Source organism: Trachurus trachurus, assembly GCF_905171665.1.
Source record: "Trachurus trachurus genome assembly, chromosome: 16".
Lineage (NCBI taxonomy): Eukaryota > Metazoa > Chordata > Actinopteri > Carangiformes > Carangidae > Trachurus > Trachurus trachurus.
This window is the reverse complement of record NC_139902.1, coordinates 18,485,668-18,540,841: the sequence shown is the minus strand read 5'-3', so window position 1 is coordinate 18,540,841 and position 55,174 is coordinate 18,485,668. Positions and strand designations below refer to the sequence as shown.

General features: G+C 40.3%; 3 protein-coding genes across 3 annotated transcripts; 2 read left to right on the top strand and 1 right to left on the bottom strand.

Moving 5' to 3' along the window:
- Positions 1-577: 577 nt before the first annotated feature.
- Positions 578-35,029, bottom strand: deptor (DEP domain containing MTOR-interacting protein). Its single transcript, XM_083990577.1, has 10 exons — positions 34,686-35,029; positions 34,323-34,415; positions 30,618-30,796; positions 29,054-29,177; positions 21,566-21,744; positions 15,936-16,118; positions 14,158-14,295; positions 12,097-12,167; positions 10,851-10,955; positions 578-5,331 (listed from the first exon to the last, which is right to left on the bottom strand). Exons 1-10 carry the CDS (start codon positions 34,697-34,699, stop codon positions 5,209-5,211), a joined length of 1,209 nt encoding a protein of 402 aa, XP_083846703.1. The 5' UTR covers positions 34,700-35,029; the 3' UTR covers positions 578-5,208.
- Positions 35,030-41,344: 6,315 nt separating this feature from the next.
- Positions 41,345-42,352, top strand: LOC310998930 (SPRY domain-containing SOCS box protein 2; the record flags this gene model as incomplete). The annotated part of the gene is made up of 2 exons (XM_083989190.1): positions 41,345-42,086; positions 42,222-42,352. 2 exons carry the CDS (start codon positions 41,345-41,347, stop codon positions 42,350-42,352), a joined length of 873 nt encoding a protein of 290 aa, XP_083845316.1.
- A 1,201-nt stretch (positions 42,353-43,553) lies between these two features.
- On the top strand, positions 43,554-52,564 carry msh5 (mutS homolog 5; the record flags this gene model as incomplete). The annotated part of the gene is given in 25 exon segments (XM_083988824.1): positions 43,554-43,652; positions 43,744-43,867; positions 44,036-44,116; positions 44,374-44,427; positions 44,538-44,659; positions 44,806-44,915; positions 45,716-45,815; positions 45,909-45,954; positions 46,122-46,312; positions 46,454-46,516; positions 46,602-46,730; positions 46,811-46,883; positions 46,964-47,107; positions 47,206-47,260; positions 47,262-47,355; positions 47,462-47,549; positions 47,650-47,717; positions 48,265-48,383; positions 49,431-49,557; positions 49,806-49,955; positions 50,278-50,352; positions 51,690-51,836; positions 52,024-52,161; positions 52,270-52,343; positions 52,444-52,564. Coding segments are annotated over 25 exon segments (2,592 nt in total).
- Between the last annotated feature and the right edge of the window lie 2,610 nt (positions 52,565-55,174).

Genomic DNA, 55,174 nt, shown 5'->3' with positions numbered 1-55,174 from the left:
AAGAATTATTATTATATTATTATTATAACCTTTATTTATTCTCGGATACCATTGAGGAAAGTCCTTTACAATGGTGTCGAGAGAACAACAATACAGACAGAAATTACAGCAAGAAGAACAAAGGTTTACATAAGAAAATATTGGGAAACAAGTAAGAAAAGTTAACACAGTCAAACAATCTTGATCAGGTACAAGTAAAACAATTACAATCCAGGTTTGAGCCGAGGAATTTGAACTGCTGTACCGATGGGAGAGATTCTAACTTTAAGATTTTCTGTAGACCCTGTAGAATAACGGAGATATGGAACAAAATCAGGATGAAACATTATACAGACTCTCTGGAGTAGCACAGGACTACCACCTGCTGGCAACTGTGTAGTAATGCAACTATGAAAATCAAAAGCGGTGTCACACATGTACCTGAATGAGGTTATGCCTTAACCTTGTGTAAATGACGAGGCCTGTGGCTTGAAACGGCTGAAAGCAAATGAATGGACATTACTTTGTACATATGGTTTTATTTGACTTACTTTTAAATGCTATTTAAAAATGCGAGGATGAAAACACAAACACAGAATGAGATCAGTTTGTTTATTAAACACTTGATTAACTGTTTAACACATTAGAACATCTGAATCAGCTTCATTTGCTTCGTCAAAAACAGACTGCGGTACAGTGAGCTTATTGTCCTCAAACCCAACATTCAGTCTCTGATAGCGGAGAAGTAAAGAAGAAAACACATCTGTACCTGCTAAAAAAAAAACATCTGCACTCTCACTCTGGCCTCATGAGGTGAACATAACGCAAAGAATCCCTTTAATTAGAGTATGAACCTGACAACAGCACAATGTAGACGAAGGTGGTGGTGAAATACATTCTGTCAGACGTTTCCTTTTGAAACCAAAGTTGTGCTATTTAAAAAGCTTGCTTCTGTAAAACACTGATTGTCAATAGAACAGAACAAGAGGTGAGATGACCAGCAGCAGCAAAATCAAGTCTTAAGGCGAATGCTTTCAGGCTTATTGTTGAGCAGTCAGTGAGCTGGTTTCAGCCAACTATGACCACACAGAACTCTGTACAAAAATACACGTGACGCATCTCTGCAGTGGAGCTTTTGTCACCTCTGCCTCACTTCTGCATATTTCTGTTTCCCCAAACCCTTCAGAGACCATAATCGCCCTTTGTCCCCTTTACAAACTGCCTTCAGACAAACATGCAACATTTTCCATCTCTTTTTATCAGAAAAACAACCCTTTATCCACAGACACAGTAAAAAGGAGAATACAGAGTTGAAAAAATTCAGGTAGGCAGGTTTTTCATTAAGGAAAAAAAGAAAAAGTGAACCCATGCTCAGAGTGGATATGAACCGTTGAAGTCTAATGGCATCTCTACGGGAAAGTAATGAAAATCTTTGATTCAAGAATGACTAATGGCTGCAGTAATTTCTGCCATGTTACCTGCTGAAACAATATTGAAAGCTATGGGACACCCCAGTAGCATTACCTGGTTTAAATCCAGCCTACTCCCCCACCCCGTCTCCACTGACATTCCCGTCTCTCGCTCACTGTTGCTGTCATGACAAAGGCAGAAATAGCCTTTAAAAGAATATTGAAATCTTTGTATCTGGTTATTGTACATAAATTATATGTTATATATAAGCCCAACGAAAATAATGCTGATCAACTTTGCACAAACAATGCATTAAAAACTGTGTATTATGTGGCAGCATCCAACAACATGAATGTTTTGTATTCAGTAAGTAAGATAAAATGTCATGAATGTCAACCAGAGAATATCACCGGTGTCTGAAAAGCTAAAAAAAAAATTCTGTAACAGTTTATTTCCAATGTTGGTGCAGGAAGCATGTGGAAACAAAGACTGGCGAAGGCCCAGAGCAACTTCACTTATCAGATAACACATTCCTACAAGTCAATTGACTGAAGAAGTGCTTTGGATTAAGAACTAATGCTACATAAGCACAGATTTACAGGAATCATGCATTTCACTGCTTACAACACGCAAGCACACTGAGAAACACCAATGACATGTCCGCTGAATAACACACCTAGGACACTTTTGGAGGCAGTTTGATGACATTAAATTCAACCGCTTGGCAATAAAAACTTCCTGAATTTATGTTTCCCCGAAATGAATTGAAAAAAGTTTAGTTGCAGCACTTGTGCTTAATTTTTTTTTCTAGTAAGGAATACTTTCACTACAGGACTAAATTAAGTACAGTAAGTGTCCAGTGAACCAGGCAGTGATGTTTTGTCTAAAACAGACAGACACATACTATATGAGCACTATGAGCATCATTTATCCACACTCTTTTTTATATATAAAATAATTGTGTACTTTCAATTATGGTCGTTTCATGCTATTATGGCTAAGCACATGATGGCACAGTCCATAAACATACAGTTAGTTCAGATGTTATTTTGGAGGGTTACGATGTAGAGATCCATGTATCTAAACCACAAACCTGCTATAATTCAGTTAACTTTCACTTTACCTCTGGATCCAGACCATTTCATTTCAATCAAATTCCAAAAAATAAAAAAAGTTTCACATTTACTCATGGTTGCATCGAGCCAATCAGTTTCAGATTAATTTGTGCAGGTTTTCTGCCGCTTCGGTGAATTGGAGGTGGATTTCATTTTGATTGTGGTCTACACAGAATTGAAAACAACAAGGTCTTTTCAGAATCTGATGGCCATAGATTTTGCTGTCACTGGGTTTCTGAGGAGGTATTGATATTTCTTCAGTAGAAAAAGTAGCTCCATTGAAAATGATTGACAGAGTGCTGACGACACTTCCATATTTGATATGGCAGCGTTGAGCTCGTATAATCAGACACATAGACCTCATATTTCAAATACACTTCCCATGTATGCTGAAATTTCCAATTACCTCATCAACCTTATCATCTTTCATGATTTTTGGATTTAACGGAACGATTTTCTGCTTTTAGTGATCATATCATATCATTAGTTTCAAAATAAAGGTGTCAGATTGTATTTTCACAAGGAATATGTACATTTAAATGTTCAAAATGTAAATGTTATTCCAAAAACGAAAGCTTCAGTCGCCTAAGTGCTTTTGTCGATAAAACAATTGTTTATAATTCAAGTGCTCATATGTACAGTCATTCTACTCCTTATATTTTTCAAATATCAAATAAAAACATAAATTGCAGATGCAATATTTTAAGGGCAATATAATCTACTACTGTTCACTACTGTCTGCTACTTAATAGAGCTGTACATAGCCCCTATTATAGTTAAGAACTTATTTTGGCATTGTCACTGGTATAGAACATACCTACTGTTTTAACTGTAGTCAATAAATGTTACACTTCTTAGAAATATTTCCTAAAGGTATTTCAGAACTCTTAATAGTAAATATACATACAATATTTACTTTCTTTCAAGCTCATACAATGAACGTCTTCTTGTATGATTATGGTTAGGTTAGGGTCTACATGCCAGGCATCATCTTAAAAAACAAGTAAAATATGCCACAGGGAGTTTTACATGGTCACCAAATTGTTTCACTGCTGTAGCAGTTTAAATTTGCAGATTAAAGGTGGAGTAAACAATTCTCAACCAACACAATTTTTGTCAAACCCAGATCATCTCCTATGTGTCCACTCTGTGTGTGCTAAACAAACATCTGGTGTTCCTACACAGCCCTGGATCTGTAAATGAGGAATATTGGGGAATAAGAGAAAGAGAAGAGAGAGAAGAAGAGAAAAGAGGAATTGATGACGAATGAGACGTGATAAATTTGGCAATTATGGTATGGTAGTGATAGTGTGTCAATTTATGTTATCTATGTTAGGTTTGCAGGAACAGTCTTCTGGCACATTTACTCTGTGTCATCCTAGTATTGGTTCAAACAAGGTGCAAAAGGTTTTACAGCCATAATTTTCACCAGCAGATTGGATTGATTTGGACTGATGGATCATTTTAAAAGTTACATCACATAATATTACCATCCTTGTTAGTGTAGCTAAAAAAAAAACCTATGGTCCACTCCTCTCTAAATCAAACAAATAAACCTACCCTCAATAGTTTATTTTCCTTTTCTTTTGTAGGTATGTAATTAGTCTGATGATGTTCTGTACTGCAAATTTGTTTTCCTTCACCAATCATAAAGAAACTCAACTTCAATGCTACATACTGAAAACACTCCAGTACACAATTTTGTCATTACTTTGCTTTGGAAATGTGCGACCATGAAGTTGGAAGTCAGATCATTTAAAGGAAGACTTAAAGGGACAGTGTCCATTTGTTTTGCTGTCAAATTCAAATATGAACAGTCTTTCTCCTGTCTTGCTTACTCCACCTTTAATGAGGCTTGATCCTGTAAACACAATGTTTAGAAGCAGGGCTTCTTTCTTGGTTTGTGCGTAAAGGTCTGATAACTTTCCATCTATATGTTGTGCCTGTTAATGTCATTTACACTCCACCACTGCACTTTTATTATGTACATTTACAAATTTCTAGCAGCTGTGTATAAATCAATTTACTACCCACTGCCACTGGGTTCTCACTTGACAAGTGTAGAAATGTATCTTTTCACTACTACAGATATAGTATAAATGTGCTGCCTGTTCTTCCCAGCAGAGGGCAGGGTTGAGCGGTCAGAAGCTCAGGCCCATGGTTGGAAACAAACTGGGGGAGAGTTCAGTGAATGTGTGGACATTAATATTCATCCTTACTGTTACGCTTTCAGCTCGTATTTGCTCATCTCCAGGTTCCAATCATGTTTCACATCCTTTGAAATGTCCAGCAACAGATTCATGAAGCAGTTCAGGTTGAAAACTGAAACCAAAACAGGGAACTTGGGTTTTCCTACTCCACACATAAAGTCTTAAGACTGAGAGTCACGATGAGGCGGATGCATCCCCATCTGTAGGAGTGGTGGTTCTTGCACTTTCCCTTGCTAGTGAAATTCAAAGAAAAACTACCTGTGTGTTTTACCAACAGGTTGAATCATTTACTTGACTCGAACACCCACATTCTTGAGCACACACAGTTTCTCAGTCATCCTTGTTCAAACACCGTTGGAACAGTGAGTTGCAGTATCAAGTTGTCTACGCTTCTCCGTCGGTGTGGTTTTGAGGTCAAGTATTAAACCTTCTAGTCCCCACATAATTATTGAACCAGTCTTCTACGAGGCCTTCTCTCGTAGCCGGTCTCACACCTATACCTCCTCCATCACCTCCATGACGATTGTCCGGGGTCCAGTTAGGATCAGGTTGCTGACGGTCCGGTAGTCGTGGGAGAGGACGTTGAGTCCGTTCACCGACACCACGAAGTGACACACCTGGAGAAGAAGGGACAGAGGGGAAAGAGTTGGTTGATGATTTGGCAGTAACACTGTCAAATCACTGATCTTCCCTTTTCTCCAGGCTTGAAGGTACTGCAGCTCTGAAAGTCAATCAATGCCTTGTTTCAGAGATATGCAAATGCATCGCCACTCGCTAGGATGTATTTGTCAGTGTTGTGCTGGAATGTAATGAACATAGGACTCATTGTGCAAGAGGATATGTTTCTATTGATTAAGTTGTGGCTTGGGTTGCTACTGGAACCCACTGTGAATCTAATTGCTCGTTCATAGTCCCTCTCTAGATCAAAAGGTTAATGTTTCATCCTCTAATGGTAAATATTTCAGGAAGAAATCTGGATTTTTGTTGAGTTACTTCTTTTGGGTTTTTCGTGACTTGATTCTTGCTATAGTTGGAGAGAGACAGGAAAGTTTGGAAGACATATTATATTATATTATATTATATTATATACAGTATATTATATTATATATATATATATAGCATATAAAAATGTATAGTTGAGTCATGCCTGCACTTAATGCTTTCCCACGCTTTACCATTATTACTTCAGCAGTCAAACCCATATTGCTGTGTGAGTTATTCTATGTTCTTTATGCCGGTTGTATTAATGCTTGTTGTCTCTCTCATGATAAAACTTTGTGATTCAATTAACAGTTTATTTAACAGTGTTTACTTGGTGCAGCTTTCCTTTTAAAATAATGGATCTGCAATTGCAGTGCAGGTAATAAACCCCACTAAATTGAACCTATAGCAGAGGAGGCGGCAGTGAGACACAGAGAGAAGTTGCAAAACAGTCACAGCTCCAACAGTCAACACTGATAGTGCTAACCGACATGAAGTTGTAAGTGGAGCTAAATTACACCAGGTACAACATGACAGCCACGCTCCAATCACTCCCCCGTCGTGCCTGATTCCTCCCTCCCTTATCGCTCTTTAACCACCACTCCAACTCGGTGGCACTGATAAAAACAACAGCGGCTTCTCTTGTAATACCATGCTGTAGTTCTTACTGCTGCGGTTTGGTTGTTGTTGTTTTTTGCAAGCTATTACAAAAGCATGCTCACACATATAAGCACTCTCACTTCATTGGCCCCCTTAAAGTCGTCTAAAAGCTCTGCGAGATGCAAAAAAAGCACGATGGATGTCAGAAAGACTAACACACACCTTACACAACACATAATTATTCTGTTTCCTATATAGGCTATGAATCAATTGCACATGTGGATTGCTGAGTGATGATGGGAGAAAAACTTTTACAGATGTGTTACATGTTCCTCAGATGCAGAAAACATCACACTCACAGGGAGCGACTATTCAAACCTTCCCTCCTCCTTACATTAACTGGTGATACACCAAACAGAGCGTGGTGAAAACGCGCAAATAGAGGTTGCTATTTTTGGTTATTTTCGCAACAATTGCTTCTAAATGCATTTTTCCGGTGCTCCTAAATGTTTCAGGAAAGGAGAGATCAAAATAGGCTGAGGGAAAGAGTGGAAGGAGAGATTAAGAGTGATAGAGAGAAGGAAGAAAAAATCCTGGCTGTTAATCCTGTGCTGCAGAGGAATTTCAGCCTCTCACTGTAATCACATCTAAACCTCTGCAGCCGATATCACACTGCTTCACATAAGTCAATTTATGTCCGACATGCATTTCTGGACACGCTCTCTTCTTCCTTTACTTCTAATCATTTCTCTCTCCCTGTTCTACCTTTTCTGTCAACCCCTTTAACTCCCTCCCGACACCTCCCCCCCTCTTTCTCTCTCACTGACGCTTCTCTCCTTTCAGTCTGTGGGGTTGTTAGTCTTGGCTGGGGCCCAGCTGGACTCAATGGCTCCTTGCACTCCGAGGGTTAAAAATCGCTCTCACACAGAGAAAGAAAAGAGACAGAATCCGCCGTAAAGAGAAGACGTATGGAGAGTATAAACATCACGTGAGGAGGCCACACTGAGATATTTAACTTACATGCAGTGATATCAGCTGTGTTGAACGTGGGGGTCGTTCTTTACAGAAATATAAACTGGTGATGGACGACCCAAGGCCATGTTTGAACTCATGTCACTTGAGGAATCAGAAAGCCAGAGAGAGTCAGAATAACTGGGTGAATTGGAAACACACACTGGGAGGCTCCATGGATGGTTTGGTGTTTAAATGACATCAGTGTGAAGTTACAGCCAGGGGCCGGTTAGCTTAGCTTAGTTTAGCATAAAGACTGGAGGCAGGGGGAAACACTTATCCTGCCTCTATCCAAAGGTAAAGGGGCAACATTTCCCAGGCGCAGTGGAGGCAAAGGCATGTGTGTTTTCAGTATGTGTCTTTGAAACCAATTCATAGATCTAGTTTCCTTAGAGTTATATTCAAGGGAAGATGTTTTTACCATTAGAGCTGCAGTTGCACATGTTAATACTTTGTTTGGCAAAGAAATGACTCACTCATCTCTGTATTTTCTATGTTGCTTTGTGAGACTTGGCAGAATAGCCAGTATCAAAGGTCATATTTACAAGGTTGTAATTTACTGAGCCGTGTATTTACATTTCTACCTACATTAAATATGTGAAAAAGCACATAAAGTTTATATATATATACATATATATATATATACAGTATATATATATATATATATATATAAACAACTGACAGCAGGCGTGTGAGAAATCAAACTGCGATGATCTCCTGGGCAATGAATGAGGCGTCATGATCCCCTAAAACTGAACAACCAATTAGTCAGGGGGTAAAAATCTGACTTAATCCACACAGCGTCTGCCTGGTTTACAGCTCACTAATTAACACACCAAATTTTGTTTGTTTGATCCAAACAATGTGAAAAAAAAGACAAGTTGTGGTTTCACAGAGAGTTACTGTAGGTGTGGGACTATTTCTTGGCCTGGAGTCTGCTGGTTGCCTGGCAACTTCTCAGCAAAGACAAGACTGCAGGAGAATCTCAGGAAAAAAAGCAAATAAACCAATATGACCATCTCCCGATATGTGATAGTATTTCTTTAAGAGACTCAATCAGACTGTTAGATAACTACTGTATATGTAGCCGTATGTCCACCGTCAAGTGGACATAATTATGTGAAATCAATCAGTAATGGTGTAGAATCAATCTAAAAAACGAAGAATTAAATCTCGTGCATATAAATAATCCTACTCCAGTTCAAATTCTGATTCATCGGACCTTAAAATCATCTCATCTTTAAATGTTGAAATGAAGGTCAAGAGACTTAACATTTATCTATGTGGTCCAAATACTGGAACAGGACACATAGTTCACTTCACACACATAAGGGTGTGCAAACATGCAGCATAGTGCCGAATGCACAAATGGACACAAAGCGAGACAAACGCATGCCCTGCTCTACCTACAGCCTTATAAAAGTGCATTAGAAGTGGCCCTAAGAGTGATGTAATTGCACAGTTACATAAGTGCTTGAATCCATTACATACAGAGAGCTGATGTGTACGTCGGAGTGCGGTGGAGAAAAATAGAAAAAAAGGAAAGTGGCACAGACAGATGGAGAAGCAGCGTTTGAAAGCAACAAGAAGAGCTTGGTGATGAGTTCAATGGGTGTAAGTTTCTCTTCTGGCCTTTTGCCTGGACCCCAGTGCCAGCACCGCACAACACAGCATTCCCTCCACTAGATTGTGTTACTGCCTAATTACACATCAATAAAACTACTCAGGTGAGATGGAACAAGACTAATGCTGCAGGAACTGCAGTGTGTGTTTGTGTTGTGAACGCACAAGTACTCTAGTCCGGTGATGCTAGGAATTTAATCTACAATGACGTCACTTTGAGGATTGGATATCGCTGACATAAGAATTTGGTTTACAGTAGCTTTGTTTTTTAAACAGCCTCATGGTCATAAACGTAAGTCAACACATAAAAAGTTATGTTACATCTTCATCTGGAAACACAACACACGATTAAGTTAAAATGACAACATCAAGCAAGTAGGTCACACAATCAGTTCAAGATAGCTGCGCACACAAAGACATAAAGGCAACACACTTTACAAGTGTACTGACACTTTTAGGACCGATTGTGAACCATGAAACATGTTTCCATGGTAAAACAAACAGACAAAAAAAACAACAACATGACAGTTAACAGTGACCAGAGCAGAAGTGATATTATTTTCTGACCATTTCCTCTTTCAGTACTAACACTTAAGCTCCTCTCCATCTGCCTCCTTCCTCATCCTCCACATTCTTCACTGCTCAGCCACCTCATGCATCTTCTTTCTGACCTCACACCCAGATAACATCCTCTTCAGGTCTGCAAAGTTGGATTTCACTGCCATTATGCTGAGCTGAATTTTCTGGTTTCTCTGTATATAAAAAAGTCTGGCATTTTAAACACCAGATAAAAATGTCCATTGGACACTACTGATTATTTTTAATTTAACAGTTACACTAAAACACAATCCTCATGCTTCCTCTTCCGAATTTCTCCTCCAAGTCATATGCCTCTCTGCTCCTCCCTTTGACTCATGCTCCTCGCTCTCTCCTCCCTCTCCATGTTGTGATTAATGTCGCTACGGTCTGCATTCCCAGGATTCCTTGCTGTAGCCCTCCTTAAATACCTTCGTGCCCGCTGTGGCAGCAAAACCCATCAGTGCCCCATTCTCCTCCTTCCTGACTTTCTTCCTCTCACAACACTTTTCCTGCTGCTGTACAGTAGGCTGAAGTTAGACAAAGCATCCTTCCTCACAGCTGTCCAACTCATCTCATAGGCTACACTTAGATATAACATTACATATTATCAATCAATCAATCAATTTGTTTATTTCGGGCATGTCAAAATCATCATCATCACACTTCATCTTAATTCGAGTAATACATTACACATGGCCGAAAGGGAAAGCGGGAGAAGCAAAAGCTTATCTAGTCCCGCCCCCATTACCCACAGAATAAAATCTTTTTCATAATCAGATCATATAATAATCTTTTTCTTTTGTTTTTGCTTTTTACATTTTGATATAACATTCTTTTACTTATGACATTTGACATAACATGTTACAGCATATGTCACTTCGCAGCATAGCCACAAACCAAGGCAAACATTAAGTTTTGATTTTGATCTCTCTGAATTCAATAACAACCGCTCCCTTCTGCACTCATTATATTGTATTGTAAGTCAACAGCCGTGGACACAACAATAAAATCAGAAAAGACAAAGACACTCCCTTCACTAGAAGCAGTGATGTTTCAACAGGTGGAAACATTTTGGTGTATTTTCTAAATGTCGATAACCACTAGCAAAGAGAGAGGGAAGGTTGAAAGTACTGCATGTATCAGACAGGCTAATTACAACACAGGAATTCTCCTTTGCGCTGCTTCGCCTCCCTTCATCTAACCTTAAAGCTTTGGTCTATTTATACTACAGGCGATGGCATCTACCTCTCTTTCTTTGGTTCATCCTTTTATCCCACAGGTGAACTGAGGGAGGAAACCCACTGAGGTTCACACTCACTGGTATGCACAACATATAGCTCACCTTCATGCCTGCAGCAGCTGCAGGTCCACCGGGGTCCACGGCCTGGATGTGTGTGGGTTTGCTGCCTCGCACCACAAAACCCCAGCCCACAGCGTCGCCTACGATCTGAGGGACACAAAGAACATCTGAAATGTTGATATAAGGTGAGATAGGGGAGACCGGGGATGGTTGTAACAAAGGGATGGTTGTGACAGCATCACTTTTATCAACAAGGGATAACATTAGAGTGATGTGATCAATATCATGTGTTATCACTCCCTCACTGATATTGCATATGAATTTGAATGGCTCTATGAAGAAGTGTGTAGGTTTTACATCCCAAAAACATTTTTTTTGGTCAGAAACTAATCTTTTAGTCCAAATCCAAGTTCTGACTAATATCGATACCGTTGGCGTTTGAATTAGGTAACTTGTATAAGATGAAAGAGCAGGTTCTTAGGTAAAATGTGAGTCATTTCATCAATGTTTATATCAAACCACCATGCTGGTACAGCTGGTCAAACAATGACTGACAGGGGTGGGGATGGTTGTTACACCTTTTATCGTTGTTGTTTTATTAAGTGTCATTAAGTGTCACCATCTTTCCTGGAATTTTACCCGGATTATGAGCTGCTTCTGACTTCCTGCTGAAGGTTTCCATTCATACACACCGTTCATTGGTATTATCAGAATATGTTCTTTAATACAGTTTTCTAATGTTAGGATCCACACCACTGTCACTGCTTATTTAGCCGTCAGTGATGGGTTTTTTTGTTCATACTGAACCACAGGAAGATGCTTTAGTGTTGGAACATGCACAATAAACTTACATAGATCCATATTTTTTGGTTTCCTCTCAGTTTTTAGTTTTTAATCTCACTGTTACAATTTACCCCAGGTTGTGTTACCCCGGGTAGGTTGTAACAGTGGCACTGGCACTCCTTGCATTTGACATCAAATAGTGAATTCTGTGATATAGTTTAAGAAGTTCAAGGCACTGCTACTTGTAGTGGACAAATGAGGGTATTCTGTGTCAAAATTTGAGAGCCCTACCATGAACACTATGCAAGTTATATGAGCTGAGACAAAAAATGTTATAACCATCCCCGGTCTCCCCTATTACTGTTTTTAATGCACATGCTTAGTGTTGCAACACACACATGACAGAAAAAGAGCAGAGTGTAAAAGGCGTGTGTATGTGTGTGTGTGTGTGTGTGTGTGTGTGTGTGTGTGTGTGTGTGTGTGTGTGTGTGTGTGTGTGTCCTACTGTGAATGTCTTCTTTATATAACGTCCTCCTGGTGTCTGCAGCTCCTCAGGACTCACTTGTCTCTTCAGAACTGTTGGGCAAAATATAAAAAAAAGAACACACAAACACAAAATGTTATTTTCCAATCACGACAATCAGACATGACCACAAGTGTAGGAAAACACATGGTTACAGCAGCACACTCATCTGCAAACAGGCATGAACGTGCACAGTGTGTGTTTGTGTAGAAGTTGCACATGCTCACAGGCCTGGAGGCTCTGCTGCTTCCTGAAACAGTAGAGCTCCTCTTCCCCTCCTCCAACTTCCCCTAACCATTACACACTTCAACATGACCCTACACACGAGAAGAATGTAATCTGATTAGATAAGTCTGGCATTTAATGTTTTTAGGCAATTTAACTGCATGTGCACGGCGCTACACAACATGCCAGTTATAAATGTTGAAACCGCAACTCAATTCCTTTATTCATTCATACAATAAATGTTGTAAAGTGACAGAATCTGTCAACAACAATCAGTGGTGATTAACTTTCTGAGGTTTGGTGATTGAGATGTCGCTGCTGATTATTATCTATTTGTTTATAGATAACAGTGTAATGGATTAAGAGATGTCATTAAACTGTCTGTTTTTTGTTTTTTTAAGTATATTTTTGGACGTTTTAATTGATAGTGTAGTGGAGAGCGACAGGAAATGGGGAGGCAGAGAGAGGCGGAATGACATGCAGCAAGAGCCGCCCAAGTCGGGATTCGATACGGGGCCGGCTGCAGCGGGACGTCTGCTCTACCCACTGAGCTAAACGACACCCCTAAACTGCCTGTTTTTAGGGAGCATAAAGGCCTATGTATAGTTAAATGTCGGAGGGGAGTTGGTTAGTGATTGAGCAATAATTGAGATTATGCAATAGAGGTATAGTATCTATGTTCACATCAACTTTTCTATGCTACAGCTTTTTATTAAGTAAATAGTGCTAAATAATTACTCTGTAATTAAAATGATGTGCAATTTAGACAGAAGGCCTGTGGAGTGTGTGTGTGTGTGTGTGTGTGTGTGTGTGTGTGTGTGTGTGTGTGTGTGTGTGTGTGTGTGTGTGTGTGTGTGTGTGTGTGTGTGTGTGTGTGTGTGTGTGTGTGTGTGTACGCTTGACAAATCTCTTCATCACTAATTCTCATCTGATAAGAAAGAGACCTTCTTGACCTGGACATTTTCATAATCCCTTATGTGCAAATCCTGATCTAATGAGAGATACAACGGCTTTGGACTTTTTTTTTTTTTTTTTACCTACTTTTGAAGGCCAAAATCTTTTTTTTTAATCTATTTGGTTTTATTGATTCATACAACACACAAAGCTTCTCATTCACTGCAAATCTGTTGCACCATGTACTGTGAATGTTTGATATTTTTGGTGTTCTCATCTTCCTATCATGTGATGCACACAATTACTAAGGTTAATGTGAGGCAGAGGGGAAATACCCCAAGTGTGTGTGTGTATGTGTGGGGTATGTGTGTGTCTTCCCTTTCCTGTTCATTGTGTGTGGTGTGTATGAGTGCCCATTGGGTGGGGTGGGGGGCTCTGCTGTACAAAGAGACTCCTGTCAAGGACTCTGCTTGGATTAGACACATCAAAGGAAATCTTTCACAGTAGTAACAACACAACAGCACACACACACACACACACACACGCACGCACGCACGCACGCACGCACGCACGCACACACACGCACACACACACACACACACGCACACATACACACACACAGCTCAACGGTGTCACTTCTTCATTCAGATCTCCATTCATAAGTTGAAGCAGTAGATCTCCTCATTATATGAATGACTGATTATCACATCCTGCATGCAGCACACATCTGTTTTCCCCTGTGTGTTGGCATGAGGTCTTTCAGCTTCTCCCTTCAACATTTCTTTAGAAGTAGAAGCCAAGTTACACTTTGTGATGAAGTGAAAGGGAGGAAGCGGCTTAAGTCAAGTAACTTTTCACACTCCTCTTCCTTTTTGGTTTGTCTATTACTCTATGTGCAGTATGTTTGTGTCCTTGTCATCGTACCAGATTTGGGGTTGCAGAGGACAGGCGGGCTGCTGCTGAGCGTTGGACTGCTGCTGTAATAACCGCTGCTGCCACAGCTGCTGCTCATGCTGCTGCGACGAACTCCGACCATCACCTTTATCTCTTTTGTGGGACTCACTGAGGCAGAGACAGACAGAGAGACAGAAAGACTGAGATGTTACGCCAGAGCATAAACAGCAGAGAGGAGGCACAACTTCACTCACAACAAAGTAGCTCATTTGTAAAAAAGTAATTAAGTATTTCACAAGTGTTAAACAATTAAACATTTGTTATGTTAACCTTCTTTTCCAGTCTTTACTACTTATCCACTTCATTAGGCTGGAGAAGATCCCCTGAGAGACCTCCCTCCCTCTAAACCATTGTTTGCCAATTACAGGCACTTTATGACACTTTTGCAAATGGTGCATTTCCTATGGGAATTTAATTACTATGTAAAAATGTCCTCACATTAAAGTACAAAGTGAGTCATTTTAAATGTCTTTGAGTAAATGTGTTACTATGTTATACACACAGTATATATATATATATATAGCTTTAGTAGAGAGAGACAGGGAATGGGGAGGTAGAGAGAGGGGGACTAACATGCACTAAGATACGTAGATAGCTAGATAGATGCAACTTTATTGCCTCTGCACATGGGGCACCTGCTCTACCAACCGAGCTAAACGACACCCCACTATGTTACGTTTCTAACGGGGAAATCTTTTATGGTCGTAATAATAATAATAATATGTAATCAAATTGTTTAACCAGCAGCCAGATGCAGCATGACTCTATAGACAGCAGCTAATAGATTCCACAGCCTTAATTACTAATTAACTGTTAACTCAGGTGTTAAAAATACATCCTTCATTAGATTATAAAAGGCAGTTTGTAAAACAGTTTTAGGATGTGATATTTACAGGTTTTAATGTATAATACATAAACAAAGGTCTCCAGGAGTGTATATTGAGATGAAACAATTTTTTAAAGATCCAAGCCAGGTTCATTTATACCAAAGTTTGCAGAAGATGGAGAACTGGATTCTACATTGTGCACAGTTGAGGATCTAGACCGCAGTTGCTGTCCAACCGTTTTACAATTCTGTAAATACTTTGGTGGAATTCATTACACTGAAAAGAGAAAAATAGGAAAATATGCACTGGAGCAGAGCACCACAGAAATGTTTATGTGGTTTAGACGTATGATCACAGCTGAATAAACCTAAATAAAAAAACCTTGCAGTTGAGCTGAAGTTGCTAAAGTCAAAAACTCCACGAGGCCATGTCAATCGGATGATTGACCAACAAAACCTTTTTCAACACGTTCTCCTGCCTAGCAACACAAATAGTACATACCACCAAGGACACCACCAGTTATGATGAGAGTGCACATGTGAGTCCAAAAACGATAAGCAAGGAGGAATATGTCACTGTGGTTTTGATTTGAAGACAGAATCGAATAACCAAAGTAAATATTTTTCTTATATACTAATGAGAACAAAGAAAAGGAAACTGCCTGAATGAGCGAAAAGCATTTCCAGATGAGAAGTTTTCTGGGGAGTACCAAGAAGAAGTGAAAAAATATCAATCACTACTTCCTAGGAGAACCTCAAGTGACATTGTTCACCTGACCAACAGTGTAAAACTAAAGGATGTTTCATCTACAATAATACAGTATATTATAATGATATACATATATATATTTCTGACACCTGTTTGCTAAAACACAGTCTGATGTGGTGTGTTTGCTTTGTGTGTGTGTGTTGCGACATCTACCTGAGAGGAAGCTGGTGTTGCCTCCGTCTGAGTTCTGCTTGCGGAGACAGAAGGGGCTGTCGTGACTCTCGGGGATGCAGCGGCCGCGCTCGTGAAGAAGTTCGATGAGACGCCTCCGTCGCCGGAAGTTCATCCTGAACTGGTAGAGGAGGGGCCCGTCCACGAAGTGATGTTTGTTGGCAACTAGCAATGAAACAAATGAACACAGAGAGAATTATTTTGATTTTGAGTTTAAGGATTTTGAACCTTCACAGTATGTATTCATGGATATTCAATTCATTGATGCCAGATCTAAAAACACAATCGTGGCTGTGATCCTGAACAACATCCCAATAATCCCTTCTGGATCCAACCTCATTCAAGTAAGTACGAAAAAGCTAGTGGGATAAAAAGCATGAGAAAAAGCATTAGCATCTCCACGACTAAACCATAAACGGGGAACATTTTACTGTTGTGAGTCAGTCGCTTTTTATTGTTTTATAATAAAAAGTGAACAATGAATGTGTAATTCCTTTCCTTTCCCCTCACAGGCCACAGCTGAACTCAGACGAGCAGCACTAAACAAACTTTCCACTGAGCTGAGATCACCTGTGCTCAGCAAACACAAACTGACCACGTAGGAGCACTGACCTCAGCCAGTACAGTGGACAGATAAGACTGGCTGAACTCAAGAGTGACCCAACCATGATTTTATTTGATTAATAAGTTTGCCACGGTCAGACTCAAGATTTTTGCAAACGTGACATATTCTGATTCAGATTTTAGCGACAGGAAAATAAACTACAGACCCCCACACACAGGATGAGATATACAACCTCAATCTGATAAATCTGCCAACTATTAAACTATTTAGGCTTGTTTTTATCTGCCATACATTTTTTTCCTGCTTCATGCAGCATTAAGTTTGTTATTTTTTATTTCTATCTACTGATGATTGTTCCGATAAGTTCAAATAATGGTTTATTCTATACGTACATTAGTTACATTTATTGTTGCAGTTTAAACACATAATACAAGCAGATAAATAACCTAACCAGCCATCCAACAGACATTTGCTTAGTAACCACTCTCACTGTCTCATTAGTAAGTTTAATGAGTGAAACTACATTTCCTTTCCACTGTAGTCAATTTGGATCATGTTTATGAGGGACTGTGGTCTAAATGATTCATTAAATCCATTCATGCAGTGGAACTAATCAAATTCAGATCAACACACTCCCTCCCAAAATAAAACAGCCCTTCTTGTTTAGTGCTTTTCATTGTGTCTCTTGACCTCAGTCTGGCCTGTACAGTACCAGTCCGACTCGGGCTGTAACCTCATGATTCACATTAGTGAATAACCCAACTCTAAGCTAATTGCCATGTAAAATATATCTTTACTGGTGCTACTGCTACCTTATGTTTTATCTTTAGCATTATCGTTCAGAAAAAGTTATCCAGGGTCACAAAAGTAAGCAAACTGACACATTACTCACAGTTAGGCTACTAAAATCTAAGCTTAAGTTAGCATTAGCTGATGTTAGCCACTCTCCAAATCATACCAGACCAAGGAGCTGTAGCCACAAAACTCTTGAGTGTATTGAATTGAAGGATGTTGCCTTTTACAGCTTTATAAAGAGGAGTCATGTGTAATGTAATGTGGAAATGTGCATTTCTTCTACATGACTTAACTACTAGAGCATTTATTTAACTGGCTTTTCACAAGGAAAGAAAAAAAGTTATAGAAACACAAAAGGGGTTCCCAGACAATCTGTTATTTGAAGAGGTTTTTTTTTTTTTTACAGCGGCTGAAGGGAATGACCTTTTACTTTGCCTTGAAAAAGACAAGTTACCTCACGAAGAACAAACTTGACAAGTTCTCTCTCACATTTCGTGCATCTTTTGTAACTTTGTGAAACGTAATAAATTTGGAGTTGAAGCGTGGAACAATGAACTGTACTAGCTGGTGTGTTTTTTTCTTATATTATTATTTGTGGTTGTTACTCATTATATTTCTTGCTTATTTTCTCATATATGTTATAATTTGGTACTTATGTGCCTTCTTGTTCTGCATTAGTGTTGTTCCTGTATCTTTAAATACACTTTTAAATTCAATAAAGCAATGTTAAAAAAAAAATGTTTTTAAAGACACAGAAATACACAAAGGTTAATGCCAGTGGCCGATCTATAGCTGGCCAATGATATTCACCCACAGGAAGACATACTGTAATGCCAGAAAGTGCAAGTTAATTTATCAGTTATTATGTTAATGTAGTCTACTCCCACTGTGAACATTAATTTATAAGCCTAGAGCATAAGACAAAACAAATCACTGGACTTGTGGTCAGTTCACATCCTGTTGGCACAAAGCTATTGTCAGTATCACAAAGTCCTTTTATTATGAGTGAAAAAAGACAAGTTGTATTTACCCTGTACAACTGAAAGGCCTGGAGGGTCTTGCAGCACAAGCAGTCTAATATTAAGATTTATAAAGTCTTACCCAGCGGGCTGCTGGCCCTGTGCCTTTAGCTCAGTTCGATACCAGAACTCTGACTGCTTATAAGATTTATATTCTTAATTTGCTTATGGACATTATCTGCAATGCACAGGCCGGTTCAAAGCTGTCTCTTTGAGAGGGATTGAGATGCATAATGCTGAAAAACAACAGCCATGCTGCCCCACAGTAAACACACACTAACCAAACACAATGTGGATCCATCCAGACTTGCCCCCTATACATTACATGTATGAATGTGTGGCTGCTGCCCAGCAGGGCAGAGAGCAGGAATGTAGACCAGCTAGTTATCTCATTCTCTGTCCTCTTTACAATGAGCTGAGCGCCTGTAAACACTTCATAAAACTGGACTATTTTCTCATTAACTTCCCTAATGTAGAAAAATTGTGTGTTGGAATATATACAGTGACAAATCCATGTCATCTGTATAATACTAGTGCAGTTATTTCAAGAGGGAGGATGACACTATGAAGCCTGTGTGAGGCCAGCAGGAAGCAGATCAGGCTCTGTATTACATTAACTAAGTGAAGTGATGACACACAGCGCTGCAGTGTGTGTGTGTGTGTGTGTGTGTGTGTGTGTGTTTGCGTTGAAGAACACCACATTCCTAGTACCCCAGAGACACTCGGCTCTATTACAGCTCTTGGGAGAGGAAGTGAGAGAGAGCAGATGGACCTACAGTGTGACAAGAAGTGATCAGGCAGAAGCAAAAAGCAAAAAGGGAGAGGTCAGAAACGACTTTCACTCCGCTCGTCATCATCATTAAATCTAAACTTATGGAACCCAACCACTTTGTGGTAATTTATGACCACAAATGTTCCTTTGTGGCTACATACAACATGCAACCCTCACCACAGTAGTTCAACATGCCAGCCCCCCAGCTGTGTTGATGGCTCCAGTACACTGTACATGCTCAACGCCTCAACAGGCATGTGACTTCAGTAATACACAGCCCCATTCAATCAGACACGGGTGTGTACCACAGACATCAGCATCAAATGTGGTGTCATGTGGATTCAGTCCCATTGTTATGGCCCAGTGTTGTCCCCCCCACATTATTATTGTAAATCCAAATATGTAAATTTCGCCTCATAGTGGTTTGGTCCATTGCCTGCTGCCCAATGCAGTCCAACACAACTGCTATACAAGTGGTTATGGCTGACAGAAAAAGGAAAATAAATTAAGGATCATGCTCCAGTGCACTAAAACAACAACGATGCTACATTAACATTAACCAATATTTGATGAAATCTCCACAGGATAGTAATTAAGTGCTTATGGAAATACTAATGAAAAGGTGTCATTATCTAAAGAGACAGAGAGAACAGAGCTAGACACAGAGGCAGGGAGTTGGGATTTGTACTCTATGTCAAGAATTGCTCTTGGTGATCCCCTTCAACAACGAAGTGAAACATCCACCCCTGCTCTGAAGGACAGTTTTGAGTGGATAATGTTTAAAGAAACAGCTTGGAAATCTCACCAGCCAGAAGATGAGAACAACTGTATGACGTCCAATCAGCACAGAGAACCCCAGCATTCAAACAGCTGCTGCCAATTATGACTTAGATTAGTTTAACGAGGCGGGGCTGCAGACGCACACTCACACCTGGGATATTAACATGTTTGATTACACTGCACAAGAAGCTTTAATGCTCCTTTAAAATAAATGAGAAAAGCACTTTGCTTTTCACTTCCTCTTTGATTTCCCAACTAACTACAAGGGAAATGTGCAGTGATGCAGAAAATAAAACATGGTACACAACTATATATTTTCTGATGGCTCTTTCTGTTCACACCTTTTCCACATGAATCAATAGAAATTGATTTTGTTCTTTAATCAAGTTGCTTTTGTATGGACATTACTCCTTGTAAGGACATATTTCCTCCTGTTCACATATAAAACGGTTGAATGTATCTTTTCTTTATATTGTGCATTGCTGATGTCCAATTGCAGTTTGCAAAATAAATAGATATGATTAAATGTGATATTCAAACAGATTACAGTACCTTGTCCAGCCCCAGAACAATATTAAATTACTGCTTACATGTTGGGCAGTGTATTTGTGAAATCCTGTAAAGAATAATATATAATAGTATACATAATAACATAACATTGAGAGAAGCCCATCTGTATGTTGTGCACTTTTAATATTATCTGTATCAATTCTGAGACTATAAGCCAAAACAATCATGTAAAACAGCAGGGCATATTATCAGATCCTCACAGATAATATGATAGCCCTGGTTTTCAGGCCAGCAGGCCCCACTGACCTTTTGGAGCCCGTGACATTCAGGTCACATTTTCCCTTCCTCTGTAACTCTACTCACTCTTGAACATAGATGGGGCAGGTCAGGCAAAAGAGACACAGGGAATCAAAGACTGATGGAAAAACATAATCCCAGCCAGTACGAGATATAATGTGGGTTAGTTCAGAACGGCTGGGAGCCCAACATGAGTTGTAGTAGCGGATGAGAGTGGGTGCTGCGCTTTAAAAACTCCAGTTTCCTTGGAGACAATGTTAACCCATTTTTTGTTTTTAGGTGTGAAGACAAGAGCTATTTTTTTTTTAAACAGAAAACTGTAACTAGAATCCAGGTTACATCTATCTACTCAAATCCGTGGCACTGAAACGGTCAGCTGGGCCCTCTCCTTGTTGAAAACTTGCTGCCACCTCAAACTGAACCCTTCTTGACTTTGACTTTTTCAATGAGTCACAAGGGTGTGTTTCCGTGTGCAGATAGCACTGTAATCATACTAGTCACCAACAGTTATCAGATTGCATGACCTAAAAGAGTGGAGGTGCTATAAATGGCAAGGTCCCCAGGTTAAAGAGGAGCTGTATGAGAATCAGTGGAGTTGAGTTGAGCTCTGAGGATCAGATAGAGATGAGGTGGGGCCACTTTGAAGGACATTCACAGATCATCAATCTGTCAGTGGTTTGACCTGCTGTCACATTTTATGCACCTGAAGCACGTTTAAGCAGACACAGCAAAGGGTAAACATATCGAATGAGTCGTTAACATACAAAGCTAGTGGTGCTGATGTTGCTTTATACTGTAGGGAATTACAATGTTAAAGACAAATCTCAGTGGCTGGGCTGCAGGCATTATGAACAGCTGATCCATCTTCCCTCACCGTGCTGAACGATGCCATGTTCAAGAAGCCTCCGTCCCAGCCGCTCCGCCTCCTCCCTGGTCGCCATCTCCCCCTCCTGCAGCAGCCAATCAATGAACTCAGTGGCCACCAGCGTCCGCTCATAGGACCCACCCTCCTCCCCCCTGGTCTGCAAGAGGGTGTTCTCTGTATTCATCAGCCTGTAGAGAGAAAAGCAATAACTTTTTGTTATTTTAATTATACACGACTGTATAGCATTACATTATAAAAGCAATCTAATCCAAATACTTGCAACAGTTCTGAAATGAAGTCAGATTTTATAGGAACTATAGATAAATTCCAGAAATTGGACATCAACTCAGTTTTTGATTTTGGTTTAGTGTAGTTTTTTGTTCTTGTTCATGAAGAAATGTGTTTATTTTGCAGCTCTGGCTAATACCAACATTATTGGAAAACACGCCACCTCACAGAAATGCTTTAACCAATGACCATGTGGTAACATAAAAAACCCTATAAAACAATTTATTCTTCCAGTTTTGCTTTGTCTTTTTTATTTTGAAATGTAAACGTTCTTTCCAACAGGGGAAATCTGCCAAACCAGTGGCTCTCCACTCTGTAATCTGCTCTGTAACTCTGTGTGGATTAACATTTCAACCGCAGGAGTGGAAGCACTGGTTGCAAATCTTAAAGTGAAATGAATGTTATTCCAAAACTAAATGCACCAAAACTACAGATCAGCCTAGCATGATGACAAGGTAATTACACTGAGAGAAACCCTCTGGGTCTGCTTCACTGGCATTAAATAGGAGTTTGAGTTTGTGGATGTTTAAGCACAAACAAACAAATCTATGAAGGCAATTTCACAGCGCCTCTGGATACAACAAGCATGAAAAATATCACATGTGTTGATTGTGTTTCGCTGTTTTATTCATCGATGTGTGTGATTCTGAAAAGACAGTATCAAAGGATTACATTAAATAAGTGGGGTGATCTCTTCTGGATGGCACCAGGTGACACACACACACTCAAACAAACACAAAGAGACAAGTAAGGGCATGCACAGAGCAGAGGTGCTGACTCTCTCTCTCGCTGTGTTAAAACCACATTCACAGCCTGTCAATCACACCCAGACACTGTCACCTGAACTTTCAAACAATATACACAGCCCTGCAGTGCTCATGAGACACAATGTGCTTTCTGTGGAACACCTGTACATGTCTAAACATGTGCTTGAAATGAACTGGATCGACAAAGGGAGAAAGACACTGTGAGCTTTCCACATCCTTATTGGCACAAATTATATTCACACCGGTTTGTCGGTCATGCACCAACTATCACCTCTGCATACCTAAGAGTATAACAACGTGCACACAGTATTTACAGATTACATAGCAGCATGGGGATTTTTGGAAAATGTACGAACTGTGATGATAAAAATCTAAACGTTAAGATGACAAATATTTGTAACAGATACATCTAATAGGGCAGCTTTTCCTGACTTTTAAACATAAACCACCAACTTTATAAACCAGTCCAAACAGGACATAACATGATCTACTCTGTCTGCTTGTCTGTCAGCAAACCGATAATTTTTAAAAGCCTATTGAAGGGATAGTTTGGTTGTTTGATGTGAAGTTGTGTGAGGTAGTCATGCACGTTCTCCCATTTTAAAAAGCTGACTGGGAGCAGTGGTTATACGTATGTTGCTATGCACAGGATTAGAGAGTGGTCTCCGGCGCAACTTCACCAACCCACAAGGTGCATGGAGAGTGGATATGTGGCTATGCACAGGGTTAGAAACATGTTTTTTAAATGATCGCTGAAACAATCTAATATCCATTTAAATGTTTGCTTCATGTAGAACATTTTTTCAGTGGTTTATGTTTTTTTTGTGAAAACAGCACTTTACTCTGGTATTACATTTTTCATATTCCTACAGCACCCAGAGCAAATTATATTGTTCTGCAGCCACATGTCAGCTAAGTGAATCAGAAAGCAGGAACAAAACTTTTTTTTTTCCAGGTGGCTCCATGCATAGCTACAAATAGCTCTGCTCATCTGCCGGTGCTCCCAGCCAGTGTTCATCATGATATAATACAGGTAATGTAGTATGCATGACTTCCTCACACAACCACATGTAAAAACCCAAACCATCACTTTGATTTTAAGGAAAGGGGTTTTTAACAAATCAGTCACTCAGTTAGGAGATGAATGTGATTTTCCAGTGAAAAGGCTGATAGTTGGAACATCAACGTAATAGTTTAGTACTTTTCGCTGATTCACTTTCTTGCCAAGACTTGAGAATGAGAAGTGAGATATCACACTAATGTCTCATTGGAAAATACAAAGTTGAAGCTGATCATGACTCGTTGTGTTATATTGTCATGTCATATACAGAGAAACAAAGTAAAATTCAGACAGGGGATAAATGTTTGTTTAATATTTCAAATAGACTGAAAGTAAAAGTCAACAAGTTGTTTTTTTTATCCATAATCAGAAAAAGCTCTCTGTGTACATACAGGCAATTCTCACTAACACTAACTGATTACAGCCAAGTATGGAGGAGGCAGGGTTGTTGGCATGGACAAGCCATCACTTTGTCTTTTAGGAGAACATTAAACATCTAATAGGAAGCAGGACATTAGTGGCCGAACCATTAGTGCTCAGGAAGAACAGCCTCTGGTTTGATTAAGCTAAATCAGGATCCTAATATGTGAAATTAAACTAAATGAAACCTAACCCAGGTGCAGCCTCTAAAAGCCTCCTCTGTGCAAAAAGCCTTGGATTCATGAGTCTTTTCAGCCAGAACCGTGCGCTCGGTGCGGCTCATTTAAACTGTGACTGATGATCGAGAGAAAGCTGCAGACCCACATGATGGCAGGAGAATTAAACTGTCATTAAACTTGGTCCCAGGTGACACTTTCTTCTTCAAATGTCAGATCCGAATTCATAAAACACACACCACCAGATTAAATGTATAGGATTTAAGAAAAATGGTCAGAGGTGCACGCCCAGGCCTGGGTGTGCTCTTCAGTCATGAAAAGTCAACACACTGCAGAACACAAGTCTTGTTCAGATGTCAAATAATGATGGATTAGGAAACTTAGTAGGACAACTGCGATGACCCACATTGGCAGCCAACATCACAATACAAATGCTGAAATAACTGAGCATAATGTTCTGTAAGACCTGGCTGTGCACATAATGCATTTTAATCTTTTTAAACATGTTAAGTCAACAGATCATGTTGTGTAGGCTGAAATGGATTGTCTCATAGTTAAGCACAGAGCTTTAAATAATAGCCAGAGTGTAACATGAGTAGTACAGTAGATACTATGCATGTACATGTTGCAAGATTGTATATAGAGTATGTGCTGTAAATGGATCATGAGAACCACAAGTGGGACAGGGCGAGCTGCTGTGACCTGGATACACATCCAAGGCACTGGCAGTTGTTCAGTCAGCGTACCTAACTCTGCCTGAGCGCCGTGTGTCCACTGAGATGTGGTGGTGGGGGGGAAGCCAGATTTATCCATGCTAACCTGACGACCCAGCAACTTTTAAAAACAAAAACATTGGAAAATGATACAGAAATCTTTACGCAGGATTCTTTCTTCTCAGGTTTTACCTTTTAATTATTCAACACACAACTAAGTGATTTCTAAGTGCAGCTGTGTGTGAGTGTAGCACACAAAGAGGTGGAACTAAAATGTTAACAATGGAAAAAGTATTTTCATTTCTTCACCCAAAGAGGTCCATTTGAATTCACCATTATAGAATATTATGTCTGCAACATATGTTGTGGCCTAGCATGGGTTTATTTTACACAATAAGACATTTTTTATCCTGTTTATGGTAATTTTCTTGAGGCTTTGGTCAGAGCACTGGTTGAGGTCTCAGAGGGGAAAATGTTAAAAATGTATGAAAAACAATACTGTACCTAATTCAGAAGCCTTATTTAGAAAATTGAGACCAAACTGGTTGCTCTTTCCACATGACTGATGCCTTGGGGTGTTTATATATGCAAACACATTTTCCCACTTCACCAGGCCCTTTTCAGCTGCTTTGAGGAAACATCACAGCTAAATGACTCCCAGTGTTCATACCTCTGTTAGACAAACTACGCAGCATGCACGCACAGCTAACCCAACAACCTCTGAACCTTTTTTGACATGACCTTCTCATATCAAGCAGTTTCCATTAATACAGTCTTTTATCGCAGTTACAGTCTCCAAAGCTTCGTACCGCAAGTAACAACAAATAAATGATAACACTACTGTAAATATGAAGACATTCAGCACAGATTAGCATTGCGCTACTTCAAAAATGTTCAAATGCCTTTAAGTTTCCTTAGTTAAATAGCCTGTACGCTGGATGTCATGCTGTAATAACCAAATACATTCCACCAGTCACCAGTTACTCATGTGGAAATGTCAAGATCGGCTCTCAAGCATGAAGAGCAGCTGATGAAATTAGCCAGTTATTCTCATTAGTTTAAGTTTTAAGCAGCGACAGAAACATCCCTCCTAATGTGCACTATGTTTAGAAATGAAAGGCAGCGTTGCACTCTCTCTATTTCCCTAGAAACATTTTCCCTAGTGATGTGAAGTGTGGGACACTGGCAGTGAATGGGTGAATAGAGGCTGCGATTTCAAGGACTGTGGTGAGAGACAGATTGTTGTTTTCAACAAAGGTGTTTTCAAGCCTTGAACAGACCCATGGAATCAATAACAAGCAGCGCTGTCCCTTTCTCTCTCTCACACAGGCACTGAAGTACACGCTGATGCAGCAAATGTTGATGCACAAATACACAATGAAGACGTGTGAAATTGACAGGAGAGAGGGACCTGCTGAGATTGTGTTTGAACTTTTAAAGTCATTCAAAGAGTAGTGTGAAAAAAGCTTAAATATTGATGACAGTGAAGAAAATGTTCTGTGTGACTGAAGTAATGGAGGTAAACTCATGAAGCTATGGCTGATTTGGCACAACAATGTTTGGGAAAAAGGTTGGATTCCTAATTGTTCATCATAGATTTTACTTACGGGAAGTGGACAAGAAAAGTAAGTGGTACTGCTTAGGTGCCTTTCAACAAGGCACACGGGTCACAGCTGAACAGAAAAACAACTGTAGGTGTGAATGGTGGTCGAATGTGTGATAGACAATGTTGGCAGCTGGCTTCAATGAGTCCATTCATTCACTTTAATTTAAACATTTCATAAGGGCATGACTATACAATTCAACCACCAGTGCAGACACACACAAACAATGTATTTTTTGTACAATAGCTTTACTCTCCTTCCCTTTCACACATCCTGCCACCTCTTTGTCACATGAACAAACTGTATTTCTGGTGCCTTTCTTGACACACACAGCAGTGACATACTCTTGTAAACAGAGACCTATTTTCATGTCTTTTTCTTTGACACCCTCACACACACACTCGCACACAAACACACACACAAACGCACAGAGACAGACACACACACACAGCAGTTGCATAAGAGGAAGAAATAGTCCAAGGGGAGACATCTGTCGTCTTAGCTATCAAAGCTATGTGTTTATGTAATCACCATGGTGCAGCTCAGGACACACACACATACAGTACACACACAAAAACGCACACAAACACCCTCAAGCTTGCACTGGTGGTTGTATGCTCGTGAACTATAGTTGCCTAACAATTACTCTTAAAGCAGAAGTAGCAGTCCAGCAACATAAAAATAACCGACTCTTAGAGCAAAGTGCAAATATCATCCATCCAGGAAGGAAGGACTGCCGTGCGTGCTGCTTGCTGTCATAATTGTTCGACAATATTTGTTTCTTTGGTCAGAATCAACTAAACTTCTGCACAAAAAAATCAAATGACAACTGAATACAGATTTGAGTTGAGTTGAACTTACTATTATACACACTGCACCAACTGTGGCTACAGTGCAACATCAAGTTTTCCATTGAAAAAATAAACAGGTCGCGCCCATTGATCTTTCATGCTGTCGACTGTCGATTCAACATACACAAAGTCCAATAAACAAACCAGAGGGAGACGTCTCAAACAGCTATTGTGATGGAGGTTCCTAGGCAACATGGTCAGACAATGTTTTACAAACCTTTTAAATGATTGTCAACCATGTGGATTATTAAAAACAACCATTAGTAACTTTTGATTCACAGCCACAGTGGCGCACGTGCGTGTGTTCATGCATGTGTATGTTTGTGTGTATGTTTCAAAACTCTCTAATATACAGAAGCATCAGTGGGATTGTTTAAATAGTCAATTATAGTCTCTATTGGAAAAACAGCATCATGGGTACAAAGCTGATGACAAACAAAAACATTCCCATTAGTAGTGTCCTCTGCCCTCCTCTAAACTGTGAGTCATCTCTTGTCAAAATGCTTCCAACATCCTTACTTCCTGTTGACTTTTATCATGGTCAAAACCAGTTAAACTCAATACCATGCACTCCAAACTAAAAAATAAAAAAACAAAACAAAAGTATGGTAGCAGCCTACTATATCTGACTGTTTCAGCATGTGGGAGCCTGCGACTCTAACAAAAGACAACAAGGAGGAAGGCAGGAAGCACACAGATTGTAGTATGTGCCACAGCTTGCCAAGTGACCAAGAGGCTTCAAAAGTTTAGGCATCATCAGATAATGTGGTGATAGTTCACTGTTCATTGTGCCGGCAGGCTTCACAAGTCCCATGATTTAGGAGATAAGCCTTGTATCATGCAAACAATCAGCATTTATATCAGTGTATCACAGTAAAACCCCGAGGGAGGAGATGTTTTTCATAGCAGATGGCTATTTTAGGCTTGTATGCATTTCTCTGCTATCAGGTATGAAAAACATCATGCAACCTTTTTAACAAGTGAAGCAAACTGAAAAGCTACCAATGTCTTCATTATACCAGACAAAGTTATGCAATATTATTTTAGGGTATTTTAGCGTTTATGCTAAGCTGATGAGTCAATTAGGCTAACTGATCACTGGCTTCATAACAGCGCGTTAATCTTCTCATTTTTACTTGGCGAGATAACAAATAAGCACATTTCCCAAAATGTCAAACGCATGTGGCTTTACTGTAAATTGGTTAATTTTCTTTGCCATGTTGTGGTTTCTGTCGCTTGACAAGAGCTTTGTTTGTTGTTGCTAAGCTACAACTTTACTGTCAGAAATGGCAGGAGAATAGAAGTGATAGAAACAAGAATTAAACATTGGTGTTGATTTCCATTGCTGGAGAAAATTCATCCTGAGTAAAGGAATTGCTCAGCTGGCAACATTTCTTTTGGACTGGTCAGAGGGTTGATGCAAATGTTAGCCATCATGTAACAATAGCAAAAACAGTAGGTCCATTAAAACTACTTGCTGTTAAGTTGAAAGAGAAAATGAATGAAAAATGAATTCCTTTCATTCAGTTCTTCTTTCAGTCACACCATGAAAAGCAGGAATCAGTGGGTTTGCCTGTTTCGTTTGGTTTCAAGTGTGTGTTTGTGTGCGCACACGTACTTCTCATATATCCTCTGGCCCCTCATAAAGACCTTGGCTTCACTGTCCAATGGGAATGTGCCGTCGTCCTTACGGAAGCGGTAAAACAACTTTAAGTCTTTGAACTCCCGATGCTCGTCACACACTGAAAAAAAACACACAAACATACACAGTTTGTACATAGTCTGTTATAGTTTGGCTCATCTGATGAGCAGGTGATGAGCCTCATCACCTGCAGGAATTACATACTGTAAACTGCAGCTACAGTAACATATTATAGACAGACCAGGAAGAGTTTGTTATTGACAACTTGAAAACAAACTAACAGCAATGTAGAGAAATATGTCAACAAAGACAGACGCAATGGCAGAGGTACAGGCAGCCTAGTTAACGTTTCCTGTTAGACTATGATATTTTAGTATCATGACCAACACACAGACATTTAAACTATGTTCAGAGTTAATAACTGAGGTACCTGCGACAAATTAACATTAATGATACACTTAAATCCAGTTACTCTCAGCCACAGAGGTCATTTATTTTAGCTGATGGCCAGTGTGTACTGGGGGTGATTTATGATGGTAGAACCTAGTTGTGCAAGGATGAGTCCTTCAACTGGGAATCTTCTGGTTCCCTCGTCCCAAAGTCTGTTTACTCTAATTCTTTAAGCTTTCATGTCTCTTTAAAAAAGGACAGTTTTGCCAATGATACTTCAGTGGTGGCTTCAGTGGGATTATAAAACACCTGTGTAATCAGTTGGCTCATATCCTGATGAAGACTTGTTAAATCGAAACGCATTGATTATCTCTGAGAATTAAAGGATTTTTACATTACCCCAGAGTGCCTCGGACTTTTCAGTTTTGGACTGCCTTTTACTTTGAAACACTTATCATGCTGTTTTTTTACAATGTTGGGGACATTAATCATCATCACATCAAACACAAAAATCTACAAAAATGCCATCTACTGCCCAGTCCACTTTGACAGTCCTTTTACAGTCCATTTTTTTCTATAGCCGTCATAAAGTCTAAAGTTTGTCCCACATCTTATTTTCTGCAATAAGGCAAAGCCAATGTAACAGTTTTTCATTGAGGGAACTAGCACAATGCTCGGCCTACAAAAATACGTCATTAATGCAGCACTGTTATGTAGGACATGCAAAGGCATCTAAAAATCTTGAGAATCTTGATTATGTTTTTATTTAGCAGTCACTAGAATCCAAACATCATTAAATCATTCAGCTGGGGTAGGTTAATATTGAGTTGACTCTGTCTAAACATCAGCTTAAGAGAGAGAGGCAGCCAGCTCCAACTGTCTCCATCTTCAGAGTCTGGTCAAATGTGAAGTAGGCTGTAAGACTCTATGTTGGAGTCAAATTGACTGAGAGACAATGATGATCATCCATTAATTAATTACTGATCAGTCCCAGAAATTGTCAAGGTAGACAGACAGAAAGAGAGGAGGAGCAAGAGATGGAGAGAGATCCCTGCAACTATAGCAAATAGTAAACACAAGGAAAGTGCAAACAAAGACTAACCTCACACACTGACTGAACACACACACCCATAGCTGAGCCCAGCCTTACCGTGGTGAACAATGCTCTGGTCTAAAAGTTTCTGCATGATCTTGATGGCTGTTTCTCGATCTGAGGCCTCCTTGTGTTCGATAAGCCAGTCAATGAGCTCCTTGGCCACGAAGCAGTTTGGGTAAGTTCGCAGGTGGTGCCGCCGATCTTTGATCACCTTCCCCTCATGGAGCCTCAGCCTGGTGGCCAGCAAACAAACCAGAGAGGAGAGACAGATCACTTCCTGCACACAATTCCTTGAAAAGTAGATAAAAACCTTTATTGTGTTTCGATTGACACAGGTACTAGTAATGACACATATGATAACTGAACAGCAACAATAGTTATATCAGGCAGTAAGACCAAAAAACACATCAGGATAAATTTACATTAACATCCTTGATTTTAAACTACCTTTGGGGCTCATGGACAACTATTATTTTGCAGAAACATGTCTTAATTGTGCTAAATGCTAAAGACATTATTCTATATTTTTATTATGGTCAACAAATCCAATGGAAGGATAAAACTCAGAAATATATTTGTGTGTGTGTTTTTTTTTTTTTTTTTAATGCTTCCTCATTTCTCTGCCCAGTCTGTAGCCCTAACCCCAAGCTGTTACTGAAGACATAATATCTTTTCATCTCTGAAAATAGCCAGGACAGTAATTTCCTAACACAGTTGGGTGCTGTAGCCTTTAGCAAACGTCACCTGAGCAGGAGGAAACAGTGATCTTGTTGGGGACTACGGGGGCTATTTTCAGCTAGGAATAAATACACATTTGATTCTCTATAAGCTCTCAGCATGTCTCCTGTTGTTTTTTTATTTTAATAGTTTTGAAACAAAGGAGCTCTATGACAGGAACAGAGGAATAAGCTTTATCAGAGTTTAGCTACACAGGAAACACGTGGGAAACATTACCAGCCTTTCGCTTTACCATTAGCATTAACACATGGTGCTTTGTTTTGAGTAAAGAAATGGAGGCATGTGATGGACTGATGAGTAGACAACATCAGACATTAATGACTAAACTTAACTTTTACTAGTGAATTTTAAAAGACTGCTCCCATTCAATCACTCTTAAGAATTCATGCTAGAATCAATAATGGGTCTGGTGGTTGCTTACATTCCCTGTCTTAGTTAGCTATGTCTGTATGGCAAACAATCTTCTAGTAGATATCATGATTTACCTAAGAACAATCTGAACATTCATTCAAGGTTAGACAGACGGAAACAACCCTCGAGAGTCTGGATGAATGTGTGCTATTGCAACAACATCTGCAGGGATTTCTACTGAAACTACATTAAAAGATGATTTGATAAACCACTCCTGCTCCTATAGATGGTCTGGATGCTCCTTCACATCATCAAGGTGACCTCTCGCTGAACCTGAATATTGCGAAACAGCCCACCACAGCCTCAGCCAAGGTTCCTGCAGCCAGCTAGTTCCCCTCCATGCTGAGTCTGTGTGCAGCTGGCTAAGATCACTTTGGATTAGCAATGACAGTCCTAGTCCAAGCCTACCCACACACTGTTCTGCCAGGACTCGCGATGGGCAAACAACCTCAGCTGAACAAGTTACAGACTTGACTTCCAACCAGGTCTAACTTCATCCTCTGAAAATCTCAGTCTAATCTGCCCATAAATCACCTCAAATGGCGCTGGGGGGAACACCACGAATCCTACTGTTTCCTTACTGAAGGCTTAGTTGTCTGACTTGTGGTGTTGGTTATTCGCTTAATGTTTCATGAACTTGATCTGGATCAAACCATGACAGACAGGATCATTCCTGATTCTCCGAGTCGAAGCCTCACTCTCTCTCTCAGTCTGACGCACTAGTCTATTCACAACTACGAAATGGTCACAAGACTTACAACACCAGCTGTATGTGTCTGTGTGTGTATCATGGCAGCTGTCTGTCTGCTCCTCTGCCTCGTGCCTGAAGCAGATCTGCTCGATGATACTGAGCGCTCAACGTGATGGGACACGAAGCTTTTCTTTTTTTTTTTTAAAGACAGAGCACCGTTATCAGTACCAGGAACTGTGTCAGTCCTGTTTCCATGAACTGGACTCGTGATAAAATAATCAAACAAAGGTGTGGACGAGGTACACTCCTTACTTTTTACACCAGCTGTGTTTCGTATCAGGTAATTTGTGTTGTTATTAAACATTACAAAATGAAACCAACTGTGATTTTCTCACTCATTCATTTCATGGTTTGGTCTGAACTGTCAATTTAGGACAAAGCTAAATACTGACAGAGAGAACATCAATTAATTCTAGTTAAGCATGACAACAGGCATTTGATAATACTGTAGCAACACACACACAGTTGATGCTAACTGGTATGTCATTGCAGCTTCTTAGGTATTGATAGAAATTTGACAGATCATCAGAAATCAATAGGCGTCATTCTCTAGAGCCCAAAAAAGGTCTGCACCATGTTTCATGACAATCTATCAAATAGTTGTTGACACATTTGCTTCCAGACCAAAGTGATGGACAAGTGGTCTCAACCTGCTGCTAACGTGGCTAAAAAAAAGCTCTCAGGCTGAGTGCTGAGTCTGTGGAGGAGGCAGAGAGACAGAGAGCGAGTCTTGTATGTCAAAACTCTTGAGTCCCTTCCCCCAGAACAGCAACAACGTCTCAGTGGACTGTGGGATGCTCACCCCGACCAACCCTTCGTTCACTGACACCAGCCACACAGCCAGCTGGCAGCCTCAGTATACAGCTGTGCCAGGGACACTGACACACACACACACACACACACACAATGAAAAACAAGGAAACACACACTAAGCAAGCAAGAGGACCCTGAGGAGTATGTCCAGACACAAACGATCAATCTCTGGAGGTGATGACTTGGTGTTACTTTTTATGGTTCAGAACAGGACAATGTTACAGCATGTACTAATTCACACCCAGCTGGAAAAACACAATTCAGTAGCGTATTTCTCTCATAGATGAGTGGGGGGGCTGAAATTCCAGGCATTGGTGCCGTGCTTTACCTACTGAGCCTCTATTCATGGCTGGGGGAGCGTGAGCCAGCGAACACCACTGGGGTTACAGGGGGTGTTCTTTACATACGGTCAAAGAGTACAGTATGTCAACAACACTGCCAGGGTTAGTGGTTCAATTTCCTGATAGGGCAAATGGGCATGGCATGGCAATGACATTGGGTTAGTAGGTTCATCATTGCCCCAGTGCAGCTCAAAGGGCACTGTAACACTGGAGGAACACAGATCAGTCACGTGATCAGCAGCTGAGCCAAGGCGGACCCTGCAGAGAGCAGGATCCACCATATAATGTGCATGTTGTAGCTATAGGAGGAGCAGCAGCAGCAGTGTGCACGGGGTGTGTTGTGCATGTGTGGGTGCCTTTGTTTAGCTGTACATGCTGCAGCGGACCTGAAAACTGTCTATAGAGCATGAGGGGGAGCTAATGATTAACCTGCTGTCAAACAACCAACAACACACACTTGTCTCATTCAAACGTGTCATGCCCTGTCATGTTCCTGTTCATCCCGATCCGGTGCAAACTAAACAACGATTCATTTTGATCCAACATTTACTAATAATCAGGTGGTCTATGCAAATCGGGTAGTGAGTGCGCAAGATGATCCTGACATGAATACACAACAGCTTCCCGTCAAAAGGACCGTGTGACCTCCAGCACCACCCGAGTGTCAGCCAGCGGGGATCCGCGGTAGAGACCCGGCCGACCTACCTCAGCTGCTCCCCGGTGACGAGCACCTCGGCCAGCCGCTCCAGCTCTGCAGCCTTCTTCTGCATGGTGTTCCCGATGCCGTCCATCTCTCTGCTAAAACAAGAGGCACACACCCGGGGTGGTGTTGTTTGTTACCGAGCAGCCACACACACACACACACACACATAGAGATGCATTACTCAAAAAGAAATACTCATGCATGCTCCATTCAATTATTGCAAAGGGGTGCAGACTAAATGCACAAACACAGTGAAGGGGGACGAATGGGTTGAAAAACAAAGGCACACATGCATCCACGCGGTGATGATTTCACAGATAAACAATGCAGACTTCAGGTTTTTGTTGTTTGTTTTTTCTACTTACCCTTCCAGCACCATTGGGAGAGGAAATGTGATTTTATCAGTTATCCCTTTAAATACATGAAGACAATTATTCCATTTCAGGAAACATATGCAACAATGCAGAGTGAAGTCACAGCCCCAGCAGCTCCATCAGCAGCAGCAGTTGTCCACTTTTACTTCCTCGAAAATCTCCACCGGCTTAAAAATAAATGTCTGCACACGATTAAATGCACTGTGTTTATCTGCTCTGTAGATGCAGCGTTTGCTGAAAAGCGCACAACTGCCCTCCACAGTGAATCTGTGTGTGTGTGTGTGTCCGTGTGCGCGCTCGCTCGCTGGGTTTGTTTGTCACTGACACACCACACGGGATGAATGCACGTTTTTCTCCACGGCGCAGCCAGGCCCCATCCACAGAGCCCCCGCATTGGGAGGTCTCGCTCTTCGTCACTGGGGGAGTTAACCGGAGGGGCGGAGTTACAGAGGCATGTGGGTGCGCTTGATTCATACATTGTCGGATACAGGAGAGCATTACTTACAGTATATGGATGAGGTAGGTAGGGCGTGGAATCCGTGGATTAACATTATTATGCGTTTTATGGTGCAAAATAAAAAAAATGAAATTTTTATTGCAATAAGTGACCAGTGTGTTTAATATTAGAGATATATATTAACAGGAATGTAATTAGTTTAATAAAAACCAAAAAGCCCTGATTTTCCTTTTTTTTTGTTAACAATAGTTGTTGACCTTTTATTTAAAATGAGAGCACTCTGCTTGTGATCTGGTGGTTGGGTCTGATGATCATTTTTATCTTTTTCTGACTGCTCAAAAATGTGAACACAACCATTTACTTTACACCGTTTAGACCAGATTAATTTTGAACCTTTAATCACAGATTCCCAGTATCACAGTGAGTCAGCATCAGCAAAATGAAAATGTTTTCCTTCTGATATCAATGAGACTCTACCTGCTTCAATGTTATCTCCACCTGCAATGCAAATATAGTGTCTGATATACCCATTAATTAAATGAAGGTGGGAATGAAAGGATGGCTTTAAAAAACAGTGTCTTACTTTACTGTATTGCAAAACAATATCCAGTAAACAAGAAAAAAAAATGTGTATGCAACATCCTGTATCATAATAAGTCCCTTATAGTCCAACCACAGACCTATTGTGTACCACAACTGCACTCATATCTTGACCCAGATTTTGACAGTTGAATACAACTGTCATTTTCATTTCAAGGTATGATTGATATCTGATCCAAAAATAGAAAATGCTTTGCACATCAATTACATATTGTAATGGACTCACTTCTGTATCTGATGAGAAGATAAAACTAGCGCTTCCACCCAGGACAGATGAAGTCATCTCATTTTTCATTGGCTACTTTGGTATGTATGTGTATGTGTCTGTGAGCATCTGTTGTATTGTGCACACTTTCTAATTTAGTAAATATGGAGGACATTTCACTGATCACTTTGTTTTTTGTTTTTAGTCCATGCTAACACTTTGGCAATTATTTTTGCCTTAATTACTCATAAACATGTTAATACAATAGTCGGTTGATTTGTTTTGACACCACAGACTATCTGTAGCAGTCTCTAAATAACCAGTACATGGATATTAAGGACGGATGATGACACCTGCTGGTTAAGAGGCGGTATTGTGGGTAACTGTTGTTTGTCTGTTTTTTTCCATGTAGCCTACTGTCTAATGTGAAAGGGAAATGTTGTTGAGTGCCACATGGCCTGACCAGTAATTGGTGTAAGACATACAACTGAGCATCTTCTGTATATTACATGATGAGAAAACACTGTATCAAACAGCTGGCAACCAATTTTCATAAACTTTTGTTTGACCAAGACATAGAGTGACCAGTATTTTCACCTCTTGTCCCACATCACGCATATTGAGACGATGTCCTGCGTATTGATTAGCTCTAGTTTTCAAAAGACACCACTGCAAGACTGACGTTTTATAAAATCTCTCTCTAACAGCTGTGAAGAAAAGCTGAAGGTTTTTGTTCCGAGTTGCGTGAGCCCGTCATTGTTGGGGGAGAAAGGTGATGACAATTCTGGGGGCCCAGTAAGGCCCACAAACCCCCCAGTAGCCTAATCTTTATATAACCCTGACTAATACTCATACTAATGCTGCATCAGCATCAAAACAAGGCCATAAAACATGTAATATTCATGAAAAAAGTTGTATTTTCCAAGCAATAACCCCCTGTCTTCTTTTTCTACTCAAAATCTGGGACATCGTCTCAATATGCATAACGTGGGAAAAGGGATGAAAGTGCTGTGCAGTCCCACACGTCACCTTAGGAATGAGAGGGATTTGAACTCCCAGCCACTCAATCCAAACTCAACAGCTCTACCTACTGACCTATCCGGCCACATGGGGTGGATGGGGTGGAGCTCCACCGTACTATTATCTATGTGTCGCTTTGCCTTGCTTCAGTCATGTAAGTGAAGCTTTCTGCTACAGTAAATACTTTTCACGTCTATTTATCATTACAAAGCAAGTTCTTCTTCTGCAGATCTCATGACTCTGGCCAATATAGGTTTATAAGTATCTATAAGTATTATCTAAGTATTATGAGGAAGTGCGATGTAAGATAATGGGATAGTGGAGCTACAAGGTTGACATTGACTTTGGACTGGAAGGCTGTGGGTTCAAATCCCACTGATGACTGGTGCAGTGCAGTGGGGGAAAAAGAAGAAGAAGAAGAAGACTTTCCTTATTGCAGCCACCCAGCTTCCCTTGGAGAGCACTGAGGTCGTGTGGCCTTGGGCTCTGCCACGCGCTGTAATTACACAGACATAACACAGTAATTACACAGGAATTGCCTAAAACATGATTCAACATGATAAATAAACTGATAATAATACCAAATCCTCCCATATAATACGGGATTGTCTCCTGTATTGAAAAATAAAGGGCACTGTCCCTTATTCATTCAATACAGGATACTCACCCTACTTTAATGCTACATATGCTACATATGCCTGGTATGACACTAGAAACAAGAAAAACAAACGTTTCATGAGACAAAGTGGAGAAGTGTTAAATCAGAATGATAGGCAAGTTATGTCACTGCAATCATTACCCTGGTTGAAAAAAAAGAAAGATAATATGAAAAAAGTGGTGATGAAAAGTCAGGGGGCAGGGGCCCACTTCAGTATGTTTTTCTTGGGGCCCAGAATTCCTAGCAACGGCCCTGGTGAGTGACATCATCATGTCAATCAATCAGCACACACAGTTGAAGAGCAGGTAAGCCTGTCACTTCCACTGTGCCTCCTTGCTGTTTTTGTAAACCAGACAAATCTTAAGTGACAGAGGCTACGACGAAGTGGAACAGACAGTACAGCTACATCGAAGAATGGGAAGAGAGTTAGCTGGGTGAAACCGGAGGAAGCATAACTCACATAGAGCACTGTCTTCTCTGCCAGACTGCTTTTGAATAAAGAACTCCAGACCCTCATAATTTTGCCACAGGGCTGACGCTCCAAGGCACTGACTTCTGCGCGAAGACAATATACACATAACTTTATGTGATTACAGTTAGGGATGTTTCAGTTGTAAGCCTACGTTTCCTATATTTAAACTAAATCATTCAGTAAGCAGGTAAAATCACCATGGCAACTTCTGACAAGTGTTTTCAATCAGATTATTATTAGGAACAGCGAGGATGTTTGTGTTGTTTATCAGCTACTTTAATGTAGAAGTCCAACATACACACAACACCACTGTCCTCAGCTACATAATAGAAGCAAACACACACACACATACACAAATACAGACAGGGCCGTTGCATAGGGGTGAACCTTTGTCAACCTGGTCTGGCCGGTTTGAGACAAAAGAGTAGCCACCACAGACAGGTAGGCAACAAGAAACAAGTCTTTACTGGAAAAAGTTATTGATTAAATAATATGGGATGTCCAATACCAGCAGGCTGCAGAGGGCAGCTCCAACAGGCCAGGCAGCTGCTCCACAACCCTGCAACCAGGGGCGTCACCAGACCCCTTTTACTGGGGCATGAGCCCCAGTATAAATGAGCTGTGCCCCAGTATAAATGTCATATAGGCGGTAGGCTACTTTAACGCTAAAAGAATAAGCAAAGTCAGTTCAGACTGAGTAGTGCACCAGTAGAGTTCAATGGTTGACACCGCCCCAGCCTGCAATACAAAGCAGTGCAAACAGGAGAGAGAAAATCACACACACACACACGCACACACCCTAGGAGAGACACTGTACACAGGACTAAATGCTACAGTAAGTGCTTATGTGAGGAATGTAACAAAGTTTTGTACAAACAAGTAGAATTTTTTTATATTTTGATATATTTTGTCAGATGTCATGCCACCTTGGTGATTAGACAAAGCAACAGCTCCACCTTGTGGACTAACTTGTATATTGCTTGAGTTACTGTTTGTTGGACACCAGTGTTTGATGTTTTATAATAAAATAAAAAATACTTCGTACAGCTCAGTTCTCAGACAATCTTTTTAAAAATGTTAGGCAAAAAAAAAAAAAATCATATACATATTATATAATTTAACATGTCTGTTGGAGGTTGCTGACTGAACCCAGTGGAGCGATTGGTGTACAATCATCATGTGTGGTTTTGTGATGAATGAACCTAAAACCTCAGCAGTAATAAAGAATTTAAAAAATCCATGTATACATCTCTGCTACAGTACACTATCTGACTATATGATGTAACCCACTTTTATCTCCTCTGCTGGTTTGATTGTGTACAGAAGCCCTCAGTACTGTCTTACGGTGTTCATGCAAGATGTCAAGAATCTTTTCTTCTTGTTCAAAATGAGAATATGGGTGTTTGTTTTTGTTTTGTTTTAATCCTTCTACTACCTCTACTTTGCACTATAGGCTATATCACAGTATTTCAATACTATTTTTTCAATACTATAAGAGATTTTTCTTAAAATAAAACAAAGCCATGATACGCTGGTGAATAAGAAAAATAATTTAAAAACTAAACAATTAATCACTGACTTGGGTAACATGATTTTGACATTTTATAGAAATCGCTTGGGGAAAACAACTAACAGATCAGTCAATACCCACAAATCCTAAATTTGGACCAATGCCTGTGAGACGACGCTCAGGGCTGGAGACCCTCACAGCGCCTGTGCTCTGCGGAATAATGAGCCGCTTTGGATTCTACTGTATTTTTATCTTCCTATTAATCAAAAGCCCAAGTCTGCTCCTCTTCTTATGTTTCGCAATTTTTGTTTATATACATTACAGGCAGCGATGAAAAGAAGAGACCACAGATCAGAGGATGACATATCAGTCCGATATGAGATGTGATAGAGCCTGAGAAAAGCCGAGATAAATCAGAGGATGTTCCTCCATAACCTGCTTCAGTTTACAAACGCGTCACGAGACTATCCTCGTCCTTGTCACCGCAGCTCTGGATGGCGTCAGTCTGCACTGAGGGACTGTGCTGTTCTCGGCCCGGAGGTCGTCTCCGAAAACCAAAACACGCGGTGCAGACACAGTGCGGTTACGTTACCGAGCTGCGATAAGATGCGCGAGCTGGCAGATAAGAGGGGTCTTATAAAACACAGTGATGTGACCACAGAGGGAGGATGTGTGAAAACAGCTCTTCTCCAACGATCAGAGGGAAGCATCAGTCAAACAGCTGGTAAGACCTCAATGATTATACGGACCTGCTCCAACAGGTGAAATAACCAGAATCATGTTAATGCATAGAGCCTCTTAATATTTACTTACCTGTTGTTTTTTTTAAACTTATCTTGAAAATGAATTAACTTTTACTTTCAGTTTTTGAAGTGATCCTCTCATGCTGCTTTACTCTTATACTGCACTGTCTGTCAGAGGGTAATGAGCACATAAAATTAGTATTGTAATTTATAATTTATATTTATATATAAAGTAGGCCTACCTAAAATTGGCTTCACCTGGGCCAAACAACCTAATACCTATAACTACAACAGTGTTCAACAAATGGTATCAACCTGTCGTTGGTGTATTTTAGCTTGTGTACTTAGTACATTTCGTTCAAGTAGAGTTTTTAATGCAAAACTCTTAAAGTGCTATTTTAGACGGGTACCATTTTTCCTAAATAACCTATTTACTATTTTCTGTTAATTTGTTTACATCTGTTGTATTGCGCTCTAACATGCCTTTTTTTTTTTTTTTTACTCTACTGTACTCTATTGACTTTTACCCCATCTGCATCCTCACCTGCTCAAATCAGAATATGCACAATATATGCTGTAAATGTTTTATCAATGATGAAACTATAGACACAATTTGTTATTCAACTGATCAGCAACTCCTTTCAGCTCTACTTTACTGTAACTTTGTTTTCACATCTTCAGTCAGTTCAGTTGATGAGTCAACTCCACCATTCTTTGATTCTCTATTTGTATAGTTTTCAATTCTCCTGCACTTATTTCAATCTAATCCCACTTCACCTTACCTCACCTTATTTTAGCTTTTTATTTGCTGTTTTAAACCCCAACACCACTTTATCTACTTTACTTGACAGCCTTCTCTAGTACTTTACCTTACATTTGCTACCATTTTCTACTTAAGTTTAACACTGTTTTGTTTTCTGTCTTTTCCCCAGTTCTTCTGACAACACTGAACCTACCTGTGTCTAGCTCTGTAGACTTTGAACCAATGGGTCTCTCGCTGTCAGCTTGGTTGTACAGCAGGACAGCTGACATGCCTCCCTCCTCTTCGTCAGCTTTCCCTCCTCTGGCCGTTCCGACCTGCTCTCGCCTCGCTGTCACTCTGAGCTCCTCACCAGTTTCTCCAGGGGACAGTCGCTCACACTGGAGCTCGGTCCACTGCTCTCCTCACTTCCTGCTCTCTGCCTGCAAACAGAAAGTGACACGCTCACCTGTTGAGCTTAGCAGTGATGGGGTGAGAGCAGAGACGGGGGTGAAAACTGGGCTTCATGTCTGGGAGGTGCTGTGGGACCCCGACCACAGAGGGAGCCATGCTGTCATGGGCATTTCCAGGCAGGATTGTCCTCTGCAGGCCTCAGGGTACAACGTGCTGGTGGGTGGAGATGCACAGTCCTGGGGCTGGGAGCTCAAAACCAATCAGCTCTGGCATGGAGGACAGAGTCTAGGACTTTACCCAAGAAAGCAGAGAAGATGCCACTCTGAGGTTGTAGATTTTAAGCAACAATATTCCACGTCAGCAGAAACAAAAGTGGCAGAGACACCTCTTCCTATCCCTGAACGTGTCCTGCTGGTCTTGGATGCTGATGCAGGGACTATGGGCTTCGTTGTTGATGGGAGTTTTCTTGGTGTAGCTTTTAAAGATCTTCCTCGTGGCGTGGAGCTGTTCCCAGCCATAAGCAGTGTGAGAGGGGGAGCCACCATACAACTACGCTACTTGAACGGTGCAACATGTGAGTATCTGGTCGTTCAACAGATTGAAGTGGTTAGAATAGCAGTGTCAGGGACAATATGGGGTTACACTTGGCTGTAATAAAACACATAGGCTACTGTAAAACTAATATTTTTTATTCTTTTTTCATTCTCAGGTGATCCCCCAGCACTAATGGCATTATGTGGACTTTCAATCCGGCGTTCTTTAGGGCAGCAGAGGCTAAACCAAACCGAAAAACTACCTCTGCCCCCTCTTCTCCAGCACTACCTGCTTTCTAGTCATTAATTTTGCACACACCCACACACACACGCAGTGGGAATGCTTTTGTCAATTATTGCACAGTGGATCAATGACTTGTGATTGTACATTTCCATTTTTGTGAAAAAAAAAAGATGTAAGAAGGCTGCATTGTGGCCATTTGAGCATATTTACTATTTATTTTATTTGTTTACAAAGTGGTATAATTCATAGACTATTTGATATATCGAAATTTTTCTGAACTTTTCTGAATATCAACGGTGAACTTTGGTGGTATTGTTAGAGCTGTGTTATTTTGGACAATGAATGTGTACTGTAGGCTATATCTTTGAATCTGTACATGTCTCTATTTGTGTATAAAATAAATGACCCCTATTTTAACTTGTCATTATTTCCGTTTCCATTTATTTGCGAATAGATCCGACATTTGTGGTGTGGAGGCTTTCCTTTTAGAAAAAAAGGGAAGGAGAGAAAATTGAGGAATTAACTGCTATGAACGATTCTTATTCTTATATCAATTCTGAGCTTCCCAAACTATTGCATGGCCGAAACCTTTTCTCAGTGTGGTCAGTGTTTTACACCTACCTGAAGTAGTAACTTGAGCTCCACCATGCAGATTACCGGTTCTGGGATGTAATACAACAAACCACTTATTAATAACAATATAATGATAAATTAAAGATTATATAAAAGCTTTGTTAAATTCCCTAAGTCTTTCATAAACGAAAATATCCTGTTTTGGGTCTTTTGCTGCTCCGTCCAGTTCCGGTTTATAAACCGTCTTTGGTTCCGGTTTCCGGTTCCCGCCATTCTGTTGCCACGACAACAGAAGGACAAAGGCTACAGAGCAAGCTGCAACAGCCAAAACTTTTATCAACTTATTTTCTGTTGTAAGTCAAGTTTACTAACGATCGTAACTATTGATAGCCTCGTTGTAAGAAGTAAGTTACCAACCCACCTTGTAAGTATATGTCGGCCAACTAAATGCAGACTGAAAATAATACTGTTATCTGTTACTTAACTGGGCTAACTAGCATAAATTGGTGTCTCGCTAGCTAATTAGCATAAACTGTGTTTCAAAAAAACAAACAATGTGACAGGGTTTACTAAATACAATGGTGAAAAATAAATGATAGCATGTATTGAACGTTTTGAAACGCATGAAAATTTTTCTTTTCTGTGAAGCAATAATTACCTTAACTTGACAGGTTCATAGACCTAATTGGTCATGGCAGCACTGGAAGGTCTGAGAGGAGGAGGAGGACCAGGACTAGTTTTTGATCCACCAGGTTTGAACGGAGATGAAGAGGATGTAAATCCACCTGCGGTAGGATGAAGTATTACGCTCATTGGCAGAGTAGTATAGTTGTAGCAATCATATGCACACCCTGGTATTACAGTAATGTCTTTATTTGTAGGTTTTACTTAGTGTTTTGGCCAAGCATGGACAGGTGGGCCTGTGTTTTTATGACAGTGCAAACTCCTCTTTTCACTACATGACGGATACTCCTGATAACCATGAGCTTCACCTGCTGGCCAGAGGTAAACACTACACCAGTGATTGTGAGAATATCAGTCTCCTTTTTTTAAACAGAATTATGTAAATGTTATTTTTATGGATTCAATTGCCATAATATTAAGACTATATCTGCAAAGAAACACTTGTGTTTGTCATAGTAATCTATTTCTTATCTATAATCCCTTGTTTAGTTATTCAGGAGGTTAGCCCCCATGTAATCATTACCAGCGCAAAGCAGGAGCACTGCATGACCCGTTTCCTGCAACAACTGGGTGAGCACTGGGACATTATTATCTAACCATAGAGAGCGGGAAACAGAAAATCGTCACAGAAAGTTTTGTTATGACATGGTAAGAGACAAACAGTTTCTGGGTCAAGGCAAAGAAATGAGATTGGGGACACCGCAGCCAGCCAGTTGTGATAAGTGATTGCATAACTGTTAGAAACTGTGCAAAAACAACAATGATGACAATATTTTTTTCTTTCACACAGTTTTTAATTTTTCTCAAATATCTTTGTCATACCCAAGGTTCAAACCCAGACTACAAACCAGAAGTGGTCACTTATCCCTATGTCGACTTTGGTAAACAAATACCAAACTATAATGTCTATACAATCTGATTATTTTTTGTGCAGTCTGCATGACATTTGCATGATTTTCTGCCATGAAATGCTCATATTTGAATGTTGCAGGTCTGGAGATTGGTAAGCAGAGGCTGCTCTCTGCCCATATACCTTTCCTTCCTGCCAACGTTTCAGAGAGAGACAAAATGTCCTACCTCTCCTCCTGTATCTCCTTTGACTCTCCCCTCATGGTGAGTCAACAGTTTACATTTCATTCCCGAACTGTCAGTTATTTTCTTGTGCTTTTCTCTTCACTTTTTGTGTGTGTGTGTGTGTGTGTGTGTGTGTGTGTGTGTGTGTGTGTGTGTGTGTGTTTGCGTTTGCATCTATTACGTAGTTGAGGACAGTGGGTGCTCTGCTAAAATGTCTGGACAGGAGGAGAGTGGGAGTGGAGCTGGAAGACAGCAGTGTTGGAGTTCCTATCCTACAGTTCAACGCCTACACGCTGTAACACACTCACACAGACACACATACTCATGCACAAGAGTGCGATTACACATTTTCCATAATGAGGACACTGGGGGTTTTTTTCAATGAACAATGACTTGTACTTCTCACCAGTTTTAGTCCGTCAAACATGCAGTGGCTATTTACTTAGAGCATTACATAATCAGAGTGTATTACCTTATTCCCCCTGCTATCCCCTACTTCTCCCTCTTCCCCGGTCTTCTTTGATTAAGAGCAAACCAAACTTCTGTTTTGTGATGCATAAGTTTTCAGTCATGTAAATATGGAAGTTTTTCTGTGCCATCTGAGTTTGAATATGAATTTCTAAGACTGAATTTTTTTAGCATCAAAATCAGACTTTGAATTTTAAAAACCATCAAATTTCTAGCACTGAATTTTTTTTTTGCCTCTTGATTTTTTTTAAATGTTTAAATAAATTCAGTGTAAAGAAAATCAATGTCTCAAAATATGTAAACTGTTGCTTTAAACTTATGAAAGAAAATTTGCTTCATCCTACTGCAGGAAAGGTGTGGTGTTAATTGACCGAGACACATACAGGTAAGAATGCACCGTTTGCAAATGTGTTCAAGGTTTTACTATAAATACAAAAATGGTCACTGCTGTTGTACCTCTTGTTTTACATCCAACTTTTGAGATACAGTTAGATATGAACTCACTTATACATTTTTTGTGCGATTTTATCTCTCAGATTATATGAAATACCTTGTTTAGGTTTATCATTATGTGAAGCAGACAAACACACAGACACAATGAAGTGTATGAATGAGAGATTGCAATAGATTTCGAATTGTTCCAGTGTACTACAGATCTTCAAGTCAGAACTTCATCCATCAGTGTACAAGCTGCATTCAGGCGAAAAAGAAGGACTCAGTCTGTATGGTATGAAGCTCAAACAGCTGAACTATAGTTGTATGTCTTCTCTTGCTAATTGAGTGGTGTGAACACCAATACATGTCCTATTGTTTTCTACAGGTATACTTAACCGCTGCAGGTCTAAGTTTGGCTCCAAATTGCTACGGTGAGAAATCACTCCAGTCCCCATAATAACACACAAATTCAAAGTAATTAAGTGTCCTCTACTCTGTACATAGTGAATTTACGGTTGTTTTGGGTTCCCAGTAAAAAAACAAACAGATGTATTTACAACCAAGCTGTAGCAGTGCCAAATGTATTCAGTTGATATAGCGAGTTGCTGTCAGAGAAATACTGGTGTAAGTTCTGTCTTCTCTCGTGTCAGTCAGTGGTTTATGCGACCGACCCAGGACCTGGCCGTGTTACGCCGGAGACAGGAAGTGATACGTTTCTTCACATCACCTCAGAACTCAGATGTCCTGAGCAACCTGCAGTCCTTGCTACGCAACATCAGAAGCATACCAGTAACAACTGTGGCCAATTACCTCCTTTTCTTCACATCTGTGACCATTTACCACTTTTCCTGATGTGTCACCACCGCAACATTAACATTATATCCTCTTCTACCTACAGTAATTTTATGAGTGTGTGTGTGTGTGTGGTAGACTCTTCTGCACAGGATGTCTCTCTCTCACACCAAGCTGACAGACTGGCAGAATCTCTACAAGGTCGGAGCAATGGGAGTACCATGCACATTTTCCATGTGACAAGTTATTTTAAATGTGTGCAGTATGTTGTGTTTGTGTGTGTCAGACGGTGTGCAGTGTAGTGTGTATTTGGAACATGGTGCGAAACCTGCCTCAATCCATTCAGCTCTTTCATGATATCAGTCAAGGGATCTCTGATGACCTCCACTATATCTCCTCCATCATCAGCCGAGTTGTGAGTTCTTCCTATTTCGCTGTGCCCCCAAATCCAGTCCCAGACTCGTATATTGATTCCATCTCCGATCTCAAACATAGGTGGATTTTGAAACCAGTGTGGCTGAGAACCGCTTCACTGTCAAGCCAGACGTGGACCCTGCAATAGATGAGAGTATGTACATGGAGAGTGTCAGGTTAATTTGGACGTTCTTGTCAAGCTGAACTCTTATTTACACTATCTCCCTCTGCCAGAAAAGAGGAAGATGATGGGGTTGTCTGACTTCCTGACAAATGTTGCCAGAAAAGAGCTGGAACATCTGGATGCCCGCATCCCCTCCTGCTGTGTCATCTACATCCCTCTGGTCAAATCTTTATCTTATCTTATTATATATACATTTAGATGCTTATCTATCTCTGTTTAACTATTACAACCATAGTTGGACAGAGACCAACTATTATTATGTTACTTACTTACTGGTGACTTACTGGATCAGACGTGGGGAAACTGTCTCTTGAGCACGGTATACTGTGTATATGTGTTCATTATTTGATTCTCCTCACAGATTGGATTCCTTCTCTCCGTCCCTCGCCTGACCACTATGGTGGAGAAGGAGGATTTTGAGATAGAGGGGCTCGATTTTATGGTGTGTTTGCGATTTTGTCTAAATTATGCATTTTTAATTCTCGTTTTCATTTTCGATATTTTTGCATCTTCATTATCTGTTTTTATGCTGTGTGTGTATGTGCTAGTTTCTGTCAGAGGACCGTCTGCACTACCGCAGCCAGAAAACCAAGGAGCTAGATGACCTCCTAGGAGACTTGCACTGTGACATCAGAGGTATTTTTTTCCCCACTAACAGAAAACACTCACTTGAGCGCTGTGCACCTGACGGTTTTACAACACTCACTGTCCCAATGGTCTACTCCCTGTTTCTCAGACATGGAGATGGCAGTAATGACACAGCTGCAGAACACAATCCTGGAGAGGAGCAGCTCCCTCTTCAAGGTTCGTTTGTATCAGTTTGCCCCTTCAGCCCCAGTGTTAAAAGCATGACTCCCACTCTAATAAAAGGACTGTTGGTGGGGAAGTACAGCCGTTAATGTGTGTAGGCGGGTTTTGTTGTGATTAACTATGTGTTCTCCTTGGTTGGGGTGTGTGATTATGAAACAGGTCTTGATCCCATATTGCAAGTTATTTTCGAGTGGCCTGATATTTGGTCCATGATCGATGTGCTGTTGCATTCTGCAAATTGTATTGTTATGTTTGAGGACAGAATGTATTGGTGTTTACAGTGTTGTAGTTGTGCTGATGTAATAGAAACACCAATCTTTATAGTGAAACTTCTCCCAAAACCTCTGTCACCCAAACTCATAGTGGTTATAATCATACTTAAAGATAGTTTTTTAAAGAAATGATTGAGAGATTTTTCAGAACAGATCAGAACATACAATGAAAAATAACAAATCACTTCAGGAACATATATATGTTGTTCATAATGTTTCTTCAAATGGATCTTTAAAACGAAAGACATATTTCAATGTGTGTTGTGTAGGTCCTGGATCTCACTGCTGAGCTGGACTGTCTGATGGCTATGAGCAGCGCCTCCCAGGAGTATGGCTATACCTCACCCAAGCTTGCTAGCCATAGGAGGATAACAATCACGCAGGGCAGGTAGACTTATTAGGCATGGTTACGTCAGGTTGACATTCAAGCGCGCATTAGACTGCATTAGTTACTACCTGCAGTCAGAGGGATGAAGCAGCAGTACATCTACATCTGTTATCATAAATATCATCAATATGTCCTGTTTGTTCACGTTTCTGTAGTTTGAGCAGGTTGTTGATGAATATTTAGCTTTTTACTCTTGACTGTTTTATTGCTCTGGCTCACAGTAACTACAAGCGGAGTTCACGTTAACTCGGGTGATCTACAGGTTATTGTTTCACTTCAGCGCTCCGATGCTGTGTGTCTCTGTGTGTGTAGCACTGACACACACACACACACAGACACACATACTGTAACCCCGCATCTACAGGAGCCTTAGTCCATGTTCTTCACGCCGTAGTAGAGCCAACATATGAGACGTGTTACCGGACTCGTTTCACGAACCGCTCCACATATTCACCGTCACTTTATTTACCATCGGCTCCATTTCAGCACATTTCCTCCCTCTTTTCCAACTTTCACTTTGTCATTCTTCTCTTAAGCTTTAGCTTTAGCTGCTGCAGACTTTACTTAAGAGAGTTTAAGTTTACTTTTAGTTTTGTTACCATTAATATAATTTTTGCACTTTAAGAAACAATGCCTTAATGCAATTTGCAGTGATGTAATGTTGCAGTTCAAGTAGGGCTACACTTTCACTTGCAATACCTTTCTAATTCTAATTCAAGTTTAAACTGTCCAATTTACAAGTTTGCACTTACAACCTGTTGTTTATGGTGAAAAGAAAAAATAAAGTACATTTGTATTTTGTAACACATAGTTGAGCCATTTTCATTATTTAAGAGCAGATTGAATTGAATTGAACTGAATTGAATTGAATTGAATTGAATTGAATTGAATTGAATTGAATTGAATTGAATTGGATTGGATTGAATTGAATTGAACTGGCCACGATACCCAGCCCTAGTTATTATGCTTACTTACTTATTATACATGACATGGAAGTCATTGTGTTGCAGTACAAGGTTGTACATTCTGTATTTTATCATTTTCTAGACACCCACTGTTGGAGCTGTGCTCTCCCGTGTTTGTCGCCAACTCCTTCCAGAGCTCAGAGTTGCAGGGCAGAGTCAAGATCATTACTGGACCCAACTCATCTGGCAAGAGCATCTATCTCAAGCAGGTCAGGACAGTCAGAGAAAGCTGTCATACTATACAAACAAGATTGATCAACTCTATAACAGGCACAATAATAAACAGCTTTTCTGCACTCGCTCACTCAACCTCAACCTATTTTACCTTCTGTGTCATTTTGCAGCAGAATCAGTGACACGGTTTTGACTTGTGTATGTACTCCAGTTTTCTATTGACCTGAAATCATATTGTTTGAAGCCGCGTTTGTGACTTTTCTCCCTGATTTGACTGTGGCAGGTGGGTCTGATCGTGTTCATGGCTCTGATTGGCTCAGACGTGCCAGCAAAGGAGGCAGAGATTGGTCTGGTGGATGGGATCTTCACCCGCATGCAGAGCAGAGAGTCTGTGTCTCTGGGCCTCAGCACCTTTATGATTGACCTCAACCAGGTTAGTTTCCTCACTTACCTTACCTCTCTACACTTTTACCTTAACGCACACAAGCTTCTCTGTGTGGAGAGTATTTGTGTCTGTGTGTGTGGGTGTGGAAATAAAAGACATGACATGAACTCCTCTGTCCTCCACTCCCACTATGCATCTGTCAAGACAGCTTTATAAAACAACTACTGCCTACAGTCATAACACACACACACACACACACACACACACACACACACACACACACACACACACACACACACACACACACACACACAAAACAACAACACAAAATGTACGGTAGTATGCTGTAACTGTTTGTCTTATTCTCCAGATGGCCCAGGCTCTCAACAGCAGTACTGGCAACTCATTAGTCCTCATCGATGAATTTGGAAAAGGAACCAACACAGTGAGAGGGAATTGCTCCAGCACTTAGTGAACTAAATCCATATGGATACTCATAACAAGGACACACAGTGTCATTAATGTGAAGCACCTGAAACCAGTCCCAGACAATATCGTCCAATTTAGAGCTGCAGCATTACGTAATAAACCCAACTACTACCACCAATTAGCATAGAAAGTGCAGCAGCTGCTCAGATGTGCAAAAATAGAAATGTTGATGTGCACCATTTACAGGCGAGGGAAATGGTAACTTAACTTAGCTTTTTTTTTTTTTTTCAATAAATGGTCTGTAAGCAGATGTAAGGCCATGGAAATGTTAAAATGCTTATTAATTATCAGTATTTGTCATTATAACTCATAACTACTATTAAAATATATGTCATATTAGTGCAACTGCAATTCACTATATTGTGATTCAGTCTCTGTCAATACAGTAGTGAATACTCATGAGGGTCTATGGGAGGAGTAATAGTTGACAAATTGACTAAGAAATACTTATATCTGCCTACAATAATATTGCATACTTGTATACTTATTCTAAACACAAAATGAAGGACATAAAAGTACGTTTACTTGGAAATGATTGTTAGATTTTAGGTCCAGGCTACCCACATGTAAAGAGTTTTAGCTATTTCTAACAGCTGTGGTGTGTGAGTTTTTGAATATGCATTATTAAATAGTTTGAAGAGCACAGAGTTCACACTGTTCTGAGTTTTATTATTTTCTCTATTCCTCATTAGAGGTTACTCTGGAGAGGGATGGAGAAAATCCAAACCAATTTGTATGTCTAAAGAAGACGAAGAGATGTGGGAGGCAGAAACCAAATGAAGCAACAGAATAAAACAACCAGTTTAGTCAGAATAATCTCCATCTGAGGTCCTAAAAGTCAAAAGTGTACAAATATAACCAAATAAAACAACAACTCCAAAAACCAGAAAACACTAATTTTGCTGCAGCTGTTACTTTCCTTTCCTGTAGGTGGCGACATGTATTCTTAAAAAAAGGTCTACATCTGCAGATCAAAATTACTGCTGTCAATTTCCCTTCATTTGGGGGTTGAAGTAGTCAAACAATGACAAAGTAGCTACAGTGTGCAACCTATTTATACAACAAAAGTTTCAAAATGAACATACAGGGATTTCCATTGCTGTAGATATACGTCATAAATCGATATCGGTATGATAACATATAATCAGTAATATCACTTATGTTAGCATTATCCTTCAAAGATAATGCTGCTCAGACAGTCAAGGAGTAATGTCAAGAGCTGACTGAAGAAACTGGCCTACAGTACCCCCCCCCCTTCAGAAACACAGCCAACCCTGTGATGATCTTCCTCAGGTGGACGGACTGTCCTTGCTGGCTGCATCGATCTGTCACTGGCTGAGAAAAGCTCCGGTAGACGCCCCTCACATCCTGGTGGCCACCAACTTCCACAGTTTGCTGCAGCTGGGCCTCCTCCCCTCCTCTGCCCTGCTGTCTCTTCTGGTACTGAGAGATACTTTCACTGAGACTGCACAATAAGCAAAACATTTCTGTGCTGCAGACTAATGTTGACAGCAGTAACTTCCAAATGACCAATTAGCTAATGAGGCCCCATCTGAGATATGTGTTACATCAGTAGAAGTTTATTTTGTTAGTATATGATTTGTGTTTGTTTGTGTGTGTGTGTCAGACTCTGGAGACAGCAGTGGATGGGGATGAGTTGGTGTTTCTCTACCAGCTGAAAGAAGGGATCTGCCAGTCCAGCTACGCTGCCAACATCGCCACACTGGCAGGCCTGCCAATTAGCCTTGTACGGAGAGGGGTGGAGGTAAACATACACACATACTGTACATATACACACACACACACATAAACAAAAAAAACAGTACACAGAAGCTCATATAGGCTGGCTGTTTACGGGTGTGTGTTTGGTCAGGTGTCTGAACTGTACAGAACAGGAAGGCCCATCAAACACATTGACAAAGTATCGTCGGATGAGCAGGCAAACAGGTTAGCTAAATCTTAACAATGCAAAGAGACATTAAAACCCTACAATAAAGAGCCGTGTGTGTGTCACGTAGACAGGTGTGTGCATGTGTGTTACTGACAGGTACATGTCTGTGGTGGAGAAGTTTCTTAACCTTGACCTAGAAGACAAAGATTTGGATCTGCAGCGCTTCATGAAAGAGGAGCTCTTGCCCTCTGCTGGAGAGCTGCTGAACGGCAGCTGAACTGTTCTGCTACTTCTGCAAAGTTTCTCTGCAGCTCTGAGGTCAGTTAGTCTCCTTTTTCCTCACTGTCGTGTGTCCGTTTCAGAAGTTATGTACATTTATCTACCCACGACTAGAACGCTATGACTGTAACACTTTAACATTTTATATCCTGCATGTGTTACAAATGTTTATGTTGTAGCAAAACAAAAATAACAAGCTTGTGTTCTTCTTGTTGTGTTAAATTTAAACACTTTGTGTACACTAAACAATATTAAATGTGACACAAAACAGATTTTTCTTCACCATATGCTTGAAGTCCTTTCAACATCACTTCACACAGTTTTTTTCCCCCAAGATCAGTCGATAAATGCAAGATGTTCATTGTGATCTCGTTGAGGCTTCAGCGATGAGCCAGGTGGTTAGGAAAGCCGCTGTGAGGTACAAAGGAGTGTAGATGGGGAGTTTGTGAGCTGAGTTGCAGAATGGTGTGTCACAACAGTGTTTGGTCATGACATAGACAGTGTTGTTAGGAAAGAGCTCCACCGTTGTCTCTACACCGCACTCCTCTGCCTTCGCACATCCCAAAGTCTTAACATCTAGAACATCAGCTAAGGAGACAAGATAACGATATTGAGTCAAAGTAAAGTACATTGAAATAAAATAAAATGAACTCTGATAACCTTTACACAGTTTCAAATGCTTAGATATTAATATAAATAAACATACACTGGCCAAAAATAAAGTCCTATCCAACACACCTGCTTTCCCCCGGCCTGTGTAGCATCGCTCGCCAAGGCTGCAGTTGGTTTCTGTGGTGTAGCAGGCGTCCCAAAAGCCCAGATCACAACGGAAACACTCCAGCAACTCTTCCTCCTCCGCTAAGCCCACTGACTCCATGTGCAGCTCGAGCTGCTCCTGCTCTTCACCTGAGCACGGAGAACATCACAAACACAGCTCTATTTTATGGCAGGAAAGTGTCGTTACTGACTACAGTAAATAACTGGCAAACATAGATTAAAAATATAACCATGCATAATGAAAACTGAGAGACAAGTTTATTATTTAACTTGCTGAATCCTGCTGAGGTTGGAAGATGATCAAATCTTACAGATACAAATCATGCAACAGATCAACAATGCTAAAATACATGAAACTATTAAATAATTATATAATTAGAGAAGCGAAGATCAGAAAATACAGCGTACAGAAAAACAGAGTACAGTAAGTGTCAAATACATGAATAAATTCCTTTTTTTCATTATTCAGATTTTGAGGCATTTATGTAATAGCTTGTCGGACACATTTATTATTCAGAGGTTGCTGAATGTGTGATGTGTTGAAGCGCTGCTGGAGGACATAAAGCCAAACTGATGAGCAGCATTCTGCCGAGCTCTCAAGCATCTCAGAAATATTTTGTTTATTCTGCAGCGGTCTGGAATTTGTTTCTCTCGGTGGATGACTTGTGCTCTGTGAGTGCTCCAAGTCTTAGGGCAGCATTGTGGTTTCTATTAACCAGACAGATACTGGACCTGGAATAATAAAGCTAGCATATTTGGACACAACAACATATTAGTATCCAAGTAGTTCTGGATGCTTTGTCTGAGACTTAGGTTTCAGGTTCATTGCCAGTGCTTCCATTGGGAACTACTGGGAAAACAACTGATCTGTTCATCAGGGCCTTAAGATGCGTTTTAGTGAGACTCAATCCTTATCCCCTCTCATCTCGTTAGCTAATGCCAGGTCAGGTGAACAAGCAGACAAAAGAGTAGTGCATTGGGATTCATTGTTAGAGAATAACAGACTTACTGTCCAGTGTCTGTAACCTGTAGTGTTCATCGTTTTATTTTTAGGTCCTAAATCTAATTTAGTAGAATTTACTACACCATGCTTAATCCAACAGCCCTGCAATAAATCCTGTTTTAATGATGGTTGTAATGGTCTGTGTTGGAGGTTTTGATTTTGGAGGATGTGCACTGGTACGTGCTGTTGCACTGTGTTACATAAGATGTCTTGTGCACCTCATTTATATCAGTAAGGGAAGACAAAATTACCATCTCCAAAGAGGCCTTAAAACAACACATCTTTTAAAACACATTGAACATAAACATAAGCTTCACGAGGGGAAGATTTATTATAGAGCTGCAATCATTACTGCTGCTGCTAACCAACAACTATTCTGATAAGGGAAGATGCCAAACATTTGATCGTTACTGCTTTTCAAATGTTCAAAATTTTAATTTGCTGCCTTTGATATAAGTACATACATACATAATCTAGATACAACACATTACTATCTTTGGGTTTTGGTCAGAAAAAAGTGAAACCTGGATAGAATTCATTCAAAGTTTTCTGAAATGTTGTAAAAACCAATATATTACTATTAATTCAATTATCTTCAGAATAATCAGTAATGAAAATAATTCGGAGTTAGCAGACCAACTGTAAACATGAATAATAATCACCCAGAACTGTTAAATGAATGCTTAATTGTGTCGCAGTAACATCTTATATGAGGAGATACTACTGGTCGAAGGACATCTACACTAACCCTGGTACTACGTCATCTTACCTTGAGTGGGTGTGAGCATCGTAATGGCAAAAAACAAAAATATTAGCTCTCTCATATTC

What these genes read in the sequence shown, in the direction of transcription:
- deptor (XM_083990577.1), bottom strand. An exon ending in ACATGGCATCGTTCAGCACG is followed by an intron (nt 16,119 to 21,565) that starts GTGAGGGAAGAT and finishes TTTCATTGCTAG; the next exon opens with TTGCCAACAAACATCACTTC. An exon ending in ATATAAAGAAGACATTCACA is followed by an intron (nt 10,956 to 12,096) that starts GTAGGACACACA and finishes TGTGTCCCTCAG; the next exon opens with ATCGTAGGCGACGCTGTGGG.